This window comes from Vigna unguiculata, chromosome 3 (assembly GCF_004118075.2).
Source record: "Vigna unguiculata cultivar IT97K-499-35 chromosome 3, ASM411807v1, whole genome shotgun sequence".
Classification (NCBI taxonomy): Eukaryota; Viridiplantae; Streptophyta; class Magnoliopsida; order Fabales; family Fabaceae; genus Vigna; species Vigna unguiculata.
Genome location: NC_040281.1, coordinates 24,442,126 through 24,514,214, shown reverse-complemented (window position 1 = coordinate 24,514,214; position 72,089 = coordinate 24,442,126). Strand labels below are relative to the sequence as shown.

The 72,089-nt window shown below is 33.4% G+C and overlaps 3 protein-coding genes and 1 non-coding gene across 6 annotated transcripts; 1 reads left to right on the top strand and 3 right to left on the bottom strand.

The window, feature by feature from the left end:
* The first annotated feature begins 6,247 nt into the window (after nucleotides 1-6,247).
* On the top strand, nucleotides 6,248-6,319 carry TRNAT-UGU. Its single transcript has one exon. It is a non-coding gene; the product is annotated as a tRNA-Thr (tRNA).
* A 5,016-nt stretch (nucleotides 6,320-11,335) lies between these two features.
* LOC114178822 lies at nucleotides 11,336-15,373 on the bottom strand. The gene is made up of 7 exons (XM_028064933.1): nucleotides 14,834-15,373; nucleotides 13,348-13,405; nucleotides 13,099-13,179; nucleotides 12,952-12,987; nucleotides 12,617-12,856; nucleotides 12,408-12,549; nucleotides 11,336-12,315 (listed from the first exon to the last, which is right to left on the bottom strand). Exons 1-7 carry the CDS (start codon nucleotides 15,043-15,045, stop codon nucleotides 11,852-11,854), a joined length of 1,233 nt encoding a protein of 410 aa, XP_027920734.1. The 5' UTR covers nucleotides 15,046-15,373; the 3' UTR covers nucleotides 11,336-11,851.
* A 16,903-nt stretch (nucleotides 15,374-32,276) lies between these two features.
* On the bottom strand, nucleotides 32,277-35,279 carry LOC114176886 (cyclin-dependent kinase inhibitor 7-like). Of its 3 annotated transcripts, XR_003603086.1 has the most exons (6): nucleotides 34,856-35,279; nucleotides 34,624-34,676; nucleotides 34,354-34,518; nucleotides 34,139-34,190; nucleotides 33,249-33,395; nucleotides 32,277-32,716 (listed from the first exon to the last, which is right to left on the bottom strand). XR_003603086.1 is itself a non-coding variant. In XM_028062072.1 (5 exons), exons 1-5 carry the CDS (start codon nucleotides 35,138-35,140, stop codon nucleotides 33,309-33,311), a joined length of 642 nt encoding a protein of 213 aa, XP_027917873.1. In that variant the 5' UTR covers nucleotides 35,141-35,279; the 3' UTR covers nucleotides 32,738-33,308. The 3 variants fall into 3 exon arrangements, 2 of the variants coding, with proteins under 2 accessions (XP_027917873.1, XP_027917874.1); XM_028062072.1 differs by lacking the exon at nucleotides 32,277-32,716 and having other exon boundaries at nucleotides 32,738-33,395; XM_028062073.1 differs by lacking the exons at nucleotides 32,277-32,716; nucleotides 33,249-33,395 and having other exon boundaries at nucleotides 33,576-34,190; nucleotides 34,856-35,274.
* Nucleotides 35,280-60,726: 25,447 nt separating this feature from the next.
* On the bottom strand, nucleotides 60,727-61,971 carry LOC114179704 (probable carboxylesterase 12). Its single transcript, XM_028066121.1, has one exon. The coding sequence runs from the start codon at nucleotides 61,969-61,971 to the stop codon at nucleotides 60,829-60,831; it is 1,143 nt and encodes a 380-aa protein (XP_027921922.1). The 3' UTR covers nucleotides 60,727-60,828.
* Nucleotides 61,972-72,089: the final 10,118 nt, after the last annotated feature.

Below are 72,089 nucleotides of genomic sequence, written 5' to 3'. Positions count from 1 at the left end.
ATTTCTGCCATATTAGCACCAGCAATCAACATGTCATCAACATACAAGGCAAGAATGATATAACTATCAACATATTTCTTCACGTAACAACAATGATCTTCTTCACATCTGTGAAATCCTGAGTTTCTCATAAACTCATTAAACTTCTTATACCATTGTCGCGATGCTTGTTTCAACCCATACAAACTTTTATGAAGCTTGCATACAAGATTCTCTTTGCCTTGTACTTCAAAACCTTTTGGTTGTGCCATAAAGATTTCTTCCTCAAGATCTCCATGTAGGAATGCAGTTTTCACATCTAACTGCTCCAGATGAAGATTTTCTGCAGCTACTATACTTAAGATAACTCTGATGGTAGTCATCTTGACAATAGGAGAGAAAATTTCTGTGAAGTCAATTCCTTGTCTCTGTTGGAACCCTTTCACTATGAGTCTGGCCTTATATCGTTTGCTGCCATCTGGTTCTTCTTTTAACCGATAGACCCACCTGTTTTGCAAAACCTTCTTTCCTTCTGGAAGCTTGGTTAAAGACCATGTCTTATTCTTCTGAAGAGACTTTATCTCATCTTCCATTGCTAGCTCCCACTTAATAGATTCACCTCCCTGCATAGCCTCAGCAAAATGCTCTGGCTCACCAGCATCAGTCAACAACAAGTAATGTAATGAAGGGGAGTACCTTTGTGGTGCTACAATTGTTCTGCTAGACCTTCTAGTCGGTAATTCAGGAGTTACTGACTCTACTATCTGTTCAGGTTCTGACCCAAACTCTGACTCGGGCTCTGACTCAGGCTCTACATCTGTATTTTGCCTTCTGTTGGCTACATCACTTTCTGAAATTTCTTCTAATGATACCTGCTCTGGCTTTTTATTTGCATCTGCAAATTCTGCAGTGCTGTCCTTATAGAACATGTTTTCATTAAAAGTAACATTTCTACTTCTGATAATTTTCTTGTTTTGGTCATCCCAAAACCTGTAGCCATACATGTCAGATCCATAGCCAATGAAATAGCATCGCTTTGCCTTAGGGTCCAATTTATCTCTACTATTAGAGTTCAACAAAATATATGAAGCACAACCAAAAACTTTCAGATGTGAAAGGTTTACCTCATTTCCAGACCATACTTTTTCAGGTAACTAATAGCCTAAAGGAACTGATGGTCCTTTGTTTATGAGATAGGCTGTTGTGCTTATTGCATCTGCCCAAAATACCTTGGGTAATCCTGACTGGATTCTCATACATCTTGCTCTCTCATTCAAGGTTCTGTTCATTCTTTCTGTCACACCGTTTTGTTCTGGTGTTCCTGGAACCGTCTTGATCATTCTGATCCCATTCTCTGAACAAAACTCCTTGAATTGATTACTGTCATATTCTCCACCATTATCAGACTTCAAACATTTAATCTTTAAACCTGTTTGAGTCTTAACCTCCTGTTTCCACCTTTTAAACACAGAAAACACATCAGATTTATTTTTAAGAAAATAAACTCATACCTTTCTTGTAGAGTCATCAATGAAGGTTACGTAGTACTGTGAACCTCCAAGAGATTTCACTGGAGCTGGCCCCCAAACATCTGTATGCACTAGTGCTAGTCTTTCAACTTTAGACGACTTACTTGTTTTGGAGAAGCTAACCTTTTTCTGCTTTCCAAAGATACAATGTTCGCAAGGTCCAACGTCAACATGCTTCAAGTTAGGTATTTTACCTTTTGAGACCATGAGCTTCATTCCTTTCTCACTCATATGCCCAAGTCTCTGATGCCACAAAGAGGAACTGTTGCCAACTTCTGCAACTGATATCATATCCTCATCTGCAATCATGTAAAGAGATCCTCGCTTCTTTCCACGAGCAACAACAAGATTACCTTTCATTACTTTCCAGTGTCCATCTCCAAAGGTGGTGTAATGCCCCTCATCATCCAACTGCCCTATAGATATTAAGTTTCTCTTTAAGGCTGGAATATGTCTGACATTCTTCAAAGTCCACACACTTCCATTAGAGGTTCTGATATTGATATCACCTCTTCCTATAATATCAAGAGATTTTCCATCTGCAAGGTAGACCTTCCCAAACTTTCCTGGAACATAGTTAGATAATAGTTCTAAAGAAGGTGTAGTATGGAATGACGCACCTGAGTCCATAATCCATGAATCAATAGAACTATCTAGACTACATAATAGTGCATCTTCAATTTCATCAGTTGCTGCATTTGCTGATTGATCACTATCTTGTCTCTTGTTGTTGTTCTTCCTTGGAGCCCTACATTGATTTGTAAGGTGACCCCTTTTCTGACAATTCCAACAAGTGATATCATTCCGGAATTTTGGTTTTGATTTCTCTCTAGACTTTGATCTGCCTCGGCCTTGATTACGACCTTTCTGGCTACTTCTTCCTCTAGTTTCAGTACTCAATGCTGAACCGGAACTAGAACTGGAAGATTCCCCTGAACTTTTCTTGCGAACATCTTCGCTTAAGATCAAGTCACGGATGTTATCAAGCTTCAACTTACTATTACTTGCAGAATTACTAACTGCAGTAACAGTTGCACTCCAACTTTCCGGAAGAGATGATAATAAAATTAATGCTTTCACCTCATCATCAAATGTTATCTGCACTGATGTCAACTGCGCAATAATTGTATTGAATTCACTAATATGATTAGTAATCGAGTTACCTTCACCTATTTTTAGGTTGACTAGTCTGCGAATCAAATACACTTTATTGGCTGCAGATGGCTTCTCATACATATTTGACAATGCCTTCATCAAATCTACGGTTGTGTTCTCGTTCATGATGTTGAACGCAACATTCTTGGCTAATGTCAATCGAATCACACCGAGTGTCTGCCGATCTAACAAATCCCATTCCGCCTGCTCTATGTCAGTTGGCTTCTGCCCTGTTAAGGGTAGATACAACTTCTTCTGATACAGGTAGTCCTCTATTTGCATCTTCCAGAACCCGAAGTCATTGCCATCAAACTTCTCAATCCTCACCTTCCCTTCTTCCAATGCCATTGCTCTTGCTGCTTTGACGAAAGCTCCTGCTGCTTTTGACCAAAGCTCCTGCGACTTTTGACCAAAGCTCCTGCTGCAGCTTTTGACCAAAGCTCCTGCTGCCTTTGACCAAAGCTCCCACTACTTCTCTAAACTGAGATCCCTAAGAAAAAAATAGAAACCAAATCTTTTCTGATGTGGAAGATCAGACAATGCTGCAACCACAGAGCATACTAAGAAAAATGGCTCTTGATACCAATTGTTAGGAACAAGGCAATAAAGGAAAGAATAAAGGAGAGAAAAATAGACACAGAGAATTTAACGTGGTTCGGCTACAATGTGTAGGCCTACGTCCACGACTACACTAAGAAGTATTTGTATTTTTTGGTGTATCTTAAAGCTTTACATAGAGTCTCTTATATAGTAAAATAGAGAACCACATCTCACTATTCTAAGCGATGTGGGACTAAATCAAGCACCATAATTCTAACAATCAGTGTCATTATTAATGGCCAAAATATCAAAGAATCATCATAAACCTTCACAGTTCCAGGGATTTTGATGAGTGTATCACTCAATTAAAACATGTAAGATGCATGCACATCAAAAAAGTACATAAAATTGCTTTATGGTCAAGGAAGTCAGAAAAAAGCAACAAAAGTGCAGTAACATAATGTGTACCTTGTCACGTGAAAGAGTTTTTGACCAAGTCAACTAATAAAGTTGTGACATACACATATTAGCTCCTTAAACCAAAATTAACACACATAATTATAAAATTAACAAGCTAAAAATGTTTTAGTGCAAAATTTTCATATTCAATATTCTCAATTCAGTTATTAGTTTATTAAACATGTAACGTGCTAAAGGTTTAGTAAAAAAATAAACCAGTGGATTTCTAGTTTTAACAAACTAAATTTCATAGCCACCTTTTAATACATTGTCTCTTATAAAGTGATGCCTTGTTTCAGTGTGATTGGTTTTTGAGTGTTGGATAGGATTCTTAGTCAAACTAATTGCACTTGTATTACCACAGTAAAGAGGTACATTTACAAACTTAAGTCCATACTCCAGAAGTTGATGCTTCAACCAAACATTTTTTGTGCATAAAAATACCTAGCTGCTATGTATTATGCCTTAATTGTGAAGAGTGCTATACAAGCTTGTTTTTTGTTGTTCCATGAGATTAGATTTGAGCCAAGCAGGTGGCAAATTTCAGTTGTGTTTTTCCTATCCAATTTACAACCAACAAAGTTAGAATATGAGAAACCACTCAACATGATTCTTGTGTTACCTAGATACAATAAATCGACGTTGATTGTTCCTTTTATATACTTGAGAATCCTCTTTAATGCCTTATAGTGTGAATCCTTTGGATTATATTGGAATCTTGCACACATACAAACACTAAATTGTATATTAGGTCTTGCGGATAGATAAAGTAAAGAAACAATTAACCCTCTGAATTTAGTTGTATCAATTGATTGCCCAACTTCATCTGAGTCCATGTAGGAATTAGTGACTATTGGAGTCGCAACTTCCTTACAATTCTCCACTTCAAAATTTTTCAACAAATCAAAATAATATTTTGACTGACTTAAAAATGTTTCATGTTCCAGTTATTTAACTTGTATCCCCAAGAAGTAATTCAACTCACCCATCATGGACTTCTCAAATTCACCTTCCATAGTTGAAACAAAATCCTCATACAAAAGAGTTAAAAGCTTATGTCATCAACATACACTTGAACAAGTATCACATCTTTTTCAAGTTTTCTAATGAAGAGTGTTTTATCAAAAACACCTTTAATATACCCTTTTGACAAAAAGAAAATTGTTCAACCTCTATTACTACTGACATAATACTTGTTTTAAGCCATATAATACTTTTTTCAATTTGAAAACATGATCAGGGTAAAAATGATCTTCAAAATTAGGTGGTTGTGATACAAATACTTATTCATTTATGAAACCATTCACAAAAAGAACTTTTAACACCCATTTGGAACAATTTGAAACTACACATGCAAGCATATGCTAATATCAATCTAACAACTTCTAACCTAACAACAGGTGCATATGTTTCATCAAAATCAATTTATTCCTCTTGATTATAGCCTTTTTGTAACTAACCTAACCTTGTTCCTAACTATATTACCATCTTCATCTATTTTATTTCTAAATACCCATTTAGTACCATTCACATTCACATAATCACTTCTAGGAATAAAGATCACACATCATTTCTAGTAAATAGATTAAGTTCATCTTGCATAACAACAATCCAATTACTATCATCCAATGCATCATTAACAATTTTAGGTTCAACTTGTGATACAAATGCAATATGTTCAAAAAAATTATTAAGCTTGATTCTAATAGAAACTCCCCAATCAATTTCACCAATTATATTGTCCTTTGATAATTCTTTAAGAGTTTTCCAATCCTTAGGCAAGCTACCGTGAACATGAGTTTCAGTTGTTGGTTCATTGCTATAGGATGGTTCAATTTCAACTTCAATTTGCCTTTCCTGAATTACATCTTCCTCATCTTAATCAATAAACCCTTGATCTTGCAATTTTGAGTTAGATTCATAAAAAACAACATGAACAAATTCTTCAACAATCTTAACTCTCTTATTATATACCTTATATGCATGACTAATATGTAAATTGACATTGAATCAATTGTAAGCAATTCTCAATCAATTGATTCACTTAATTAAGTGAAATAAACTTATTGATTGTTATTTAAGTCGATTTAATATGTTATTCACACAACTATATGCAAGAGCCATTTAACCTATTGAACACCATTTTAACAGATTAAATAAAGGCAAGACACACATTAAGACTTCTACCCTAAGTCAGATTTATGCATTGGTTTCCAATCTTCATCAATCTTCAAGCTTCAAAACTCTTTTGCCTAACAAGTTAGTCATGGATAAACAACCGAGTATTATTTGAAACAATAATAAATCCTAGCTAAGACAAGGAGTATTCTTTCAAGCAACAACCACTCTTGGCTAAAACACTTGTTTATGAGGAATGTGGTTAAAACATTACATAGTTTTCAAAAATTAAAAATCACTTTTTTGTGGTATATCATTTTTCTGACCCAGTATATTACGATATATCCCTTTTAATTCTCCGTTTTTCATATTTATGGCAACTCCACCCACAAGAGCTCCTTCAACATAAAAATTATTTACATTAATTTATGAATAAATAATTTAATTTTTCAAAATTAAGTAAATAAGCCTTTATAGCTCAGTGGTAGAGTGTTAGTCTTGTAAACTGAAGGTCTGTAGATCGATCCTGCATGAAGGCACTTTTTGAAAAGAATTATTTTATGAAAAATAAATATTAATATCAATATACCTTATATAAAAAGAAAGTTTCAAATATATCAAAAATATTTTCATTATTTAAGTTATAAAATGTTATAATTTCATATAATATAATTTTATACAATGTTATAAGATATATACTTTTATAAATTTGAAATCAAATTTTTTTAAATAATAATATATTTAAATTACAGAAATTTACAATTTTACAAAATTTATATGAACATTTAAATGTTCATGGAGAATAAATATAACATAAAATAGAAGAAGATAAAGAGAAGGAGAGAGAGTGGAAATGAAGAGTTGGCTGAATTTCCCTCCTCCAAAAAAAAAATGTGTTAGAGCTAATGAATCCATTATATCTCCTTATTTAGGACTTGGACTAAGACTTCTTTTTTTCCAATTTTTTTTTATAAAATAATCTTTTTGTTGATGAAATCTTCACCAAAAATTATCTTTATATAATAATGATTTATTCATGATATTATTTGATGTTGTAGAGATTTGAAAAAAATGGAGAAGATTTACTCAGATTTGGAAAGATAGTCGAGTTTCTATCTGTTGATATTTTTGATAGATTTTGTGAATCAAATCCACCTAAATTACTTCTTAAAATATCTCTTACCAACAACACATGAACAAAGTTGTAGTGTAAAATCTTCACAGATTCTTGACGATCAATTTTTTTTAGGCATTCACCAACAATTTTCTTCTTCATTTTCTTCGTTCGTTCATTTCTTACATGATTTTTTGCCCTTTTCTTGCAAATTGTTTCTTAATTTCTTGTAGCTTAGCTAATCCATGAGCTTAAACTTAACTTTAGCTGCACCAAAACACCTCAAAATATCCAAAGAACATATATGCAACTAAAAAATTATTTTAAACATGTTTTTATATCTCAAACTCAATTATTTATCTTAGAATAAATCCTAATTAAAACAATATTTTAAAGCAAAAAAATCAAATAAGAAGATAAGTTTAGAAGTTAACTGAGTAATCGCATTCATCACAATCCCACTCTTATTCTTTTACACTCTAAGGAAAAACAAAGTAGTTTCAAAGCATTATTCTGGGTGAATTTTATTTCATATCAACATTAGATCTAAGGAAAAGAATAATCATGGGAAACAAATAAACTTTCTAAGAATCAAGTAACCATGAACATATGAATGGAAAACTTCTATTTTAGCACATGAGGTTAACCCTTTGAATTACAAGTGAATTAAGTATGAACAAGTCTACCGAAGATAAAATGTCTATTTTCTTACCTATGCTCTCTTAATTGTGTAGGCTTGTGTTTAGGATTTTTGGGGCCAAGGCAAATGTAGGAAAAATTTAGGATTTTTGGTTTCAAATATGGAATGAATAAAGAGGCAAACTTTGTAAAAACAACTATATTTATTTGTTTTTGTTGCACTTTTTGAGAAAACAATTGTTATTCTTTTTCTACATTTTTTCTTTTTCTTCTTTTCTTTTCTGTGAATCCTTTATCCCTTCACCCCACACTTTATTCATCAATCATCTCTTAATATAATCAAATAGTTCCTTCTTCTTTTTAAAGATAAGGAAAAGCATGGTCTTTTTCTTTTAAGGTTTTTCAGTGAGTTTAAAACAAGAAAAAGAAGTCAAAAGCTCAAAGGGGCTACAAGTGAATTAATATTAGGTAGGTTTATTTGGCAAAGTAGCTACAAAATAAGAAACACCTCAGTCATATCAAACTATGCAACTGTACCTAGGTTGCAAAATAAAAAATCAAGCTAAATATTATAGTATAAACAAAACATGAGCAAATCACACTTAGAGAAATTAGGGATCACACATAGTGCCATCCATCACATTTAGGCCAAAAGTTCACAAGGTAAAAAAACTCTTTCACAAAAGATTAAACCAAGCAATGCTCAAATAAATTCAATTAGATATTTTAGAAATAATCCATTCAATCATTAATTAAGGCTTCAGTCTTTTCAAAATTATGCTAATCTTAATCACTATACCAGATCCTAAAAATCAAATGAAAATATGTTTGAAAAAAAAAAGATAAGTTTTCTAGATAAAAACAATGTTGAAAGTATACCAAGTAAACTCCCAAGACAGAGAGGTGAGCCACAAATGGACAAACTTAAGAACTTTGCCTTTCCTTGCCAAAGTTTCCTCAAACTACTTTCACAAATTTTTCAATAGAAATTCCAAAAGAGAAGAATTAAAACAAAACAAAAGCATTCCTAAACTACAATTTGTCCCCCACACTTATTTCACATATTGTTCTCAATGTAAAAATAAACTTATTTTGGAGAGAATACAAAAAAATTATGACATCCCGCTCAATCTGACCACAAGTAAAAATTTATTTTCCTTTAGTTTTATATAGTACAAGTCTCATTGCACTCTTTTATGTTTTTTATAATTTTGGATTTTCTTTATAACTAAGAGGCATATTTTTGAATTTTTTATTAAAAATCTACTACCTAAAACTATGAGTAAAAAAATCAAACTTTTCTCAACATTGCTTTCAAATGAATGTTCATATGCACAAAACGTGTTTTCCTATACAACAATTGTATCATATACTCCTTTAAGGTGTTACTAATCAAACCTATGTCGAATATGTTGCACAAGTTTTTCGCTTTCATTGAACAACATTTGATCCCTTTCATTCAATAATATTTGATCCATAGGGTTGATCTAATACTTTGAATTAGGGAAAAAGTTCAGTCAATAGTTTTTTCATGCTCTTGGATGTCCTACAATACTCGATGCATCATCAGGTGTACTAGGACAATCAACAAGATCATCAATAATTCCTATATTCTCATTTTGTGAGCACAAATCTACACTTGCAAGTGAAAGTGTTTGAACTGTTGTAATTGAGTTGTCTAACTTAGTTGGTTAAACTGCTATATCAAATATTAAAACCATCAATTGAAGAATATTTGCAAAAGGTTCAACAACATCTTTAGAAATATTAATATATTTATCAATAGATATCATTGTGAGCATCATCGATCTTATTATAAACATCCTCAATACGCACAACAAGTACGACATATCTACTTCTACACGAGCATTCGCAAGTGTGTTAGTAGTAGTATCAAGGTCTCTGTTATTTTCATTATACTATAGAATATTACTACCTAGTTGACTAATTTGGATGGCGAGACTTACTAGCCTATCGCCAGACTCTTGTTGTCTCGTCTATAGTTTCTCAATCATTCTTTGCTTGTTATCTTCCAACATTTAATTAAATTGCTTAAAAAGCTTAGCCATGTGATTCATCACATCTTGTATGGATGGCTCAAAGTTTGATTGAACATGTGTCAGGTTAAAATATTGTGAAGGTTGTTCACAAGATTGTGGCAACCGTAGCTACTCAAAATATGGTTTTGAAAACTGCACAAAATATGGTTGTTAAAATTATGTAAATTTTATTTATGATATAAAAGAAATGATCCACAATATGGATAATAAGGTTGCTTTTGTAAAGGCAGATAAAAATTGCACGAGGGATCTTAAAAGTGTTGGCACTATAAAACATAATCTTATTGAAAATTGCATGATTCCTTATTTTGTAATAGGGAATTATTCCCTTATACAAATGAAAAATTATTTTGCATTATGAAAAACTAAAACAAACTAAAATTATTAAAAATAAAATATTGAGTCAACATAGAAAAATATGCACAGGGATAAATTGTTAGTAAAATATGAACAAATTATATTAGTCAAACTAGAATAAGAAATTGTTAAAGTGAAATTCAAATTTAATTTCCCGACAAAGGTGTCAAATTTGATAAGCTGCCATTGGAGCCATCAAATAGTTATTATCACTCTAATGCAATGTTACACTAAGAGTGAATAAACTATAGATAGGGTCAAGCTAACCCAAGACGTCTTCCAACGAATAAGAACTTTACTTAGAAGCACACTTATAAAGGTGTAGAAAGAGGTAAGACAATTTCAAAAGAAATAAAAGTAAATAAAAAGACTTAGACAACGATGATGAAATAGATGATTCTACTAGTTTTTCATAATGAAGTCATTGGTTTTCTACTAATTACATTCAAATATTTTTATTTTAGATTTAAAATCTTTGCATTTAATTAAAGTAACTTCAAAATTATTGACAAAAATAAATTCAATAGCATGAAAGTTTTTAAACTTAACCAAAGTAATTTCTCAATTAAAATTAAAAACCCTTTGACTCATTAATGTTTTTAAACCCTTTCATAAAGTCTTAAAATTCTTTCAAAAATTGTTTATTTTTAAGTTGTGTATTTCTTTAAGTAATGTTTTTTTATGAATACGAGGATTTTTCATGTTCAATTAAATTAATTTTAGTTCGTGTTACATTATTTTCAATCACATATGACTCTTTTATAAATAAATGTTTATATTTAAAATTTTAATTAAAATTTCACATATTACAACTTTTTTAGCTTTGTTATATCTGATAAAAGAATTTCAACATGTACTCTAATTCATTATTTCTTAATATATATATATATATTAAAATAATTAAAGTAATTTTTAGATAAATATCTTTTACTTCATTTAGACAATTTATTTCGACACTATCAATTCTTCAAATTTATTTTATACCCATCATCAATAAAATACTACCAAAGACATTAATAATTAATAATTTATTATATAACACAATCATTTTTAATATCCTTTTCAGTTACATCAATCACATTTAATACAGACTTTGCACTCATTTGTTACTCAAATTCAATCATTTTCTCTCACAATCCAAATAGCCTAACTTTCTGTTTCCCTCCTTTCCCTTTACATCCCCATCCTAATCCAAATAAAGCATTATAAAAGAAAAAATATGAAAAAAAAAAACTTTCTTCACAAATTAATATATATAAAAGAACCTATACAATATTAACTTCTACAATGCATAAACTAAATTTAATCATAAACTCATTTTAAATTTTTTTTTTTCCTTTTACTTTTCTCTCTAAGAAAGCTTTATAGAGAAACTCATTCAAACATACTCGAATTCCTCTACTACCAGCTAATTCAGTAAAATACTCAGTACAGAAGATGAACTTATTCTGCTAGCAAAACAAGTATAATAACATTTCTGCACATTGCTAGACATGTCTAATTTACAAGTTTCTTCCACCCTCTAGCAAGAGACGTTTATTCCCTCAAAAATATATTATGCACATCTACTTACATGCTCTAACTATATATACATAAGTAAATTTTATCTCATTTAATGCAAATACAATTACCTAAGGAGTAGTTACCATAGCCAAGCATCAACAAGTTTGTACCATCAGAAGCTCTCCTTTCTGATACAAAAGGCATGTGTTCATTTCTAACCCCACCATTTTCTCGTAAGTGCCAAGGAATTAAATGTAGAACCATTTCAACCATTACACTTCCAAAGCCAAGCATTGCATCAAAATCTATCATATCTTCCTGTGTGGTCAAGGGAAATTGCTGATGTTTCAAACAAGTTTATCACAAAGTATTTCCTCAGGTCAGATATCAGAACAGTTTCATAATCTGGACCGACCAATGCGCTTGGTGCCTCTTAAAAGTGAATGCCTAGGAGCTGAAGAAAATTTCACATCCCAACCTTCAACATTCTTAGGAACACAAACATCGAAAAGAAATTGGCCAAGGACACTGTGAGCACTGATGCTTGGGAAACTAGGCAGACAAACAGGCTTTTCTTTCTGTTCATCCTGTGGAGTCCCAGATTCTCTATCACTGTAATGCCCTGCTGAACTAGGCAAAAAGAAGTGATCAGTTGGTCCAACTGCAACTCTTCTAAGGCTTTTATTTGAATTGATTGCCACCTTCTGCAGGTCACAGATTAACTCTGATATCTCATCCTGTGTACCATCCAAACCAGTTCTTTCTCTTTCTAGCATCACTTTCTGTGAATATATTGTAACAGCCTTCTCTAATAAATGGTTCACAGCTATTCTATATTGAATTGGATGGTGTTTGTAATGACCTGAAACAAATTAATAACAATAACAATGAAAATGTTTAGGTTAAACTGGTTCAAGTTAGTCACAATGTAGTTGAAATCAGTCTCAGACGAACCAAGGTGAGAGGAGCTGCTGAAATTTACAAGGTTGACATCACCATTGAGGTTGCGTAGTCGTTGGGCAAAATCACAGATATTTTGGTATCTCAAAAGGTCATCATTCTCAGAACATAAAAGGAGAAATGGAGCTCCGAAATTCTAAAGAAAAGAAAATGAATCAGAGTTTAAAATAGTAAAACGGAAAAGGATTCAAGATAGAACTTACAACAGAAGAATATAAAGCCTGCCAATGCTCAGCAGCTTGGGATTCAAATCTAGTTAGGTATAACGCATCCAATCCGGAGGTAACAGATTTTGCTACCCAAGAAACAAGTTTTGATGGTCCAGGCACCTTTGCAATGGAGGGGTGTAATGCAAAGCGGAAGCCAAAATCACTTGTAACATCTATTGGACCAGAATCATAAATTTGTCCAGAGAGACAGTTCCTAAGTAGTTGGTAGTTAGGCTACAACAAATAAATCAATAAATCAACAATCAATCATTTCAGGATCACAATTTAACAAACCACAAACCATAAACCGTCCACAAAAAGTGCATTACCAAGTTGAGTGCAGTTTCACATCTTCCATCAATGAGCTGCATTTATACAGAAAGCTATTACCATGCACATCTCCACTTAAAACGGATACAACTTTAAATTATTATATATTTTCCATATCAAACATAAGATTGGATGCCTAAAATTACCTGAAATACTTTATACAGACAGGCTTTGGAGCCGGCAGAAAAAGAAGCAAATACAACAGGACATGACCTAGTTCTCAGCTCCTGCATAATACAAATGAATTATTTCACTGAGCATCTATGCTATGATACAAAGCAAAGACTACAGACCCCAGAGATTTGTAGCATGGCATTATCTAGAGATTTTGAAATGTCCATAAGAGCATTACTACAAATCTTAGCATGCTATCCAATCCAAATTCTAAAACTAACCTTAATTAGTTCATCAAGAACACAAAATGCCAATGGCATGGCACTTTCATCATGGAAACTGCAAGAGAGGAAATATAAGATATAAAAGTTCTGTCAGTACCACCAACCAATAAATTAAAGAGTATAAATCAAACAAGGTGGTGGTCTGTGACCAACAAAATGTATATACAAAATAGTATGCTACAACAGATCTTTAGGAGGTTACAACTTGAGCATGGAACTTAAGTTTTTGACAGAAGGATTTAAACCCTGTTTAAATAAATTTTTCCAAAAGTACTTAACTTAGAAGAAGAAAATAAAAAGGTAAAATGAATTGCACTTCCCTATTAGGTAAAATCAATTTATGCACTCTGGTTTTTGAAAAGTTAAATTAGAAAACTTCAATAGAAGTTAAGTGCACAAGATGATTTTAGCTTATGGGAGAAGGACAATCATTTTACCTTCTTATTTTTTTATCTGATATGCTTATAGAAAAGTTCATCCAAACAGGGTCTTAGGGTAATACAACACCACGCCACATACAAATGCATTTTATATATTGTCACTAGATATTGAAATCTCATTAATCTAACAGGAAGTAGAACTTCCCTCATCCTTTTCCAATGCTTAAAAACTAATAGAATTTAGAACTTTGTCACAGAACAGTTCTATATTTCCCAATGCCTCAAGAAGGATGCGTAAACGTTCCTAATGACATGCAGATAAATCCTTAGCTGCCTGACACGATCCAACATTAAATTATGGTATGAATTAAGTGACTAAACCGTAATTAAACCACTCTAACCCACCCATATTCTTAAATTCACAAGTCTGTGTAAGCTAGCCAGTAGCCATATATTTCCTCCCACCAGTATTGGGAGTAATCTTTTTACTCCTTCTTACTACCACATGGTCCCCACTGGGATCTGATTGAAGTTGACAAAGCATGCCATATAGTTTCCAACAACCATATATAAACTTCATAAATATTTTCACTCTTTCTTCTTCACCGGTTGGAGACAAATAACTAATGGAAGGTGCAAACCTAATACATTAAACAGCATTCTGCTACTTTCACGTGTAAAGCATCTCCCAAGCCAAACTTCTCCGATTATAATTCCATATGGTTACGCAAACTTGACATGCAACACACAACAACTGTCCTCTCTCTCTCTCTCAATATGACGCATGTTTGCCTCCTCACCAGAAAAATGAAAAAAAGAAAAACAACTATTCTGTCCGAAATGCACAACATAATAAAGTGACACCAGGATTAAGAAATAGTGTTAGAAAGCTCTGATGTTTACAGCAATTCATCCTCATCTAAAACCTAGCCCTCCAATTTTACTAAATTCCTGATCCACTAATTTATCTGATTGATTAAAGCAGTTCTCAGGCAACAAACAAAATGGAGAGAAAAATATAATGGTCTAGAAGCTATACATAAATGAAACCACGACGTTGAAAAACAATAAAGAAAGGAAATTTCAGAAACAGAAAAACTTACGCTGAGAGATAATTTGCAGAACAGACGAGGGAATTCCACCCGAAAAAGGAACACAGATCAACGAATTCTCGTAAGATGGTCTGTGGAACAGAAACCCAAGAGAAGATTACCACGATTCCTCTGAAACCAGTTTCCTCTTTTCTTCCCCAGTAGATGTTACCGCCTCTGACGGCGAAACCACCACCACCACCACCACCCTCAGCTCCACGCATAGCTCGGAGACGACCCAGTAAGCGGACCTAGTAAATTTGAGTTCGGAAATTCGAAAGTTGGCAGCTTTGAAGGCGGCAACAGTGAAGGGTTGTGGTTTTTGTTGAGTGCTGATTCGATTGGTTAACGGGTGGGTGATGGTGTACGATGGCGGATATGGTGGTATGCGTTTGTTGTGGGTAAAATTTGAAGCAGGAATTCACGGTCATGAATGGTTCAATTCGATCTTGGTTGTATTATTCAGTAAGAAATGCCAAATCTGAGAGGCCCACATCATGATGGATAGAGATTTGCTTTCCGCGTCACCATTTTAATTTAACCAACACCCATGGTGTTCTTACGTTGCGTTTCTCCTTTCTGGCGTGTCAAGTTGAAACATGACCCTCTTATGGTAATTTTCTTGTACTTGTATTATAAACATATAAAAACAACCTAAATGCTGCTTGTATAAACAAATAAAGCTTGTGGAGGGACATAATTATTTCTTAAAGAATGGAAAAGATTGTGGGACAAACACTACATATTTTTATCTTTATGTTTTTCACTAAAAAGAAACAGAAAAGGTTGATGGAATCTTGCTTTACATGATTAGATTAAATTAATAAAAACTAAGAATATTAAATATGTTAAATTATAACAATAGAGAAATATAGAATTTATGAAAATTAAGCTAATTTAATTTGAAGTATTAACTTTTTTATTTGATGTAAATCATTTTACGAATTATTTAAGTAAACTGGCGAAATTGTTTTCTATCAGTTATATTTTTATATTGTGTTCTTTTTATTTGCGCTAAATCACATTTAATGTTCATTTTTTAGCATTTCTGCTTTGATCAAAGGATTTTTAAATAGTTCTGTAGAGTAATTTTGAAAGTGAAGTCATAGATTATTGCTTTTGTTCACGTTGAAGCAAATCATTGAGGTACACCCTTTTGCGTGAGCGTTAACAAAATAATAATCATCAATATTATTTATATATAAAATAATAGTTTCCAAATAAATTTTGAACTTTTGCCATGTGAAATTTAACTTAAAATTTTGACAAGACACATTTTTTAGTTAAGTTGAGAGCGACCCATAGACTTTTAGATGAGTATAGTTTTTAATTAGAACTATTTACCCAATTTTCTGTTTACAAACTTTTTTTCTTATATTGTTTTAAATATAGGTTGTGTGTTGAAACAAAATAAAATTTGTGATACCATGTGTGAAGGACCCAAACAACACTTAATAAAATTTAAGACTCAATAAGACATTTTTGTTCTTCAAAAATCATTAAAATATTTTCAGTGAAAACTTGAAACTAAAAATTTATCATATTCAAGTTAATCTGAATGTAATAAATGCATAGAATTTGAATTAATAAGTTTTAAATTTGAACATAATATTAAATAGAAATTAGCATTGAATTGATTTTTATTTGGTTACATGATAACATAAATCAAATCAAATAAATAATTATAAATAAAGAAAAATTACTTTTAAAAGGTTATCAAAAAATTAAGGATAAAATATAACATCTCATTTAATAGTATAAAACTATTAAATAAGACATTATAAGATTAATAACAAACAAAGATAGCGAGAATATATATAGTATAAATACCGTTTTTCCAAAATAATAATCATAATAATAGAATATATAAAAAAAAAACCTAAAGAGCACAAAATTCTTTCAAAAACTAATTTCTACACAAGGAAACCACTACAAGCTATAGAATTACCTTGTAGTATCACTACCTTCCTCCAAAAACATATCATTACCTACTTCCTCATTGGTCACATCAGTAGGTGATCAATGCAAAAGAGTCAAAAAAACACAAGAAACACAAAGCATGCCAAACGGTAAGCTAGTATACAAAAGAGTTAACTTAAAACCAATAAATCATATTATATATACAAACTAGGCATGGAAAAAATACAAAGAATGTATATGCACACAAAACAGTTGACTCTAAACTCAAGTATCCAAATACATGTCATTGACATCAGCACTCACTAGCCTCTACTATCCATAGCCAAAGTGGTTATCATCTTACCACACACAAAATTAATCTCCTTCACGTCTTAGCCAAAAAAGCCCATAGACTAGGACCTCTTGCAACTTTCACCACACAACTCATTTTGTTCTATTTGAGTGTGAATGGTTATTAGAGTATCAAGATACTCCTTATTGAAAATCATTCCTCAATGCATACACTAAAGTTACAACAATAAGAATTTCTCCATGAAATTCCTCAAACTTCTCAATAGATATGCTCCTAGCAACATTCTCATATTAATTACTAACCATTAAAGCCATAAATAAGATGAATATTAGCCAATCCAAACTACCAAAACAACTAAAGAGAAAAACAAGATCAAAAGAGAAATTGGAGCTCAGAGGCTACACTCGACATACCTCTTGGTAAAACGGCGATCAACGTAAAACCTCTCACAAAAAGTGATGCTCAACAACATCTCTAGCCCTCAACACCAAACTTTTCGCAAAAAGTGACGCTCAACGATATTTCTGACGCTCAACAACTCTAACCTAAATTGCTCCCAAACCTGCAGCACAAAGCTGGCACTCAGTGGTGCCCTACTAACACACCGCTCAATGCTATATCAGATATCAGTAATTGCATTGTTTGATTTTGAGGGAAATTGGACATCTTCAATTGATTAAATTAGTACTCCTCTCTTAGTGCATTGGTTCAAAATAGTTTTAAAACATGGGAGCTCATACCAATTTGCTCAATTGCTCAAATTCTAACAAAATCAAACCAAATCACTCAAGCATGAAGTTATCATCCAAACCATATAAGACCATATCAACAAATACACCAAACCTGACTTAGCAGAAACAATCAATTTCACCTAAATTCAATACATCAGTAGCATACAAAACATCAAATCAATAAAACTCGCACAACACAGGTCAATACTAGCTTCTGTTACCTGACAAAGCGACATAATAGACCCAAACAGCTCTAAGAACTCCAAACTACCTTCAACCACACAAAATACTCTATTTACACATAGAAACATCACAAGAACGATCAGACCAAACCATCATGATCACTAATCGGTAGAGACTCGAAAAGAAGATTAAAAAGGCACATGCAAGCAGATAAACTCACATGCAACAAAAAACAAAAGTAGACGAAGGAAAGGGGTAAAACTCAACTTACGTGGAAGAGGATCTGATCTGTCCAAATTGAAGAGTTCGTCGCAAGGATCACTTCTGGGATCTCGAATCTTCAATCAAACAAATAAAGGGTGAGAACTGTTATGGATAAGTCAGAGATAATGCGTTTAAAAAAAAACTCATTTATAAAACTTCCTAATTATACAAACTTTTTATTTTTAATATTAAAACAATTGAGTCTCACAATTATCAATTTCAAAATACCAGCTGATAGGTTGCATGCAAAAAATATTTACAAAATAATTATTTACACCTTAATAATTATTAAAATACAAAAATTATAAAATAATTATTTTAATTTAAAATTAAAAAAAATGTATGTATCAAAAGAGAAATTTCCCTTGTATAATAGTATAAATACAGTTTAAAAGTACAAATTTTATAATATAAACATAACCGGTGGCGGAGGATAATGGTAGAGATGGCAAATAAACCCGTCCCCGTGGGTATTGCCCGAACCCGTCCCCGTTTTGACGGGGAATCCCCGCATTGACTGGGTATGGATATGGGTATGGCGAATCTCCGACTTTTTCAGTTGGATATGGGGATGGGTATGGGGATGTACATATACCCGCCATAATACCCGTCCCCGCCATATCTCCATTCTCGTTTAAATTATTAAAACATTCACAATTAATCAAGTAACCCCTATATCTATCTATATATATATATATATTTTTTTTTCTTTTAATTATTTCATTTGTCATGAAACTCATTCTCATCTCCAATATATTTTTCATCTTATCATAACCTTTATGTAATTATGTTAAAATGATGTATGTTAATAAAAAAAAATTATGCCTCACATTTGAATATTTATATTATTTTTTAATATTTTTATTTATTATAAATTTTCCTTTCACACGAGAATGTTTATACTCTCAATTTAAGGTAATATGAAAAAATTCTTTACTTATTATTATTATTAATTTTTGTTTAATTTGAAGAACTCTTTTGTTTCATTAAAATAATTTTTGTTATTTTACAACCATTAAGTATATATGTTGATATTTGAAAAGTTTTCTTAGTTCTCTAAGATATTTTTCGTCTTATCATACCTTAGTTATACATTTGATTTCCTTTGTGTGATTTTTTTCGATAGTCTCTCAAATTATTTCTAAAACACACATTTGTTAGTTTTTTAATATTTTTATTTATTGTTTATATTTTCATCATGTAGAATAATATTTCGATATATTCTATCTAATTATTTTTTATTTTATAACTCATTATTAATCATAATATAATTTTTTCACTTTAAATTCTGTTTGAAGTGGTTAAAATTATATATATATATATATATATATATATATATATATAAAATGATATTTAGGAATAGTATATGATAATTCACTACAAGAAAAACATGAAATGGTGACTGATTTAGTCAGTAACCCATATCAGTCACTATTTTTCGTCATTGGTGGTAGTAGTTGATTTATTGTCTGAATCAATGACTAAATTAGTGAACGATTCAATGATCGAATCGGTACTTGATTTAGTGACCAATTTAATTACTAATTTATTTGTAATTTAATGACAAATTTTTTGGTCACTAATGATATTTCTATTTAATTTTAACCACTTCAAACATAATTTAATAATTAGTTCTCTAAGGTATTTTTCATTTTATCATACCTTAATTATACATTTGATTTCCTTTGTGCGATTTCTTTCGATAGTCTCTCAAATTATTTCTAAAACACACATTTGTTAGTTTTTTAATATTTTTATTTATTGTTTATTTTCATCATGTAGAATAATATTTCGATATATTCTATCTAATTATTTGTTATTTTATAACTCACTATTAATCATACTGTAATTTTTTTCACTTTAATTGTATAAATAACTTTTGTTTACTACAATATAAAAATTTAATGTAATTGCTATGAATATTTTTTTGTCACTATCCAACATATATTGAAGTTCAAAAGATATAAAATCTATGTCAAAATTTTATTATTATGTTTATTATTTGTTCTTTGTGTCATTTTGATTAAGTGATATATTATAACTTTTATTAGTGTATAAAAAAGAGATTCATTAGAATTTAAAAAATTGAAGTAAACAAACATTTAAAATATATTTTAATTTGAATATTTGTTTTCCTTTTATATTTTTTTGAAATATTTTTTAATTTTATCAACTAAGTTCATCAATGTTGTAGTTTGCAAATTTAATAAATGTTTTGGCTCACATGAAATTTTATTTGGTATTCTAATATAAAATGTAAACAATTATAATTTATTTTAAGGTATTTGACATGGAAGAAAATCCTCCTAATATTGAATATTTCATAATATTATGTTTTCTTTACCGTTAGATAATGGTGACAAGGGAAGGCCATCCCCCCAAAATTTAGATTTTTTTTTATGATAGGTATTTTAATTTTTTTTATGATAGATATTGTGTATTTTGATTTTTTTTATTATAAATATTAAATCAAATATTCTTTTCTTTTATAAAAATAATAATTAATGGTAATAAATAATAAAATATAAAACCATACATAATAAAGAATAAAAAGATATTTTATTTTTGCTCTTATTTCTCTTTTGTTCTCTTTCATTCTCGAGGAAGAAAATAAGAAGGTAATTCTTTCGTCTCACTTGATAGTGAAATATTAGTTTAATAATTTATTTAATGAACTTCTTTTATATTAATTTTTTATTTTATGAACATAGAAGAAAAAGTATTGTATTATATGTTTTTTATAATCAGATTTTAATTGCAGTTCCATTATATGTCTATTTTCTTTTGTTTCTCAAGAGAAAAAGATCTATTATTTTTGTTTTTATATCTAAGTTGTTCTCTTCTATTCTCGGAGAAATAAAGAAGAAAGTAATTATCTTTTGTCTCACTTGATAGTGAAATATTAGTTTAATAATTTATTTAGTGAGTCTATTGTATATTAATTTTTTATTTGATAAACATAGAAGAAAATGGATTGTACTATGTGTTTTTTATAATTGGATTTTAAGTGTGGTTTGATTATCATCCATTCTTCTTTTGGATTTTAATTGTGGTTTGATTCCCGCTAATGATGTAGTTTATTGTTATACTAAGTTATGTATTCATTTTTACGATATTAATGTCAATAATTAAATGTATAAATTTTGGATGTATTGTTTTGGCTCCTCCAACAATGTTGGTCAAGATCTGCCACTGAACATAACATTCAAATAAATTTTTTAAACATTTTATAATTATGTTAAAATTATTTTTCAAGATAAGATATATTTGTTTCTATTTAATTTAAAAAAGAAGTTAAGCACCGGTACTTCATTAGGCAACTGGTTCATATTTAGACCAAATTCTCTTATACCCACAACGCATGTTGTTATTTAGAAAATCAAATTTTTTAGAACGTTACATATGTGGTACGAATTCTTAAGTATATGTCAAATGATTTGACAAGAAACCGTTTCATAAGTATAAAACTTCTCTAAACTAAATAAAAACATCTAAATTTAATCGTTTTTATAAACAGTAAACATACGTTTTAAAAGAAGTTTAATAATCTTATACTATTATAAAATTTTAAGATACTTATTAAAAAAAGGGTTAAATATGTTTTTGGTCCCTCAAGTTTCAGTGATTTTTAGAATTAGTTTCTCATCAAAACTTTATACCAATTTAGTCTTTCATCTTTCAAAATACGTGAATTTAGTCATTTTAACCAAATTTTGTTAAGTTTATATGACGTTTCAAACACATTTTATGATAGTATTTAAGTTAACATCAAAGCAAAAATGTGTCAAACAATGTAAATAATTTAAATACTATCATGAAATGCGCTTGAAACGTTAGATAAACTTAACAAAATTTGGTTTAAAGGACTAAATTCATGCATTTTGAAAGATAGAGGACTAAATTGGTCAAAAGTTTTGATGAGGAACTAATTTTAAATTTCGCTGAAACTTGAGGGACCAAAAACATATTTAACCCTTTAAAAATTTTATCCATTGACTATTTTCTGGAAAAAAGAATTATGAAGAGAGGATTGGATTCTTTATTTATATGTTTGAAGGCGTGTGTAAATGTGAATAAAAAAAATTAAATGTTATGGGTACATTTATTTATCTTCAATAAGAGGAATATCCGAAGAATCTAAAAAGGACGGTGTGACGTGTCATGACACCTCGAAGTCCTGATAAGACCTTCCTAATTTATATGCTTCAATTGGGAAAAAGAAGCATCAAAATTAAGCAAAGAAGAGAGAGGAGGAAATCAGAAGGCGAAAGAAGCAGAATGGTACAAGAGGAGAAAATATATTATTTTAACATATACTTAAGAAAAGGAAGAGATAAGAACAAAATTATGGCATGCGATGCAAAAATTGCCTGCAAAAAAAAATATGGACGATGCATACAAACTCAGACCCAAATGAAGTGGGCTACTAGTTGGCCCATCAAAATAACACAAACCTAAGGGGCTTTCTTCCTGCACTTCCAATTCTGCACCTCCAATAATTTCTAAAATTTCAAAAATACCCTTTGATCATTTGAGCGAAATTATGTAGATCACAACCCCAAAATTATTTTCGGATGTCAATTTCTGGTGAAGAATACTTTCGGAAGTCAAAATATATAATCGGAAGTCGACTTCCGAAAGTTAAAATATATAACCGAAGTCAACTTCCGGAAGTCAAAATATATAACCGAAAATCAAAATATATAATTGAAAGTCGACTTCCGGATGTCAAAATATATAATCAAAAGTCGACTTCCGGAAGTCAAAATATATTACCGGAAGTTGACTTTCGGAAGTCAAAATATGTCAATCCACTTCCGGAAGTCAAAATATATTACCGGAAGTCGACTTTAACCTAAATGGAATGGGCTACTAACGGGCCATCAAAATAACAGTGGATTCTATTTATATTGTTTTTATTACAATATTATTTTATTTTCAAATTTGGGTTGTTTTCTTTCTTCTTTTAATTCTTCAAATCAATTTTTTCTTGAATTTTAGAAAATGTTCTATGTAGGAACATTTAAATATATCAAAAAAAAAAATTTCAAAAATATTTTTATAAATACGTCTATTAGACATTCAAATGTAGGTTTTGTAACAAAGCTAGCAAGCTCTTTCGGTAAAGTTTTTATGGCGATCAAGAGTACAAAAGTTGTAATAGAAAGAAGTAATAAATACTTTGTTTTTTATATTGATTCATTCATAACTTGATTACATTCATTTTTTTCAATATCAAAGGTAAAAAAGTTTTTGTTGATCAATCAATTGAGTATAAATATTTTCATTCTCTTTGCTACCTTTGACTTATAGCAAATAGGTTAACTCATTCCTAATTGCATGCTGAACTACATGAGTTTAAGGACAAGATGTACAACAAATAATTCACTACAAAAAAAACAGTAATTATCGACGATCATATTCCGTCCGTAAAGCCAAAAATCCGTCGGTAATGTAGTTTTACCGACGAAAATGTGACGGGCAAAATTTCGTCGGTAAAAGGCTAGTCTGTAATATTTACCGACAAACCAACATAATAAATCAGTAACAAAACCAACATCAAGTGATGAAGGAAAATTTTTAGTAAAGCAGCACCAAATATACTACACTCATGAGGCCAAAGCCTACTTGCAAGATGTTGCAAAACAAAAACAATTACATAAGGAGTGGGCACTCTAAACCAAATTTCAAAATCCAAACGCACATTTAACCTTTCACTTTAATTATCCATTTCAATCAATCAACACACACTTTACACTCTTCTCCCCACCACATCTCTGCCTACCAGCTCAAACACATAATCAAATTAACATACAAACAAAAAATACACCACATCTCTGCCTACCAGCTCAAACACATAATCAAATTAGCATACAAACAAAAAATAACATCAATCAATTATCGCTCCAGAGAGAAAGAGAAAAAGCTCATACCTGCAATGGCTCAGACTCGCGCTTAAGCACCCAAAAAATTGATAGTTGCTGCCTCCCCCAATCCAAAGCTTCAACCACGGTGGTCCCCCAAAAAATCATTACCAATTACAAAACGACAGTGAGAATATGTAGAGAGATAAAGAAATCAAAGGAAGAGTGTCAACTACCACTACGTTGGTGACTTCGACGGAGAACGCTGACGGAGATTGTGAATTCAATTTCACCACACCCACGAAGTCACGGACGGCTCAGGGCATGCTCACGGTGGCAGCGTCGCGCCGACAAAGTCGAATCGAAAAAGGGGTTGCTCTGCACCACACCATTCCACTACGCCGGTGACCTCGACGAAGAACGCAGACGGAGCTCCCTGCTGTTGATTGCGTCGTACCCACGAACGTCACGGCAAGGCCAGGGCACACTCATTGTCGCAACGTCGCGCCGGCACGGGAAAAAACCTTGAATCAGAAAAGGGTTGGACGGAACCGCTCGCGCCACCACGCTACTCTGCACCTTCTTCCCTCTGCACCCTCCTTTTCGCGTTTTCAGGGAAACTGAATTAGGGGAAGAGCGAAATTCGATTTTAATTACAGCGAGGAAATTACCGAAGGAAATAATCCGTCGGTAAAGGAGTAAGTTCCGTTGGTAAATTGGTGCACAATATCTGGGAAACTTACCGACGGATCAATCCGTCGGCAAGTAAATAAAAAAGTTTCAAAAACATATTACCGACAGATCAATCCGTCGGTAATGTTCGCAAAGAATATTCGTCGATAAATCCGTCGGAAAAAAGAAATTACCGACGAATTTATATCCGTCGAAATTTATTCGTCAGTAATAAATAGTTTTCTTGTAGTGATTGTTTATACAAACATGTGAATATAAAATATAAGTTCTACTTGCTCTAAGATATAACTTCACAATAATTAAAAATTTATAAATAATATTTTTGTCTTTTTATATAATCTAGCACATTATTATTGTTAAATACTTTGAAGCCAACGAATGAAATAACCATATATGCTTGAATATGCCTATCTAAGTTTGCTACTATTTTTCAACCATCTTTCACATGGATATGGCAACTTTTTATTTATAAGAGTTATAAAAATATTTATGGTGACCTAGTGTTTAGGCTCTATCATTTGTGTTCATGTTTGTTAGAAATGTTTGAATAACTTTATTTTCTTAAGTTGGTGAAGTCACCCACTTATGAGAAAGTTTACTATGAGCTTTCTATGAGCTTTCTTTGAGGATAATATTTCCTTTAACTTATTATAGCAAAGAGTTACGATAGAGAATACTCACATTTTCAGTCTTAGAAAAAGATTGAGAAGGAATAATCAAGAATGATTGGTATACTTATTTGTAATTAAAGTTTTGATTAGTGGAACTTATTAAGTGAAAATTAAGAGAATTGAACGTATACGGATAAACCAATATAAATTCACCGGTCACCACCGTGGAGGACAATCAAGTGGAACAAATTCATACGAGCCACAACTAGCATGCTCACACTGGAATTCCAATACTACCAAACTACAACTCGGACCACACGTGTTTAACCCCCATTACAAGCTACAACTTGTAAATGGGTCCCCAGCAAGTTCATACCCAAAGGAATTATTCAAAGTCATGTAACCCATGCATCACAATCATAAAATCAACCATGTCCCCACACTATCGCTTGGCGCAACCTAAGCGCCGCCAGGCAAAATATCGTTGTAGACCGCCTGGTGAGCATCACACGTCGCCAGGCACCACGTGCTTCAAAGGTCTCTTTTTCTGCAATTATCGCCTTGCGGAACCATTCTCACCGCCAGGCGCCATGTGTTCTAGTGGCCATTGCCCACATCACTATCACTTGGGGGAATCACCCTCATCGCCAAGTAGAGCTGTCAAAATAGGTAACCTGATCTGACCCGACTCAACCCACCACGGGTTGATCATTTAGTGAGTCAACCCAACCCGGCTCACTTATTAGCGAGCCAAAAAAATTCAAACCCAAGCCGGCCCACCACGGGTTGGTGGGTGAAATGGGTTGACTCACGGATTCAGTTAATTAAAAAAAATATTATTTTTTTATTTTTTTTAGTCAAAACTAAATTATAATTCTAATTAAAATCTAAATAAAATTTAATACAATCCAAATACAAATCAAAATCACAAAAACACAAATTATTTATGTGTTGGCTAAAAAAACCCTAACATGATTCAAATGCAAAGCCCAACTTAATAAAAAACACTAGTGTGACCCTCTATTTGCGGGTTGGTGAGCCAACTCGGCTCAGCAACCCGGGTGAGCCGAGTTCTAGGTGAGTCGGGTTAAAAATCAACCCGTATTGAAATTTGTAAAAAAAATGTCAACCCAATCCGATCTGAACCCGTGGTGAGTCGGGTTAGCTCACGAGTTCCAACCCTTTTTGACAACTCTACTGCTAAGTGCCAAGTGTTCCAGTGACCCCCTATATTTGTAGTCTTTGCTTGGCAATTCAAACTTCACTGCTAGGCGATACACCAATACAACGTCTCTTATTGGGTTTTACAATCCAGGACATCATTTAACACAATCAAATCATCAAAAGCACATCGCAGAACTGCCAAGTACCTACCTTCCATGCAACATGACTGGAATCCATCTCTCATATGTCTTACTAACATTTTTATCCCCACATGTATTCTCCAACATAACTAAGCCATCACTTAGAATTAGTTAAGATCAACCTATGCTCCTATGAATTATTCAGCATTCACATGTTTATGTTCTCATACCAGTTCTATTACCCACCTCAAACAATACCCATAACACTCCCTCTCTCTTAACAATTCATAGTGTTAACCTACCATTAACCTCACACAAAATTTTAGGATTCCACTTATTAATTCCACATTATACATCCCATATGTTATAATCCAAGTTAGACTCATCTTATTCCTATATCCCAGGTTACTAATCTTGATTCACCACCATAGAATCTACATTAAGCCATTTACTCCAATTCCTTAACAATTCTAGTTTTAGCATGGTCTCCCACCCATATTTCCATGAATTGGCTACCCCACAACCCACGTTGTCCAAAACACCAGAACCTGTCCTTGCATTTCCCTAGCCTCGCTTGGCGGTGCCTTATTGACTGTCAAGTGGTGCATTAGGGTTCTTGTCCATAACCCAATTTTCTGCACTTAGAAAATTCCAAAATTCCCACAACACTACCCAACCCTCCAATTGAAGTCCATTTCCATTAATTTATAGTTCTAGTAATCATATACATCAATTAATCCCTACCCATACCGAATTACAACAATTTTCATACAAATTATCTCATTCCCAATCCCTCACGAACCCTAATGAAAACTTCTTCCCCAATTCAATCAATCTTAATCACCACATCGACATTCAACCAATACATGTCCAAAACAAATCACTGTAAACATAAGGCACCCAAATTTTCACCAATTTTCCACAAAATCCCAGAAAACAGAGTGGACATGCAAACTCATGCTTGTCGCCTAGCGGCCACTCCTTGTTGTCTGGCGGTTCTTAACAGACCCAAAAACTAGGCTATTTCCTAATGAGTTGCCTAGTGGGCCTTCAAAGCCGTTAAGCATCTTCTAGAAAATTCAACAAACCCAAAAGAATTCCACAACCTGGCAGAAATATAAGCACACAGGTATCCATACATTATGCAAAATATATAATTATGAATTAAATTCACAAGGTGCAGGTATCCTAACTTGGATTCCTTACTTCCTTTGTGACTCATAGAGTTCTTCCTAGCCCACATTTCCCTTAGCTCTTGCCTCCATTCCAAAAGTTCTTCCCAACCCTCAATGCTCTCTCTCTTTGGTGCAGAAAACTCACTCTTCTTATTGCTAAACTCAGTCCCTCTGTTAGCACACTAAAACCTCCCATCTCTTACACTTTTCAACCCTAAATTAATTTAATTAATTAAAAAAACGAAAATGGTTATTAGGGGATGTTAATGGCCATCGAATGCCACTAACAGGTGGTTTTCTCAGCCCTCCCAGCTGCTCTCTATGATGTCTAGGGTTTTTGAACTTTCCAATCCATGACAAAAAGAAATTAGGCAAAAAGAAACTATTTAGTGTTAGTCAAGGTTTGAACCCAAATCCATACAATTACCAAAGAAATGCATAATCAATCAACCAATTCATGTTTTATGATAATTCATACTCATCTATGATTATATTATCCCACTCCAGGGTCAATCATACATTTAAATAATAAAACACTTAAATCAACACATTAATGACATATTAAGGACTCAAACCCAAGTCCTCTCCACACCATTCCACACGCTCAACCTCTTAAGCTACCATTACTCCTTGTCTTAACTCTTTGCACTAATTAATTTTCCGCTCTCCCATTTATTAAATAAATATTTATTTCTTTATGTAATTTCCTGGGTCTTACAACAAATGCCTATTCCTGATTGAGTAGCATGCACACGCCTAAAGTGATCAAGTCATTTAATTGTAGTAACAAGTATGTTCTAACGATTAAGAACTTTGAAAGTACCTTGGGAGCTTTGCTTAACCAAGGAATCTTGCAACATACAAAAGCAATTTAGCATCTTCTTCATGGCAAATCATAACATTGTGTAAGGAGAAGTTATATCTTACAATTCTTTCTAACACTTGGTGTGCGACCTTAGAAGTATAAACACTTGATGATCATACACGAGCTTGCTTCCAATTTTGGCATCAACTTAGTGGTGATGGAGGTTGGATAACACTATAGTTATCCTTAGAAGGTGGAGGCCTTGATTTCTCCTTTTCATTTATCATAGCTTCCTCTAGTTTTTTATACCTACCATGAGACAATATGCATGGGGTTTTATTTTGGCAAATGATGGACTGGGCCATTTTCCTATGTCATCATGTAACATATAATATACCAAATTTATTGTAACATATAATATACCAAATTTATGAATTAGATTATGTTGCACTCAATGAAAAGTTGATATATTTATGAAATAAAGTGCCCTAATCTTCCATTTCTCATATTCACGAATATGAACAAATAAACATAAAGTTTCTTTATCAATTGTCGCATATCCAATACAAGAATTTTAACCCCTTTTACGACCAAACACATAATTTGTCTTCAATTGTGACTTTAACTGACGAAATTTGAGGACAACCAAAGAAAGAACTTTATTTCTTAGCATTCCTACATTGGGAATATCAAATTATGTCTATAATAAAAAACCACACAACGCTTATTTGTAATCAATATAATAAAAATATAACAACAGTAAAATAAGATACATTACCAAGATGTCCTGCTAAATCATGTTTCGTTCAGTCTCGCGCACATGATCCCATGACAGTACAAGAATGTAAATATTTTAACGTGTCATGACTCCTAGGTATTTGTTTAAAATGTCAACATTTGAACTATGAAACCATGCCAATTTTGATGTCAATGGTGAGTGGTGTTCTACCACCACTAGCACGTCTAAGTAAGAGAGACCTTAGTATGATGGATCCTAATAAATCTCGTACAAGTCACATCCGAACCTAATGTAGCTTGATCGTTAGTCATATCTTTTTCAAAGAATAAAGTAAAAAACATTAATAATAAATATAAAAACTAACATAATTTAATAAACACAAAAATATAAGAAACACATATTAAAATATATATGCAGTAAAAAACTATTAAAAGTGATTAATTTTCTTAAATCATCCAATCAGACAATTCAAGATTTAATACATTAATTATTAATATTGCCTCTTGTTATTTTAATGTAAAAGAAATATACAAACTTTTCAAATTGGCAATAGTAAATATTTTTTGTGTTGACTCTCAAGCAAGAAATAAAGTTCACTTCTTACAACAACAAATAAATCTCAACACTAAACAAACGAAATTTGTGCACACAGTAATCTAATTATAGAAAGATTATGCCAAGCAACATAATCAAATAATAAATAACCCAAATAACATAAAATAATTCAAATAATATACAAATAATATCACACAAATATTTTAAATGAATTAAAAAAAGGAGAAGAGAAGGTCCAAAGCAGGGAATGTGTTGTTCACCATGAGAAGGAGAACGAAACGGAGAATGCAACAACTTAGTGTGGTCGGAATGCCTTCACCAAAGTAGGGACAACAACAACAATGTGGGTGGCAATGTGCTTACTAAGAGATATTATAGCCATGAAGATGGTGAAAAGTGAGAAAGTGGTGTGAATCCAAAGGGAAGAAGAAAATGAGGGTAAGTAGTGGTGTGGAAAAAAAGGGAGAAGAAAAAAAGGAAGGGATGATCTTTCATGACAGAGTTGGAGACAACAATGGCAGTTGTGAGTATAGCAAAAACGAAGAAGATTAACCTATTTGAGGCAATATAGGTTATGGTTCAGTTAAAATCATAGTCTATTTTAAGATAGACTACTATTCCTTAAAGGAACTGTAGCTTATAGTGAGATACTCTCACTATAGGCTACGGTTCTTTTGGGGAACCGTAGTCTATATTGAAATAGACTAAAGTTTTAATGGAATCATAGTATATTCTTTACTAGTAATTTCAAAAATGTCAATGCTTCAAAATAAATTACATTTTTGGATAACCATTTTTTTATATAGTAATTTCATATATATGCACTAGAGGCAGCCTTGTGAGGGATGCTCTCTCAAATATAAGGTGTCCTTCCATACCCGCCATGTGGATCTCCTCTCTACTCACGATAAGGTGTACAACTCTCTAGAAATTGAATTTTAATACTAGTTGTTAAAATTAGGCTAAAAGATATAGTTGATAGTTAGGATATGACTCTTATTAAAAGTGTAATAGTCCAAATTCTCTTTTGTAAGCCTTTTACTTATAAATAATTGCTTGGAAGTTAAATTTATGTTAATGATAATTCTAATAATTTCAATGGTTTATAATATTAAATTTGTTATACTATACTAAAATTGTGTATATTTCTCGTTTAATGTACTGAAAATGTGATTAATGAATTTATTATACATATGTATGGGAATCCATATTATACCTTAAAATAAAATTAAAAAAAAATTAAAAAAACTAAAAAAAATAACAAAAAATAACAAAAAATAACAAAAAATAACAAAAAATAAAAAAAATAATAAAATGACACGTGACGGTTACTGTTCACATCCGTTAACTATTTTAACGATGTTAGCGAAAAGGACCAAATTGAAAAAAATTTACCAATATTAGGACTAAATTGAAAAAAAAAAATCAACAGTAGAACCACATTAAAAAAATCGAACGAAAATTAGAACCAAACTACTATTTAAGCTTTAATTTAATAAATAAGTTAGATGTAACCAATTAAAATAGTAGAAGATGAAATTAAAATTAGAGTCAAATTAGTAAAGTAATTAATTATATGAGGACAAAAATATATTAATTTTTTATTTACTATTCTGTAATTCTTTTTAAAAAATCACTAAACACTGGCTACATGAAAATCAGATACCAATAATATTTGTCTACCTTCCATTAATAAGCAACATTCCATCCTCCCCACCATCTACGCTGCTGAGATCCTATGTGCGTCGCATTTTCTTTCTTATGTATCCTTCACATTCTCTTTATTTCTTTTTTCTTTTTCTCGACAACGGCTTTAATCTTCTCAATATCTTCAATAAAATAACAGTGTCATGTTGTTTGAAAAAAATAATATAAAAAGAATGATACATAAACTTTGAAATCCATAACGTCTCGCGGAATTTATGGTAATTTCGTTTTTTGATTTTTTGTCTATATTTTGAATAAATAATTACACTTACTGTTCTCATTGAGGATATAATTTACTGTTTAAATATTTAAAACATTATATATATATATATATAGACAACAATTATACATTACATACGTTTCATTTAAACGTACATACAAATTAAATCACATAAAAAGCACCCTGTAAATAACACATTGGTAAAATAATACCAATGTATGTGTATAATAAGAATAAAAACGAACATAAATTAGTGAGACAATATTTTCACTAAACCACGTAGGCGTAGTAAATATACAATTGCACAATTCAAACATACGAAAATAAGTATATTTGTTGTTTACACTTAATTACATTTAAGTAAGAGTTTTCTATATAATCTTTAAAAATACTGGATGTAAAATATAGCGTACCTGAGCTGAGAAATAATGATAAATTTGATTAAAGTTATTTTTTATATGTTTGTTTGAATTTCGAAATTTAGCATCGGTCGCACGTTAAAAATCCTGCATATCTGTTATTGTGTGGTGTGCACTCTGTTTGAAAATGGCAGCAGATCCGAAGCAAATTAAACCTGGCGATATTAATGCACCACACCACGTGCAAGTCTTCTACTTGCATCATTTATCTTATATCGATTTTTGGTTCATCATATAGAAAAAGGAAAATAGACTCTGGAAGGCTGGAAAGTGCACATTTGGATCCATGATGACATGGATAAGGGTGCTGCTGCTGCTGCTGCCATTTTGGACACGTGTGTAATCATGACATTGTACATGGCACCTATGGACCCTCTTTCTTTTCGTTTCTACAATTCACTCTGTCATCACCCCTTCATAACGAATATTATGTCACGTCCATATACCCTTTACTCAACAACCGTTAAGCAACAAGTAAAAGAGATAAGGAAACATACAAAATTAAGATTAAAAGCTACTTTACTTTTTGCCTATCTATTTCCTCAAACCGATTCTCATGTAAACCGTTAGCCCTTCACTTTCAATTAAACCCATGTAATACCTCCTCACTGCTTTTTATCTCTTTTAAATCATCAACATACACATTTAGCAACTTCAATAATTGAAGATCAACACCAAAAAGACAATACCACTTACATAATGGACCAGATTCTCTTACATGCATATCTATTCATTTAAAAAAAATGATTCTAACAAAAAATATGCGAAGGAGAACATGGTTTCCATTATTAACCGAGCAAATCCATAAATTTAGACATGTAGGGTAGGTGTATGGATTTGTAGAGTCATTACTCCCTTTTGTTTATTAAAAGGGTAGGTTGGAGGTTCGGTGGTCATTGTAAGTGGTTGTTAATTTTGTGTATGTTGGTAATGCAAAGCATATACCTTGAAATTCAATCATCAATCCGCGTATGAGATGTAGAAGACTTTAATTAGTCTGTGCAGTCATTTCTTAGGAACCAGCCACACATGGTCCCCACAAAAAATAGGGGAATCATCATAGCTCGGGATGGAGAGGATATTCCAAATGACCTAAAAGAAAAAAGAATGCAAAACATAAAAAAGGTAATTGAAGCTACGGAAAGCTGAAAAGGAAACATGCAGGCAACAAGGTCGAAGAAAAGATACTTTTTCACAGAAAATTACCAAGTAACGATTAATGTTCTATCCATTAATTCTTCTAATAATGAATAATAAAAACAGCCGTAAGAATTAGATGAATTCCTTATTGTACTGGAAACACCGAAAGAGACTGTCTCAATTACAATACCAAATTCTAGATCACCCATTCAATGCGGGAATTTTTGTTTTCTAATTGTATATTTCCCACAAAACCCAAATTAATTAATTTATTTTTTTCTTCGTCACCACACCAAGAAGGTTCTACTCTTGTACTACTTCTATCTGAGTGAGGAGTTGCAGAAAAGCCAGCTTCTTGTTGTGTCCAACAGAAAGAGAAAGAGAAAGCAGTTAGCTATACAAAAACTAACCCATCACTACACCACTATCACCGTCTCTCCGGAGCAACCAGAAGTCGCACACTCGATTTCGTTTTACCTCGTGTCAGGTTAGCTTCTTCCCCAGTCACCAGTGTCTAAAAGCCAGCACGATAAACTCACCCTCTCTTCTCCCGTTAACCGTCTACCTCGATGAATCTCTCTCTAAAATTAAAATAACTCTCTCTCTCTTGCTCGCTCTCTCTCTCTCTCTCTCTCTCTCTCTCTCTCTCTCTCTCTCTCTCTCTCTCTCATTCAAAGCATTCAATGTAAACGAACCCACTGGTAGCGACCCTCCAACGGCATATCTCTAACAATATCAAAGTTGTACCTGCATACAAGGAAAAGTTATTAGTTAGTTAGGGTTCGATTCTGGCTCCGCTACACTGTAAGCACGTTCACATTCCGTATCCTGTGTCGCGCAAAAAAAAAAAAAAAAGAAATGGGAAAGGTTAACTTGTAGCCATCAACAGATTAAGTATACCACTACTTACTTCTCTACGAATCGCTTCTGCTCGTACTTTTCAGCCATTGCGAAAAACTCTTCGATCTCCGCCTTCGGTGGCTCCTTGACTTTTCGTTTCTCGGTCACCTCCGCCGAAGACTTCGCCGGAAACATCGTCGATTCTTCCGAGTCTCCAGAAAACTCACTCAACAAGCTGAACAGCCAAAAGGAAAAAATAAATGGTGCATTGTTTTAGTGGCAACGTTTGGTTAGAAATTGATCGCGAATATATGAAAAAGAAGGTAGAATGAAATAAAACCTGGACGATTTGAAATTGCGGTTGGTTGAATGTACCGTTTCGAAACCCTTGGTCTGCATTAACCAGAGAATATCAATAAATAGAAGTAAAAATAATTAAATAGGTACAGTATTAATTCGAGCAAGAAAGAAAAAACTACAAGGACTGTTTGGCATCCAAGAATATTTGGACGCAAATCGAAAACTATGAAAGTGCACAATTCATAATAAGTCAGAATTTGAAGGACCAAAACCTGCAGATCTAACGGCGCAGTGTGGAGCTCCTTAACGTGGCTGGAGCTACAGCACGAGCGATCAGAGCAAGGTTCACCAGAAACCACGGTGCCGGCCGAGTTGACGGAAGCTTCCGGCGACACGGTAGTGTCGGGAAACCGGTGGTGCGCGTGGGAAGAACGTAACTGGAAGGAAGCAGAATTAGCAGTAGCCGCGGTTTTGCGTTTCTTGGAAATGGTGGGTTCACTTGAAGAAGCTTCCTCCATAGGCACAATTGTGAGAGCGCATCGTTTACACTCACTCATTTTGTTGTTGTTGTTCTTCTTCTATTGATCTTCTCTCTATGTGTGAGGTTGTTTCTATTTTCAGATGGGCTAGTCCTATAGAGGGAGGTGGAGGGAGCTTAAAAAGAGGGTGATCACAGAGGAATATTTACTGAGCGTAGTGATTCCATCCATGGACGGTTCAGATTTAATTTATTGATCAACAGGTGGTCCCTCTTGTCTCCCTCCCTTCGTCCTTCCCTCGCTACACTAGCCGCTAAACGACATCGTTAGGATGATTGCTATCCTTTAGGCTGTTCGGTTACGCCCAAAAACTCTTCTAAATTAACTTTCATTTAAATATTAAATCTAGATAGATAAAATGTATGTTCAATTTTGGATTTTTATGAGGAAAAAAAAGTTTACTCGCTAAATTCCTTCAAAAGGAATTTTTTCAAATTATATAATTAAAAACAATATTTCTAAAATCTACCCATCTCTACTAAACCAATCACACAAAATTATTGAAATAAAGAATATTTTTAGGTCTTTTTGCCCTATGGTGGGCCTGCAGTTAGCCAAATATCGACACGAAAAAAATGTGAACCTGTTCCTATGCTCATTTGCAACACCCCATGTGAATCGCTTCCTTCTCTGCATACACTACACCTTTACAAAGTAAAATTTTTGTTTGAGCCTTTTCTTCCTCCCTTTCTTTTTATTTTCACTTTTTCATATAGAGAAAAATATTTTAAGGAATATTTCAATTAAAGATTTTATAAATATCTAATACATAAATAAATTAAATTAACTTTTACTTGAACTAAAATTACTTTCACAGAAGGTAAAGTTGTTTAGTTTTTCAAAGGAACTAATTCTTCTCTAAAATGGCTACTGTTGAGTTATGTATTTTTTAAAATTTAATTTAAAGTTATACTTAAAATAATTTTTAACTTGCAGCATAATTTTTTTTTCTTTTTTTTTATCAAGTATCTATAGAAACATTATTCTTAGAAAAATTATTTACTGTGCATAATCAAGATTACAATGATTGCAGATTTTTAATAAAAATGAGTAAATTATATGAGATTCAAAAAAGGTTTTTGAGGAATATCTTAAGTTTAAACGTGTAAAAATATTTAATTACTACAAGACGTATGATTTTTAAAATATATTTTTCGTTTTCTAAACTATTTATCATTAGTATCCTCTCAATTTATTTGAATATATAAATTATTCGTGAAATTGAATAGATTATTTTAGATTTTGTCCATTTCATTTTTATTTAGATACTGGATTTTCTTAATGCTTTGTTTTTTCTTTTGTCTTATTCATTTTTATTTATATTCCTATCTTGAATTATAGCAATCTTTGTTTTAAAATTTATCAATGCATAAAAAATATTTTTATATCACAACTTAAAATGTAAAAATATAAACAATATTCGTGCAGCGTGTAAAACTGAAAGTATTTGATAACTAACAAAGTCTATTGTTACGGTACTTTCATGAATTTTTGTACTTTGTTTTTAAAAATTGTCACAATATATATATATATATATATATATATATATATATATATATATATATATATATATATATATATATATATATATATTTGAAATTTTATATAGAAAACAGTTTTTAATAAATTGTTTTACTATATCATTGCAGGTTGAAATGACAAATATATCATACAAGTATGAAAAAAAGATTAATATCGTGGGTGAATATACAGTCATAAATAAACTTTTGGGTAAATATTTATTGAATTTCAACTGTTTCATCTTAAAAGCAAAATATTCCGTTTCAAAATTATTTTCATGGAGACTTAATCTGCAATTATTGTTTGGAATCTTTAAGCTTTAATTCTTCTCATGATAATTAATTAAAATTAACCAAGGGTGTCTCTTTCTAATAATTCTTTCAAATTAAAAATAACAGAAAAGAGAATTTTTTTTTTATTAATGAAGGAAAATGGTAACGGTTAATTTCATAGTAAATCACTTATTCAAAATTAAATATCAGTGTATGCTATAAGAAAATATAAGCAAACTTTTGTGTCTCCTTATATTTAAAAACATATTATATGAATAAAATAAAATGTAAACCAATAAAAATTACTGCTGTAACATTTTAAATTGTTTTATATTGCATCTTCTTATTCATAAATAAATTTGTTTTTGAAGTTATTTAGTTTAAGAAAATTGTAGTTAATAAGATATTTACGTTATGACAACCTTTTAAAAGTGAGATGAGGAAAAGGTGCAAACTAGAAGCTAATTATTGTGCCGAATGAATGAAATATTGAAAAGCATTTCTATGATAGAGAAAGATGCCAAATTCATTTTGGGAAGTGTGACATAATTTATTATTATGTTACTAAGCATAATATTACTATATATTACATTTCGCCCAATTTTTATTTATGAAAAATGTTATATTATTAATTATAAAACTTCAATAATCGATTTTGTTATTTGATATGCTTTCTATATTTTCTTAAAACATAATAACTACCTATTAAATTAAATAATTTTAACATTTTAGCATGTACAAAAGTAAGGTAATATATCTTCCGAGGTTAAATTCATAAATACAGTACTCTTTTTGTAAAACATATTTATTAACAATTAAATATTTTTATTAGCTAATAATTACTCAATAAGTAGAAAGTCATAAGTTAAACCTTTAATTTTATAATCAAATGATATTATTGCATTTTATTTTATAAAGTATATTTCTTCACTTTAGAAGAGCCGAATCCACAGTTTAAGTTATACTATCTATTTCACCGAACACTTATATTTAGTTCATGAATTACAATGTGTAAAGACTAGAAGGTATTTTGTGAATTCAGATTTTTTATTGATTTTTTTGTGCTGTATTTTATTGAGCATTAAAAATATATTATATTAGTATTTTAAATATTTTTTAATTTATTTTAATACATTAAAATTAATAATAATTAATATATTATAAAGACACGTTAGAGACACACACAGTAAAAAAACTAACAGATAATCCAAATTCATATTTTACTAACTAAAAATAAAAACATTACCTTTCAAATGTCTCATTCCAATATTTTAAATGCTCTTTTTCACCTTACTTTATGTTATATACAAGTGTAAATTTTATGCTAATATCTAAATTATCTTAATAAATAAATATTTTCTTGGTTATTCATAAATTGATTAATTATTTGATCGCATGATATACAAACGTAAGTGTGGTAATATATTTTTTTACAAATAGTAACTTATTTTTTTTCTCTTGCAAACTTCCTATTAACTATAGAGGAATTGAAAGGACTTTGGAAGCTTGGAACAAATCAAATTATCTAATTTCAATAAAAGATATTAATATAACAAAAATTAACGGCACAAAATTCTTTCCTACACGATCAATGAATAATAATAATAAAAATAAATAATAATAATAAAAATAATAATAATAAATAATAACAATAATAAAACTAATAAATGAATAATAATAAAATTAAAATATTTTAAAAAATCCAAAAAAAATCAAATCTACACTATGTATTCTTTATTTCTCTACCACAAACAAAAAATCGTTTTTATTATATATTATTTGTTTTCTACTTTCTTATCTTTCACTTATTTTCTCCCATCGTAGAAAAAGAAAAGAAAACATAGATTTTATAGAAACTATAATGGGAAATACAATACATTATCCGATCTGTCGATATATTTATTTTAAAAATAATAAAATATAATATGTAATATATATTTTAAAAGTGTACAATATTTGATACCCCTCTCTCTTTTTCTTCTCTTTTCTAAAAACAGAAACACTCTCTCTTCCTTCTTATTCTCTCAATTTTCTCTGCAACCCAACCTTCTTCCAATCTCTCATCTTTGTGCTGCCATCTCACTGTTTCAACCTTTCCATACTCAGACTCTGGAAGGACCAGCCAACAGGACCCTTAGCAGTTCCTTCCTCAGCTTCCATTCTCCTAGGTAGGTTTTATCTCTAAATTGAGTTCAATTCCAGTTAGAATTCCCTAGTCACTCTCTGAATTATGGACCTGATCATGTTATTCTTCATTTACCCTGTCTTGATGATGGATCCTCTTAGGTTAAATTGAAGAATTCTGCTCTCTTGCTATTCATTGACTCCACCAATCTAATTCTTGGCAAAAAGGTAAGGGAAGCTAACTCTTAGCTTAATTTTCGTAGGAGATGTGTTCTTGAGTGGTAGAATTGTCTGATTTTGCGTTTAATTGGTGTTTGAAATTGCCTGTGTGTGATTTTGAGTGTGAGGTGATTCTGGGCGAGAATGCATGCGTAAAACAGATGAGTAATCCTGGTATTTTCGCCTAGGCGAGCAACTCTCGCCTGAGCGAGAATACCAAAAGATCACCTCTGTCACTGCGCGAAATCTCGCCTGAACGGGATGACTTCTCGTCTAGGCGAGCCAGTTTAGCCTGAGCGAGAGTTCGCCCAGGATTGTTAATTTGTCATTGTATGAGGTCTAGCCCAGGCGAGAGCAACTCGCCTAAGCGAGATAAACTCTCTAGCTTAGGCGAGACCCTCTAGCCTAAGCGAGATTCCCTACAGAAGTTAGTTTTCTCACTGTTTTGATTACATGATGCTATATTGATTGCCTTAAGATGATAATGATTGATATTGCATGTGATCTTTATGCATGTTAGATAGTGTGATGGAATTGAGTGTGAATTTGATATGAATGAGAATATGTTGGAGTTAGGATTTCAAGGGAAATTCTAAGGAAATGGTTTTAGTAAATGTAAGGGCATGAGGACTCATATTGGTGGCATCCTGACGCTCCTAGTAACCATTAAGACTCAAGTACAGTATGATGGATTATGTCGGAGGGAGTAGCAGGAGGTCCTGGTCTATGAATCCGATCTGTCATAGAGGTGATGGGATTTACCTTGAGAGTGGTTGGGTGAATACCCCTTATGCCTAAAACTCTGCAAAGTTTGGGAACCGTCTCAAGTGCAAGTCACTGAGAGCTTCAATGCCACTTACATAATCCGGATATCGAGTCTAGAATGGTGTGTGGTGTTATGGTTGGGATTAATTGGATGATTCTGATTCTTTGTGTGATAAATTTTGTTTTCTGCATAAGTGTAGCAATTGCATGATTTGCTATTGGTTCAAGTTAGCTTACCCTTCTTGTATATTGTGTGTTCCTTGTGTCTTCTATTTATGCAATGATCGTCCTTTTTGAATGGCGTGAGCAGATATAGGTGCAGGTGAGGATACACCCCTCCGGGACAAGAGATGAGTATGTTAGACGTTTCAGTAGTAGTTTTAGCCTTTTATTTTTGCTTAGCTAACTGGGTGTTTTGTAACCCTTTAGTACTATATGGGTTGTATGTATTAATCAGTGTATGTATGGTTATTTTGAGGATGACTGTATTATATATATATATATATATATACTAGCCTACGTCATCATCTGCTTCTGAATCATTGAAATTTAAATGTTTTGTTTAATAGTACAAAAACTATGAAAACGGGATGTTACAATTTTGGTATCAGAGCAGTGATTCCTTTAGGATCTGTAGGTGTGAGCTTACTTAGTTTTTGTTGTGTGTTCCTCGTAACGTGTTTGGCATGGTTGTAGTACCTGTTGACTAATATAATGGTTCCTTCTTTGTGTGATCAGAGTTATGGCACCTAGACCTCCTCCACCTCCTGTTCCAAACCCAGATAATCCTCATTTGGTGGGAGCAATTGAGGCGATGATAGTAGCCATGCAGCAGTAGAATGCTAACATGGTGAATCAACGAAATCTAGCCTTGCAACAGATGGAGTCTGCAAGACTAGCAGCAGAAGCGACTCAACAGAGGCACTTGGAAGCTCTGCATCAGATAGGAGAAAACCGTTCAACTGCTGATTCTTCCCAAGCTTCACTGCCGTGAGTGCAAGAGTGGAGTTTGGAGGATTTCCTACAACACCATCCATCCCGCTTTGATGGCAAAGTTAGCCCGGATGGGGCTGATCAGTGGATGCGGAACATGGAACGAATCTTTGATGCTAAGAGATGTCCTGCAGAGAACAGGCTGGCATACACTAAGTATCTTCTTGCTGGAGAGGCCGTGCATTGGTGGTCCAACATGAAGATGATGTTGGAGGACAGCCATGAGACCATCACCTGGGAATTGTTCAAGAAGAAGTTCTATGCTGAGTTCTTCCCAGATAGTGTGAGGTATGCGAAGGAGGTCGAGTTCTTGCAGCTAATGCAAGGAGATATGTTAGTGTCGGAGTATGCTGAAAAGTTCAAACACTTGGGCAGATTCCACACCCTGAAGATGGCAGAGAACTGGTAGTGTAGAAAGTTTGAGAATGGGTTGAGGGGTGACCTCAAACTCATGGTGGCTCCGCTATCTATCAAGGAATTCCTTGCCTTGGTAGAGAAGGCAAGAGTGATGGAGAAGCTTAAGGCTGAAGTTGAAGCTCAGCAGAGGTCTCAGCTGAAGGTGGGAGGACCATTTGGGTCCACGAGCAGACACGACGACAGGAGGAAGCCATACTCTAGGCCTCAGCCCTAGGGGCCCAGGAGGTTCTCACATCAGCCCCAGCAGTCCCAGCCTTCTAGGCCGCAGTGCTTCCACTGTAGGCCGCAGTGCCTCCATCACAGCCTCAGTCACAGCCTTCGAGGGGAGGTGCGAGATCACATGCGGCAGGTCGAGTGTATGCGGTGACGGGTGCAGAGGCAGCTGGATCAGGTAACCTCATCATCGGGTCTTGGTGATAGTTGGTAGGAGCCTACACGTTCTGTTTGATTCGGGGGCGATACACTCTTTTGTGTTGGAATCTAGAGTGGTAGAGTTGGGTCTTCCGGTGAAGGAGCTCCAGTATGACCTGGTAGTGTCCACACCTGCTTCTGGGTTAGTCAGAACCTCGACCGTGTGTGCTAGGTGTAACATCAAGGTTGAGGGGGCGCAAGTACAGGGTAAACCTCATCTGTTTACCCTTGGTGGGACTAGATGTCATATTGGGGATGGATTGGCTATCTACCAATCACCATCTCATACACTGCAACGAGAGGAAACTGTTGTTTCCTAGCTTGGAAGATGAAGACCTGTTGATGTCCTCACAGCAGGTGGACAAGGCAATGAAGGAAGGGTCTCGGTGCTTCTTAATTCTGACTCAATTGTCCATTGAGACTGAGATTGGACCCTTAGAGGCGCCTGTAGTGGGGGATTTCTTAGATGTGTTTCTTGAGGATGTGCCTGGCCTACCCCCTACTAGGGAGATAAAGTTCTCCATTGACCTGGTGCCAGGAGCAGGGCCAGTGTCTATAACACCCTACAAAATGGTTCTTGCTGAACTAGTGGAGTTGAAGAAACAGATTGAAGAGCTGCTAGAAAAACAGTTTATCAGACCGAGTGTATCGTCGTAGGGAGCGTCGGTGTTGCTGGTTAAAAAGAAAGACGACAGTTCTAGACTCTGTGTGGACTACAGACAACTGAATAAGCTAACCATCAAGAACAAGTATCCTCTGCCAAAAATTGACGACTTGATGGATCAGTTGCACGGTGCTGTAGTGTTCTCCAAGATTGATATGAGATCAGGATACCATCAGATTCAAGTCAAGTCTGATGATGTGCAGAAGACCGCTTTCAGGTCCAGGTACGGACACTACGAGTATGTAGTGATGCCGTTTGGTGTGACTAACGCCCCCGCTTTGTTCATGGACTACATGAACCGAATCTTCAGGCTATTCCTGGATAAGTTCGTGGTGGTTTTCATAGATGACATCTTGATCTACTCACGGACTCCTGAAGAACATGCAGGGCATCTGAAAATAGTTCTGAGCATACTGAGGGAGAAGTAGTTGTATGCAAAGCGGTCAAAATGTGAGTTCTGGATGACTTCGGTTCAGTTCTTGGGGCACATGATCTTGGCTCAGGGCATATCAATGGATCCGTCTAAAGTAGAAGCTGTGTTAAATTGGGAACGCCCTAAGTCAGTGACGGAAATAAGGAGCTTTGTGGGGCTGACAGGTTACTATAGGAGATTCATTGAAGGATTCTCCTGGATAGCAGCTCCCTTGACCCAGTTAACCCGCAAGGATCAACCTTTTGCTTGGACCGACCAGTGTGAAGAGAGCTTTCTAAAGCTAAAGCAAAAGTTGACTAGCGCCCCAGTGTTGGTGATTCCTGATACCGGTAAACCCTTTGAGGTTTACTGTGATGCTTCTCATCAGGGGTTGGGATGTGTTTTGATGCAAGAACGGAGAGTGATAGCATACGCCTCACGACAGTTGAAGAATCATGAGAAAAACTACCCCACGCATGACTTGGAGTTGGCAGCAGTGGTGTTTGCACTAAAGATTTGGAGACACTATCTATATGGTGCACAATTTCAAGTTTTCAGTGACCATAAGAGTTTGAGGTATCTGTTTGACCAGAAAGAGTTAAACATGAGGCAGAGGCGGTGGATGAAGTTCCTAAAAGATTTTGATTTCGAGTTGTTGTACCACCCGGGGAAGGCGAATGTGGTGGCCAACGCCTTAAGCAGAAAGGCGGTTCACGCATCTCACATGATGGTCAGGGAGTTGGACTTGGTGGAGCAGTTCAGAGATATGCGGTTGCAGGTGGTTTTAGATGAGGGAGTCATTAGATGTAACCATCTCATGGTGTCTAATGATTTTCTTAATCTGATAAAGGAGAAACAGCCATCGGACCCCAAGCTACAGAGGATAGTAGAGTTACTTGGCACTGAGAAGGCCAATGATTTCTTGATGGGAGGTGATGGGGTGCTGAGATTTAGGGGTAGGGTTTGCATACCTGAAGACTTAGAGCTAAAATGTATGATTCTCGAGGAAGGACACAAGAGCTGTTTTAGCATGCACCCAGGCATGACTAAAATGTATCATGATCTGAAGGAATCGTTCTGGTGGTCGGGCATGAAGCAAGATGTCGCCCGGTATGTATCGTCATGCTTAACCTGTCAGAAGGCTAAGACAGAGCACCAAAGACCAGGGGGGATACTTCAGCAGCTTGAGATACCCGAGTGGAAATGGGATAGCATTGCTATGGACTTTGTCACCCATTTACCTTGGACCGTGAGGAACCACGATGCTATATGGGTGATAGTAGACCGTCTCACCAAGAGTGCCCACTTCCTAGCAGTAAATTTGAGGATGTCTATGGCGAAGCTAGCACAGTTGTATATCGGTGAGATCGTGATGTTACATGGTGTGCCATCGAGTATAGTCTCTGATAGAGACCCACGATTCACCTCCTGCTTCTGGTAGACGCTGCAGGATGCTATAGGTAGCAGGTTGGCTATGAGCTCCGCTTATCATCCTCAGACCGATGGGCAGTCTGAGAGAACAATCCAGTCTCTTAAGGATCTCTTGCGGACGTGCGTGCTAGACCATCTGGGTGCGTGGGATGAGGTCCTGCCTTTGGTGGAGTTTACATATAATAATAGCTTTCACACCAGTATTGGCATGGCACCTTATGAGGCCCTCTATGGCAGGAGATGTAGAACGCCTTTATGCTAGTATCAGGACGGGGAATCAGTGGTGGTGGGACCAGAGCTTCTGAGGTAGACTATTGAGAAGGTCAAGCTCATACAAGAAAGAATGAGAGCATCTCAAAGTAGACAGAAATCTTATGCTGATCAAAGGAGAAGACCTTTAGAGTTTGAACCAGGGGACCATGTCTTCTTGAGAATTACCCCGACTACTGGTGTGGGGAGAGCAATCCGCCAGAAGAAGTTGTCTCCTAGGTTCGTCGGTCCATATCAGATTCTGAGAAGAGTTGGACCAGTGGCATATGAGATCGCCCTACCTCCTTCTTTGGCCAACCTCCACTCAGTATTTCATGTTTCACAGCTCAGAAAGTATGTGCCCGACCCTTCCCACATGCTTGAGATGGAAGATCTGCAGATTAGAGGAGATCTTACGGTAGAGGTTCAGCCCGTTGGTTTAGGAGATGTCCAGATGAGGCAGCTCAGAGGGAAGTCCATCAGACTAGTCTAGGTCATTTGGGAAAGGAGGACAGGTGATTCCACTTGGGAATTAGAAGAAGACGTGAGAAAGTCATATCCACACTTGTTCTCTGGTGAGTCTCAATTTTCGGGTCGAAAATTTTTGTTGTTGGGGAGAATGTGATACCCCTTTCTCTTTTTCTTCTCTTTTCTAAAAACAGAAACACTCTCTCTTCCTTCTCAATCTCTCAATTTTCTCTGCAACCCAACCTTCTTCCAATCTCTCATCTCTGTGCTGCCATCTCACTGTTTCAACCTTTTCATACTCAGACTCTAGAGGGACCAGCCAACAGGACCCTCAGGAGTTCCTCCCTCAGCTTCCATTCTCCTAGGTAGGTTTTATCTCTAAATTGAGTTCAATTCCAGTTAGAATTCCCTAGTCACTCTCTGAATTATGGACCTGATCATGTTATTCTTCATCTCCCCTGTCTTGATGATGGATCCTCTTAGGTTAAATTGAAGAATTATGCTCTCTTGCTATTCATTGACTCCACCAATCTAATTCTTGGCAAAAAGGTAAGGGAAGCTAACTCTTAGCTCAATTTTCGTAGGAGATTTGTTCTTGGGTGGTAGAATTGTCTGATTTTGCGTTTAATTGGTGTTTGAAATTGCTTGTGTGTGATTTTGAGTGTGGGGTGATTATGGGCGAGAATGCATGCGTAGAACCGATGAGTAATCCTGGTATTTTCGCCTAGGCGAGCAGCTCTCGCCTGAGCGAGAATACCAAAAGATCACCTCTGTCACTGCGCGAAATCTCGCCTGAGCGAGATGACTTCTCGTCTAGGCGAGCCAGTTTAGCCTGAGCGAGAGTTCGCCCAGGATTTTTAATTTTCCACTGTATGAGGTCTCGCCTAGGCGAGAGCAACTCGCCTAAGCGAGATAAACTCTCTAGCTTAGGCGAGACCCTCTAGCCTAAGCGAGATTCCCTCTAGCCTAAGCGAGATTCCCTTCAGAAGTTAGTTTTCTCACTGTTTTGATTACATGATGCTATATTGATTGCCTTAAGATGATAATGATTGATATTGCATGTGATCTTTATGCATGTTAGACAGTGTGATGGAATTGAGTGTGAATTTGATATGAATGAGAATATGTTGGAGTTAGGATTTCAAGGGAAATTCTAAGGAAATGGTTTTAGTAAATGTAAGGGCATGAGGACTCATATTGGTGGCATCCTGACGCTCCTAGTAACCATTAAGACTCAAGTAGAGTATGATGGATTACGTCGGGGGGAGTAGCAGGAGGTCCTGGACTATGAATCCGATCTGTCATAGAGGTGATGAGATTTACCTTGAGAGTGGTTGGGTAATACCCCTTGTGCCTAAAACTCTGCAGAGTTTGGGAACCGTCTCAAGTGCAAGTCATCGAGAGTTCCAATGCCACTTACATAATCCAGATATCGAGTCTAGAATGGTGTGTGGTGTTATAGTTGGAATTAATTGGATGATTCTGATTCTTTGTGTGATAAATTCTGTTTTCTACATAAGTGTAACAATTGCATGATTTGCTATTAGTTCAAGTTAGCTTACCCTTCTTGTATGTTGTGTGTTCCTTGTGTCTTCTATTTATGCAATGATCGTCCTTTTTGAATGGCGTAAGCAGATATAGGTGCAGGTGAGGATACACCCCTCCGGGACAGGAGATGAGTATGTTAGACGTTTCGGTAGTAGTTTTAGCCTTTTATTTTTGCTTAGCTAACTGAGTCTTTTGTAACCCTTTAGTACTGTATGGGCTGTATGTATTGATCAGTGTATGTATGGTTATTTTGAGGATGACTGTATTGTATATATACTGGCCTACGTCATCATCTGCTTCTGAATCATTGAAATTTAAATGTTTTGTTTAATAATACAAAAATTATGAAAACTGGATGTTACACAATAATTATTTAAAAACATAATAAATATAAAATTATTATTGTATAAATCTAAATTAAAATCGCATGTGTTAAAATTATCAAACATAAATAATTATAAAGTATTATCTGCAAGTATTACTACTTAATAATTAGATATTTTATGGACAAATATTCGATATATGTGAAGTATTAATCGTTTTGAAATCTGTCTATTATATTTTTGTCTTTAAAAATAATTCAGGAGATAAAGAAGTATTTAAACCAACTTGAGTGTGATAGGAACAACTACAAAACCTAAATTATTACACATCATACTATGAAAGAATAAGATAGATTTGTACATAACTTTATGTTAAGCAATTAATTTAGAGATTTAATTAAAGAAAAATATCCAAACCGTGTTTTCTTATTCGATTGCCTATTAATATGGTCTACATGTCAGTTGTTGCATTAATGTCAGGTAGGATGATGAGCAATTATCAAGGAGTACTTAAATATCTTATCTCTTTTGCAGTCACCTCCAACAAATTCATTTTAGGGATGTACAATGCATACGAAGGATAATTGCCAAAAACAATTGAAATTCAGAAACTTCTTCGATTCTTTGTTAATTTATTTGTCAATAGGGAAATTTAGTACAAGGAATAAAGAAAGATAACGTCACTCACCCTTTTAAAATATGAATGAAAGAGTCTCTTAGAAGAAAACCCTTCTAATTAGCATGAGGCACATGAAACAAACACAACGTGTGCCGCATTTTCTTTTTTCTTTTTCAAATAAATATAAAAAAAAATAGTCATCTGGAAAACTTTATACAATTTTATAATCTTCTAAAATTAGTCTCATACACGCACATACACACAAATAAATTTTATATATATATATATATTTTGGACTAATAATAATAGTAATTCAATAATGAATGACATGAAAAATCTAATAAATTATAAAATTTATTAGAATTGACTATAACTCTTATATCATTTTAAGACATATCTAATCATCAACGATCCTCTTTTAAGACCGAAGGATGTATCGTCCAAAACTTTTGAATTTTATTTTTTATATATTTTAAAATTATATTTATATATTATTATACTATTTTATTTATATTAAATTTAGGAAAAAAATTTACAACTTTATTTATATATATTATTTATTTATGTATTTTTATTGTTTAAAAACTAAAATAAAAATTAATTTGATAAATGTTGGTTAACAAAAAGGATTAGAGTTTTGTCTTAGATCATAATAAAGTTATTTCTTGATTTCTTAGAAAGACATTAAGAAAGTATGAGAGTAGAAATAAAAAATAAAAAGATAGATCGAGAATGTATATTAGAATACATAGAGATTGAAGAACGAATTGTTACAATATCTCTCATGAATAAAAATTAGTATTTTATTATGATTTATGTATCTTAAATTTATGATTCTCCTAGTAAGATATTTCTCTCAGATTAGCATAAACTTTAATTAAGAATTTAAGGACTCTTTTATAAAATTGGCATGAACCCTAATTATATTTTTACCCAAATTAATAATAAACCTAATTATGAAATTTAAGAATTTTGTGTTTTCTGTTGCATATGGTAAAATTTTGTAAAATTTAAAGATGTATCTTATGGTGTGTTTGGTTTAACGACGGAGAATTGATTCCAGCTGAATCAATTCTCCAAGGCAGAAGCAAAAATTTGTTACTTCTCATTGTGAATTTTTTACTCTTTAATTGATTTTGAAAATCAAATGAGTATCGATTTTGCGTTAGAAAATCAATTCTAATCAATTCTATTCTACATCAATTTAACGCAGAACCAAACACCCACTTAGGCTGTATTACGAATTTGATGATTGTAGATAATGAATGAGTTGGATAACAAATTAGAATACCTATGTTGCATGAATTTAATGGATTAGAAAGATTAAAAATTGATGAGTGTATACGTCAATCCTTATGTGAAATTGGGTTAAAGAGAGGAAATGAAAAGTTTTTTTTATTTAATTACAAAAACTAATTTATATAAAAAAATTTAATTTGGCTAAAAAAATTTAATTAAATACCTTTAAATTTTTTGTCAAAGTTTCGTTATATCTAAATTAACTTTATAAAATCTACACTCATCTATATAATATAAATTCATCTTATGTATAGTCAACCGTGTGATCTTGATCATAAACTACTATTTTTGTCTTATATCTTGAATACATGAACCAGCCACATGTGAGTATTAGTTGAATTTATTTTGAGCGTGTATTTTTGTTGCTAAGTCGAGCAGAGGGGCATGCCACTTTCTACCTTTCTTATTACTTTCTTCCATTCTCTTCCCCCACTCCCATTTAGAACTGCCATATTTGCACACACTGAGAAGTTATAGGACCATGCATGGCTTCGACTATTAGCTTTTATCCCAATATTAAACTTTAAGTGGGGACTGCGCAACACTTGGGATTCTAGGTTCAAATTCAAAATCGTGCATATTCATTTCAGCACTATTATGTACGAAACATGGAATGGACCACTTGCTGTGACTCTACTATTAGAAATTGGAAAAGACCGTTACTGAGTACTGATTGAATCACGATCACTCACCCAAACTTCTGCAGTAAACTTCCTCACGCCTCCTTATTAATTGCATGCAGGTTAAAGTGGATGAAAATTTTGATAAGTTTTAGGTTTCCTCACAATGCTTTCAAAAAAGCTTTAGTCTCAAGAATTGGCATAATCTCATATTTCGTAATAGCATTATTAATACCAGAAAGTAGATACACGATCAAACCAAAAAATTCATTCATGGTGGTAAATAAGGGTAGGTCGCGTAACTTTGCTTCCGCTACTTTTTGCTGTGCATGCAATAAAGTTCATAAATTAGTGAGGTAACGTTCATCAAGACATACTATACTCTTTTCCTCACAGAATACTATTTTCGTTTTTCCCCATATTATCCTTTATTTTTTGTTTTTTTACCCATAAGATTATAAAACTTTGCTAAAAAATCGTTTATATATTGTGTGTTTATGGTTATAGAATATTAATGTGTATATTAATTAGGCGTCAATGTCTGGACACTCGTATTTTGATATCAAACTTTTTTACACTAACTTTAGTTACCGTTCACTTTTTCTTTTTTTTTTTAAAAATATAAAAATTAACTTTTGTTAAAACTATTTTATCTTTATAGTACGAAAGAACCTTTTACCATATTTCTTTGTTCTTTTAGTATTTGAATTATTTACACCGTTTGACATATTTTTATTTCAATGTTAACTTAAATATTATTATAAAATGCGTTTAAAATGTCAAATAACTTCATAAAATTTAGTAAGGACTAAATCCACGCATTTCTAAAGATGAAGGACTAAATTGATATAATATTTCAAAGAGGGACTAATTCCAAAATTCACTAAAATTTGAGGGACGAAAAACATATTTAACCCTGGAAAAAAAGGGGTTTGGAACTATGTAGCTCCATTTAAAGTGTGCCATTTAGAATTATTTTACACCTCATTTTATTTCTTTATTTATTTTTAATTAGGATAAAATAATTTTAGTTTAAGATAATATTTCTTCTTCGTAAGAGTATTATTCATCTTTTCTTCACAAAAACAACCATCTTTGTTGTGTCGTCCCTCTTCGTCAAAAAGCTCCATTAGCACTACATTAAAATAGCAAAATCCGCAATTCTCGAAGGCATCAAAGTCACAACCATATCCATTTCATACTTAATAAATTTTTCATACATATTTATGTATTATTTTTTGTGCTATTTTGTTTAAATTTAATACATGATTTAAAATGAAACAAATTTGAAGTCATCCCTCATAATAAATTTTAAAAAATTAAATATTGTTTTAAAAAGTGAGATGTGTACGCTAAACAAATAAATCCATTTTATATAGAAAATCATATAGAAAATAATTTTCCTTTTATATATAGTTATTTATATTATGTAGAAAAGTTGATAGCGTTGATTAAATGACGTTGGAAGATTAGGTTTACTATTTGGGGGCAAAGTGTTCCCCAAGTATATTAGTGATTCCTTGACGATGATATTAGAGAAAAAACGAAAAGAAAACAATTGAGGAAATGACTAAATATGCAAACTCTAGTTGTGAAAGCAACAGTGAAGTGATGAAAAGCTAAAAGGGAGGGTGGAGCATTATTGGTGAAAAGAAAAGTAAGTGTGGTTTTATATCGAAAGAACAGAGACAGATGGGAAAAAGAAAAGAAAGGAAAAAGTACTCTGCTAATGATTAAATCGAAAGCTCATTGTTTAGAGAGAGTAGATGCAGTATGTTGGATATAGTGGGAACACCAGTGAAAGGGAATTAAGATGGGTGGATGGCGTGAATGATGTAAATAGGTAACCCATTACTGTGGCTTATATGTTCTAGTGTCTAATGAAATCAAGAACTTGAATCTAACACCATCATAAACGTTAACTGCTATTTATTACAACCGTACAAACCAGACTTGGATTCAATCTGTGTAGTTATCAATCATTATTTCCATGAAACAGTGGAAGTGCAATGATGTTCCAAAACTAAGGTGGTGGTGTGGTATTATAGAGGATTTGAAGAGTGATGAGGAGAGTTGGGACTTTGTGCTTTTTGTACTTGCATTGCATGAATGAGTCCATTCTAAAGTAGTTGAAGCTGTGTAAAAGGGCCAACGACAAAAAATGGGCAAACCCGCAAACCACGCTGGTGGCTGCCTGTGACAACACACTTCTAATGTTTAGGAAAAGGGCAAAAAAAAGTGTCAAAACAAAGACAAACCATGATTCCATAATGCACACATCTATTCTCACAGCAACAACCTCTATACTACAGGTTCCCATGTATCAAAAACATTCTAAAGGAAGACACCACAGCAAACCAAACCAAACCAAGTTTTTTATTCGCTTACATTATTAACCCTTTTCTATTGTCTTATATTATTTAAAAATAAAAATAATTTAAATATATTTTTGGCGAAGTTACCCAAAAGATGGAGTGAGAAAGAAAATAAATAACAGTGAGTGAATGGGTATTGAAGTTATTTAAATCTGATCCACCCATATGTATTTGAATGTTCTGTGGGGAATATTTATGGCATTACCCGATTCATATAAATAGTATACATGTCACTAAAAGGTATTTCGTACACGTATACGATGACTCTGTCTGAAGGATCTGCGGAACAGTTACTGAAGATGGTGATGCAGCATTTGTTCACTGGTGAGTTACTGATGCTCAACTACTCTCTGCTGTTAAATTTTCTCCTTTTTCAGTGTAACTTGTAGCAGTACGATGACTCACTTCACCCGTGGTAACAACTTATTCTTAAATTTCAATCTGCCCTATTTAATTTAAATTGCCTTCTGCACCCTTTCGGTTTTAACACTCCAAAACAAAAAACATTGGGATGGTCAGAAATCCCCCAACCTTGTTGGAACAGCATTGCACAATCCTTTGGGACACCAAAATCTAGCACGCGTTGTGATTGGGCTGGAGTGGCACTGGTCACATTTATTTGTAGTGAAAATTAATCCGGCGCTATCCAAGATGTGAAAAAGGATAATGAAATTTAGTGGAATTTTTTTTTCCTCTTCATAAATTATTATTTGTTGACGATTTCACCTCAATCATTTAAAAAACTTACTTTATAATGATTTAAATTTATTATGTATAATTGACTATATCTGAACTTTTTTTTACCTAAATTTATTATGTATAATTGATACTGAGTCCTTAAAAATAAAAAGAACTTATAATATATAAATACAAAATAAATATAAATTTCATTTTATAAAGTAATTTTATAAATTGAGTCAGACTTAAAATTAAACTTTTTAATTTTATTAAAATTTTAAAAAATGTAATGTTATTTATAAACATTTTACTAGAGTTACATATCAATTATTTTAATAAAAATAAATTCTTAGCCGAAAGCAACACATGGCAACTCATACTAGCCAAATATATACGGCGAATTAAGGTTTATTAGTGTTTCTAGTTGGACCTATGTGATTCGTGCACAATGGGTAGTACTCCACTCTGTCATCGGTTTTGATTTAAAGGTTATGTGTTAATCACTACAAAATATAAAAATTAGTATTTAGGAATGAAACATTTCAGACTGTGAGAAATAAAATTTTTAACATAAAATTTTAACAAATAAATAATGGTGATGATTCCTCCTTATGCTAGAGAAAATCTTTCTAATAGAACCACCAGGCGTATGACTATAATGAAGACCTTTTCCTCACTTTCTTTCAATGTATTTACCACTTTCTAGTGGCACCTCCTCTTTTAGAGGTTACCACTTTCTAGAAGAATGAAGGCCTAATCCAAAAGAGTGTATTCACCATACTCCTACTTTGTCTAAAAAGACATTTATGAATTGAAAAAAAGAGCATCTTGAAGAATATATGACAAACTACATTTTCATGAAAAGAGACAAAAGTGCATTTTTAAAGATTTGTTGAGACCCCTAGTAGATTTGGGGTTGCAGATGCATAAGAAGAGATAACAACACCTTTTGAAAAACATCTTTTGAAGATTAGATGAACCCCACAAAAATTTGAAGAGTGTCTCATTCTTTGTTGTCTTAGTTTCTAGAATGTTATTTTTTTATAATTACTATAAGACTCCTCTCTATACCTATTTAAGAAAGTCTCTCATACTGAATATTTATTTTTAGAGTAAAGTTATTATGTTCTACCGTTTCTAGAGGGAGTTGAGAGAGTCTATTCTTGAGTGTTTTTGAGCTCCTAAGTCTTATCATGAACCAAGTTTAAATGGCGCCACCACTACTTATCTTGGGTGGCTTAGTATCCCCAAGTGGCTTGACCACCTTTCTTGTCCTTCCCCTTGTCTTTTCATCTTTTATTCCATTTACCTTTATGTTCTTTTGTCCATTTATGCTTCCACAATTTATGTTTTCTTTGTTATCTTGTTTTTTTTTCTTTTGGTTATATTGAATCCATATTCTCCTCTTTCTCTTTGAGTGTTTTGAGTGAACCTTTACATTTGGATAACTTCATTATCTTAATGTGCAGTGAGACTTCATTAGACTTTCTTAATCCACCTAAACACAAATGTATTGTCCTTAAAATTTGTTAAATGAACCCTTATCAAACGGTGAGGAAGAAAGTGTACCTACCAGACCCATTATTATAATATAATGATGTATATTAGCAGGTCTAACACAGCCTAATGGTTAAGAATTCAAGAATGAGATCCATGTAATATTTTAACCACCCTGAAATAAGGGAATATAATATAAAATATATGATAAAAATAAAATATATTGAATATAAAAAATATCCATTGATGATATTTATGTGTTAATATACATCAGATATCCATAAGCCTAAAAAGGCTATAGCAACTTATCTCATAATTGCTTTTACTCAGAAATATTCACCAAAAATCTCTTACTGACTTAAACATAAGAGAGTCTTTGCAGGTGGATTTTTCCCCCTTTGTGGCCTAGAGCTCGATCACACGTTAACAACTTAATCAGCTCACCTTGGAGACTTCTTGATCGTACCCAATAAAAATATTTGACACCCATCGATGAATCCATGGAAGAAGTGAGAAATGTACTTTTGGATTAAGTTTTTGGTGTAAGGGGAGCAATTTTTGTTTATGTATGTGGTGTGGAGAAAAGTTGCGTTTCTTTTCTTTTTGGGAATGGTAAAACTTGATGGATTGATGATATTTTAAGAAGATATTTTTTTTCTTCTGTTTTATGGATAAATTCATGGTGGAATGAGGATAATTATCTTTCGTCTTGTAATCTTGTGATATTATGGTTGAGACAATGGTTCATAAAATTTGGAGCTTAGTTGTTGTGATGTGTTAATTTTATGGTATAAATAAAAACCTTTTCATTGTTTTATTTATTTTTTTGTATGCTTGATTTAAGATGATATCTTGAGAATATTCATTATGTTTTTGGAGAGAATAAAATTAGTTTGTTGTTATAGGAGGATTTGGACATTCTAGACTTGTGGGCTTGCACTTGATGGGTTCTTTCCTAATATGCCTCTTCATGTATTTTTCTCTACATCTCCATAGGCTAGGTGAAAAGACAATTTTGTCTTTTCCTTTATCTTCTTCATGCATATTTTTCCTCCTCCACCGACACACCTTTATCCCCTTTCTCCTCCCTCCGCCACCATTAGCGCCTTATCTTCTTCCTCCATCTCTACTGGTGCCCCTTCCTCCATCTCCATTGACATGCCTTTTTCCACTATATAAAAAAAAGGATTTACTAACGGCCAAACTCTATTACTCGTTAGTAAATCAAAACTCGTTAGTAAATTGTTTCTCTATCTATAAACATCATGATTTGGTCATCTTCTTATTCTTCCTCTTTCTTCTTTTCATTTTTTTTCTTCTTATTCCACTTCTCATTCTTCTTCTTCTTCCTCCTCCTTCTCCTCCAAGAAAGATTTTTTTTATTTCAATTATATTTGGAAAAGTTTTAATTACTGAATATTGTTATATATTTTTTAATAAATTTTAAAGTGTGGAACTTTTATTTGATATAATAAATGAAAGTTTTATCTTCCATATATTTTTAATAGTGTGAAATAAATATGTTTAGAAAACATGCAACAGTAAGACAACTACCGAAGATCCCACCACTAACGAACATCCCATTCCTTCATTCTTTCCTCATCCAGAGCACTACCGAACATCCCATTCCTCTGTCTTCTTCCCATAAGACAACAAAGATTGCATCTTTAAGCAAAGCACAAGCTAGGTCTATGCTGAAATCGTAAATTGTTGTCAATTTGGTGGTCAAAGATTCTGGTTAGGCTGAAACATTTCTAAGGGGGGCTGATGGAGACAATGTTGGTATTTCAAAAAGTTCATTTCAGGGACATATTCCGGATACCATTTCCGCTACGCGCATTCCGGCATGCACCTCCTCATTTTAGATTTCCCTTTCGGTGGCTTTCCTGCACGACCACAAGTCTTCTCCAATGCTGTAAGTAGGGGTGGTAGTGTGGACTTGGCTCGGTGCGCTGGCCCACAGGTCCCCAAAAAAATGCAAGGCAAGTTGAGATATTAAGCCCGCTAGCCTACAAAAGCCAAACCTGCATAATCGGTGCGGACTGGCCTACGACTTGCATAAAAAAAAGAAAAAAAGTGTACTTTTGTGTATTGGTTACTTTCCTTCTGAACTTCTGGATGAATGTTCCAAATTCTTGTATGAGTGGAAAAAACAAGTTTTACATATTTTTGAATGTACTACAATTTGAAGAATTCATCGTGCATGTCAAAGTACGAATATAAATATGATGAAAATGTTGAATTATCAATTTATATTCAACTCCCTAAAGTATTTGCTTAAATTTGTGAACTTGTTAAAAATGGCCTAACCCGCAGGCCAGAACTTATGTGGGGCGGGCCACACTTTTTAGCCCGCATTTTCAACGTGGAGCGGGTCAATCTAGCCGTCATTTTGTGGGCCTAAATAGGCCGGTCCAACCCCTATTGCCACCCCTAGCTCCAAGTGTGTGCCCAAAATCTCAACGAAAACCAATTTACTCATAGGGAAAGAAAAAACACAATTGTGCACATAGTGGGTAGAAGGGAAACACACAATTACCCAAGGAAGAAGAAGAGGTGAAAAAAATAGGATTTAATTAAATATGCCATAAGGTTAGTTTTGGTATTTTACATATTTGATTGGGTGTAGGAAAACTTTGAGGGGTGCAAGAAGCAATTGCCTATGTAACACAAGGCCTTTATTTCTTTTATCCATTTAGGTTGTTATTCTTTCAAAATGAGGTCAAGCTTATGTTACTTATTACATTACTAAATAAACTAGACTCGAATCACTTAAACCACCAACAACAATCTTTTATTAGTTTGATTATTTTTCATAAGTTTTTTAATTATAATTATTTACTACTTCTGACTATTTTGTCTTTTTAAGTGTTGATTTAAGACAAAAATGGGTATCCAACATTAAATCACACAAAGAAGTTTTGATGATAATGAATTATGAAGAAAGAGATTAAGTTCTGAAGAATACTTGGAATGCTAAGAGCATCTTGAAGTCTTTAGAAAATTGTGTTAAAGTGTCTTGCATGACAAAAACAATCATAAATATGTGGAAAATTGTTTTGAAGTCTTGAAAATATGTTTTTTGTATTATATAAGTGCAATAGAGAGTTTAAATTATGTGTGGAACATAACTACAATGCACCTACCTCATTAAAATTTTGATGACTTTTGAAATTCTTGTAAATAATGTTTTCACAATGGAATAATCTATTATCCTTGTCAATAAGCGATCTCTATTACAACAACTTGATTTAAACTTAAGATTTATTAAAAACAAGTTTTGAATAGTTGAAAACATTTAAAAGTTTAAATTTTAACTTTAAACCAATTCAACCTCTCTTGGTTTTTTTCAATCTCCTATTGAGAGACTAAAAACATATTTAACCTAATATTCTAATTGTAGTGCTATAAAGAAATGAATCGAATCGATCAACATTGATTGTATTGTAATAAATATATAAAATAAACAAAAAGAATGAAACATCATTAAATGAATCAATTCACTAATCCACCAACTCATGGTAAATCAAGTCGGATTATAAAACTTTTTAGTTACCAAAAAGTGAGTCAAATTAAATTGATTTATTTTTAGCTCGATCTGTAGTGAACTAACATAGATAATTCATGTTTATTCACTTTCACAACCCTGAAACAAAATATCAAAGTATGACATATTCACACCTAAAAAAAAGAAAACTTATAGAATTTGTAAATAAATTAATTAAGAAAATCTCATGTATACTTTTAAAGTATGTTTAACATTTTAAGGATTAAAATAAATGTTTGGATAAAATTAACATTAAGATTTTAGTGCGTGTATTTTAAATACAATAAATTTATAAATTTAATTAGTAATAAAAATTTAAAAATTGATTTTAATTAATGGTTTCATTGAATTTATAATTAGACGAACTAATAAACTTAATCATATAAAATCTAGAATAATATATACATATTTAAGCAATTAAATTTATTGTCCTATTTAGTTTACAATAGTTAATTGCTGTAAGATATATTACCCTAAAGTTTAATTTAAAATTTACATTAATGAGATAGGAGTCAAGATATATTGATGACAAATGGAAGATATATATAATTTTAAACAATATTTTTTATTATGTATAAATAATTTATTAATTTATTTAACTATGATGAATTATATTGATGATAAAAATTGAAAATGAGTTTTAATACTTTTAAGATTTGGTCTAATGACACTTGTAAAATCTATTTTATTATTATTAAAATAATAAACTAATAAATTAAGTTAAAAAATAACATAATAAATTATACCAGTGCAGAAAGGGCTTTTGGCCCCGATTGTTTTTGATATTCTGCTCTGTTTCTAGTACCGAGACATATTGGGATGAGGCCAAAAGAGGATGGCTTTTGACCTTAGGTCTCTAGAACTAAGCCATAGAGCACTTTTATGGTAGACTACCAGTAGCCTCGCCTGTTCCATCACTATGACACCACCGTCGACATTAGCGGCGACCACCGTAAACACACATCCAAAACTGCCAGGAACAGTGTGCACCACCTGCAAAAAACCAAAACCAGCGAAAGGTAGGTGTGAAACCCTCGTGTGAAGAACACTACACGTCGCGCCTGAGCCACTATCACCTCCACCATCACGAGAAGACACAGCCACCGCGACGAAACCTTTACCTGCAGATGAAACCAGAACCAGAAGCTCTTACATGAAGCAAGACCTGAAAAACCCAAACCAGAGGTTGTTTGCATTCCAAAACCAGGCCGCCCTGACGAACCACCATGTTGCAAAGCAGACGTCGCAAGTCACTACCCTCGCTGAAGTCGTTGCCATGAACGAAGAAAAGGGAGGTCGCGAACACTGTTACGCGAAATGTAGCCACCTACAGATGCGGACCATGACAAGGAAGAAGAAGTCGCACCTCTTAAACCCACTACGACAAAGAAGTGTGATCCACCACCGCAGAGTAGTGGTCATAGAGGAGTTCGCTGGAGCAGTGGTCGTCGTTCCCGAGAGAGAGAGAGAGAGAGGAGAGAGAGAATAGAGAACGAAGTGCAGGCACGTGGGGAAGAAGAAGAACAGTGAAATGGTTTGTGATTTTATGCCATAAGTAAATGATATGGCCTCGGTTCTATTTTAACCGAGGCATACAACTCTTTTGGCACCAGTTTCCCTGACACACGAGGCCAAGCATCAAACAACCAGTGACATTTTTGAAAATTTAGACAAGTTTTTGGCTTCGGGTCTCTAGAATCGAAGCATATTATGTTTTTTGGCACCGGTTTTTACGAACCAAAGCATAAAACTATTTTTGTAAAAGTGTCACCGCGTCATTATATACTTCGGTTCCTAGACAACCGAGACACATAAGGCGAGTTAAAAACAAGATTTTGCACTATTGTCAGTACTAGAGCTGTCAAAACGGGTAACTCGGTCCGATCCGGCTCGATCCACCACGGGTTGAGCACTTAGTGAGCCAATCCAACCCGATTCATTTATTAGCAAGCCAAAAAAATTCCAACCTGACTCGGCCCACCATGGGTTGGTGGGTTAAACGGGTTGGCTCATGGATTCACTTAATTAAAAAAATATAATTTATTTATTTATTTATTTATTTTTTGAGTCAAAACTAAATTATAATTCTAATTAAAATATTAAATAAACTTTAATACAATTCAAATACAAACCAAAATCACAAAAATACAAATTATCTATGTGTTGGCTAAAAAAACAACCTAATATGACCCAAATACAAAGCCTAATTTAGCAAGAAATACTTGTGTGACTCTTTATTTGCGGGTTGATGAGCCAATCCAGCTCATCACGAGTTTAATCCGGATGAGCCGGGTTCTAAGTGAGCCGGGTCAAAAATTAACCCGTATTAAAATTTGTAAAAAAATTTCAACCCAACCCGGGCCGAATCCGTGGTAAGGCGGGTTGCTCGCGGGTGGGTTGACAGCTCTACTTAGTACGTTCAGTTTGAATTTTTCATTCTTCTTATGTACGTTTTTAATATATTTTAACAAAATTATTTAGTTATTTTAATGCTGGATTTAAGTATAAATGCATATCTACACTATTAACTTGAATTTTTGAATTTCAATTATAAGGTAAATTTGTCAGCTTTCTTCCTCAAATACTTTTCTTGCAACGGAATAACTTACAAATATCATATAAACTAATTAAAAGAAGGCATCTTATAAGCAATCACATTAAACAATTTTGATAAAATTTTATATTAATTCCGTATATCATTGAACATGCCGAGTAAAAACTATTTATATATTTTATAGTTAACTTAAGTATATAAATTTAATTATATTATTTAAATCCTAAAAATATTTTAAAAGGCTGTAAAATACTATAAATTTTACTTAATATATTTGATATTTTTAATTTTAATTAAAATAATTTCAAGAAAATTATTAAGTTAATTTAATATATTGTTAGCTTTTCTATGTGTATATTATTCCTTATATTATATAATTGACTAATTAAATTATTTTATTATAAATTTATATAAATCTTCGGCCTGCCAGCTGGAGAAAAATTCGAATCTTTCTTATTGCAGCTAAAGGCCAACAAGTTCTGACTTAGCCCATCCCCAAAAGCTTTTAACTTTTTCCCATCTTCATTTCAACCTCTTGTTATTATTATCTTCTATGGCTTAATTAATCTATCTCATTGCCTCATCGTAGCAACCCAAATGGATCAAATATCAAACAGGGAATTAGAAATCAGGCTTCAGTGGAAGACATACACTGTTACAGTGAGAACTAAAAAACATAACTTAAACACACATAACATGTTCAATTCTGTTTAATAAAGGAAATAATTCGGTTAAGGAGAACCTTAGCATTCTCGCAGCTTGGATCCAACAGATGAAAAACATGGTTCTCGTCCTTTGTCTCCACCACCTCCACAACTCCAGACCACGCGCTCTTATCGAGCGTTTCTTTGTAGTACCAACCCCTGTCCTTCAGCAAATCCTTCTCAGCCACACAAACAAGCACCCTCTCACAACCAAGCTTTCCCAGATTCGGATCCTTGCTCGGGTTGATAATCGGGTCATCCGATCCACTCGTAGTTGGGCATGAAAAACGCCACAACTGTGGCACCTTCGCAGCGTCTTCAGGCCGCTTCGCCTCACACTCAAGCGGTTCAACTCCCCAGAAATAAGGATGCACCAAAGCAATCCCTACAACCTTCACCCCAGGTAACCCTTCCGTCCCAACCCGAATGCCCAAATAGCTTGCGATGTTGGCTCCGGCACTGTCACCGGCGAAGAACACTTTCCCAAAATCTGCGTGCTCCTTCAGCCACTCCTCAGGGCCGTCCCCACCAGCATGGGAAGCGACCCATTTGAGAGCAGCCCACGAATCTTCGTGGGCAACGGGAACCGGATGCTCCGGTGCTCTCCTGTAGTGGACAGAGACGCCTATGACATTAGCCTCTGAAACAACTTTGTTTAGGAGGTTATGGTAGTTGGGAGAAAACGGTGTTTCGATTATGAAGGCGCCGCCGTGGAAGTAAACAAGGAGAGGGAGCTTTTGGGGCGGAGGGTAAGTGGTTTTGGGAATGTAAAACCTCGCGGATATACCATGTTGTTCGGAGATTATGACATCTTTGGATTCTACGTTGGTTTCAGGATGAAGCCCCGGGGGAAGAACCTGGACACCCTCTAGCCTCTCTACACGACCGTTTTTGTAGACTTTGAGGATTGGAGGGATATCATAGGCTACTTCACTGTCTGTAGAGGCTGAATTATCCATGGTGGTAGAAGAGTGTAAAGGTTTTAGTTTGTGAGAAGAAAAGGGAAGAGGGTTACATGGTTTAGAAGGAAGTGATGGAAGGTAGGAGTAGGTAATAAATTTCTTCACTGATGGGAAGTTTGGTTTTGTTGGGACGTGAAGATATTTCAGCAGCAGTTCTTGGTGTCCACTCACCACCATATCATATCCTCCTAATACTCACAAATCAACTCTTTCTCACCTATCAATAAAAAGGTAAAGAAAAATAATTGGCAAAAAGAGAAAAAGAGAAAAAACATGTATATAAAAAGGACAATGACACGTTCTAAATCAAATTTTGACAATTTTTTGATATTTTCTAATTAATTTATAAATATAGAAAAATGAAAAAAATGGAAGATAAAAAATTACTTAAAAAATATACATCAAGTTGTAAAAAAAGTTGTTAAAATTTAATCATTAAAAAATTATTTTCCATATAAAAATTGAATGAAAATAATAATATGAAAACTTTAAGTGAATAGTATAATTTAAAGAGATCACTAAACCAAGCTATTACGTACCTGAGGTAATTGTTATTTATAATAGTTTTTAACTCTTATTTATATACTTTAAGAATTTAATTTATCAAAACTAGTGTTATATCCGTGCAACACGGCTGCTTTGTTTTTTTTTTCTTTTAATTTTGTATTTATAAAATAAATAAATATTAGTTATATTTGGAGTTAAGGATTAATTTATATAATATCATAATGTTATATTTTTGTTTATACGAATAATAGTAATAAATATTAGAGTTAAATATTATTAGAATTAGGATGGATACTGTTACTTTAATATTAATATAATAATTTTTTATGCATATAACTATATTATTTATTAATGAATTGAAATTGAAATGGTTTTTTATTATTTTGACAAAATTAATTATTGTTTTGTCAAAAACATTTAATAGAAATATGAGTTGGTAGGGTAATATATCCTTTTAGTAATTTCAAGTTAGATTTTTTTAGGTGGACAATGTTATATTCTTTTCGTCATCTGTATTTGTAATAAATCTTTTGTTTTCAGTCTACAGTTCAAAATCATTGTGTTTGTATTCTTGGTTTATCGCTGCTGTGTTTGTGGACGAAGATGTCATCTTCCTGTAGATCTAGCTTCAAGAACTTGTTCCAGAATTCTATTTCATTAGCTGGGTTTGGTATCATGGGTACTTGGGTTGTCATTCCATCAGTTGTTATAATGCATTTGATGCATTGGTTGGGGAATTTTTCGGACACGCATAACTTATATCTGTGTCTTTTTGTATGTATGTGTGTTGTAGAGGTTTGTGGATTTTGAATATGGTTTTATGGTTGACTGAGGAAACAAACTGGCTATTGGGACAAACTATTTCACATACCTAATGGGAAATGTTTTGAATTTTGAGTTTCAGGAGGGCTTGATTAAAAAAGGAATTTTTCGCATACCATCCGATTTTGAGGAATTTTATGAACTGGATGATTTGCATTATATCTGTACTTTGTTCTATGGTGACAAATATTTTCGATTAAGAATTTTTACCACAAAGTGGGCTGAGATTGAATACCCAAGGTTAGGAAATAGTGTCATTGCAGAGGAAGATTTAGTTTGGTCTAGATTTTTGTCATCTTTTTGGGTGAATTTATGTCCCTCAAAGGTGAACTTCCAAACACTTATTAATTATTGTTTTTTTAGTAATATTTTTGTAATTTATTGTTTTTTTTAGTAATATTTTTGTAATTTCAATCTAATGTTGTGTGCTATTGTGAATACAATCTACCATTTGTTTGGATGCATATTTTCACCTATTCTGGGACAAGAAAGTTGTTTATGGTCAAGAGATGGAATTTATAGATCCTTCTTTTAAAAGTTTTAAGTTTAACTTTGATGTCAAATTGAGTGGTACAACTATTTTGAGTGTTACTGTTGGAAAAATGTTTAAGTACTGTAATATGAAGGATGAAGTTTACTTGCATCTGAACTATGTCTCCAAGAATGTTTTCTTATATAGGTTTTTTTCATTAGAAAGGATTAAGATCAATTATACTGCAAATGTTGGTTCTTCTTCTGGTATTGCTAATATACCTAACAACTGTGTTGACCAAGAGGGTATCTTTCCTTAGTTAAATGTTTGAGTAATTATGATGTTGTTGGATCTCCCTGGTATTTGTCTATGTTTTTTTTGTAATAACAACATTCATATTTTTGTATGTCTTCTATTATGTAGTTCTTTAATAACATTTTTAATGTTAATTTCAGTACCTTAATGCTTTATTCGTTGCCACTACATTGTCGAGATCAATGAAGGAGTATATTCTGTCTAATGAAAATGGAATGTACTAGTCATGCTCAATTATATGGGCTGCAAGAGCTCCAATTGAATGTTATCTGGGTTGCAGATGGAAAATATTTGTCAATGAGAATAACTTACCTATTGGTGATTCTATAAAGTTGGAAGTTTAAAAATATGAAGACAATTTAATCATTGTTAAGAGAAAATGTTTTTATTTTGTAGTTACTGTGAACAATGCTTCATTATTTTGTTGGGATGTATTAATGTAATGTTTCTACATAGTACCCTTAGACATAATTATGGTAATATTTTGGTGCACGTCAATGCACACAGACAATTTATTTTGTTTGTAGTTGTAGTTTGGTACGTATAGAAGCGCTTCTTTAAATCAATGAAGATATCCATCTTTAAACTTAAATTTTGTTTAATGCAAATAATGAATGATAAAATGAGTTTATTTTTTTTTTGTTTAATGAAATTTTACCAATAGTTGATAATCATTGGGCAAGACCCTTTAATTTGAAAGAAGTAAAGCTTAATTGATCTATTATAATAATAAAGGAATTAGTAGCACTCTGTTCAATTTTTTCAAACGTAATAAGTACGTTTATTATTAGCATATATTAATATTTAAAATCATATATTTGAATATAAATACGTCGTTATTGTATTAATATAACCTTACAATGTGGCTTATGGTTGTGTGGAACCAAGCCCTTTATTCGAATAAACTTTATAGTGGAAAAAGTGTATTTGTATTTGTAAACGTAATTATGATTGTGTAAATGAAAAGAATTTATGAATTAGGTTTGTGGTGGTGTAAAAAGAAAAATAGTAGTACATAGTTGAGTCCATAAATGCATTCTTTATTATTATTGTGTTGGTTGGCACAATGGTTGGTCTTGTTTTAAATGATATGGAAGTTTTTTGTTCGAAAGACTATATTACAAATGTCTGAGATAATGAAGTCATACAATAAAATCAGAGAAATCAATATTTACGATATTTCATTGGTAAGAATTTTCTTTTCTGCACTTTCTATGTCGATTTCTAATACATTGAAACTAATTGTAATTAGGATTTCTAAACATAGTAGGACTTTAATTTGTAAGATTATCAATGTAGATCCCTATATCATGGTCAAAGTAGAAAGACTATATAATCAAGACATTTGACAATATCTAAGTTAATAGAGTTCATATCTATTATACATTTTAGAAGACTTCTTTAAATACAACATTTGTTGTAGAAGATAGTGATTTGTTGTCATTATCATGGATTAAGATCTTTAATCCTAATATGCTTTGAACCCTAGAAACGACAACATACAATTGACTATAACATTGGTTTTGGTAAGTATAATCCAACTGAACACACAATTGTCCCTGAGATTTGTTTATAGTAATGACATAAGAGACATAATTAAGATGGAGAGATAGACATACATGGAATATAAACTTCATTTCACTTTTTGTTTCCAGTTATAATCCTTGCTGTAAGACCCGTAGAATTTAATTAATTAATTAAATAATTAATTAATAAATACGGGAGGGGAAATAATTATGACATTAAATTATGGTTGGTATGATGTGGAAAAGTACTAGCTCAAGTGGTTGAAAGTACTTAAATTGTGTGAGAGGACTTGGGTTCAAGTCCTATGTATGCTAACTTTTGTGTTATTATTTTATTATTTAAATCTATGTAATTATGTTCTGGTATGATATGATGTCTGAATTGGATTTGTTAAGCATGAAACATGACTTGGTTGAATTGGTGGTGTAATTACTTTGTGATTGAATGGTTATGGGTTCAAACCTTGGAGAACCAAATTAAAAACATTATTTTTGGCATTTTGGCTTTGAATTGAATATGAAAGGTTGGGGAAAAACCCTAGATAGTTGAGAGGCAGCCTTGAGTAGCTGAAAAAACAGATCATAAAGGTCAATTAAATGGTAGTTAACAGTACCATTAGGTAAATTTCGTTTTGGGTAATTAAACTTTACTAAAAGCCAAGTTTAAAAGGGTAAAAAGTGGCCATAGGGAAGGTTTTGGCAAACTGAAATAGCAACCTGAATTAGAGCACGAAAACCAGAGAGATTGGTGAGGTTTGAGTAAGGTTCTGGTGAGGTTTGAGTGACCACATCAAAAAGGGGGAGACGTAGTGATCATTGGAGTATCTCAAACAATTCAATTTAAGCGAAGGAATTCCAGGTTAGGGGAGCTGGAATTGTACCTTTAATTGCGTACTGTTTAATTTCATGAACTGTATGATTAAATTGATGCATGTACAATGCCCTGTTGTGTATAATTTGTGTTTCTGGAATTTTCCAGAAACCGCCTGGCGGACGATGAATTGCCGCCAGGCGACTCATCCAATTTTTACTTATTTCTTGGGTTCCAGAGAGGAACCGCCTGGCGGTGAGCGTTGTGCCGCCAGGCGACGCGTGACGACCAACCCAGATTCTGGGTTTTTGCTTGAACTGCCTGGCGGTGACGAACACCCGCCAAGCGACGCGGACCAATTTTTGGTTCGGTTTTGGTGTTTTGAGTGTTCTGATTGGATTCTAAATGGAAGGAAAGGGATCATTAACTTTTAATTGAATACTTGACTAAAGAAATTGGGGAATTTCACTATCAATTAGAGTTAATTTGAGAGAACCGTTAAGAACACCCTTTTTAGGTTGATGAATTGGGATTTCGAAAACGACACACATCTAAATGGAAAAATGCGAATGAATTCGGGTATGGAAAGTGTTAGAGATGAATTGTAATCCTAAGAGATAGAATCGGATCTTATAGAGTCAGAAATTGATGGAAATTAGAGTTGTTGTGAAGGGGGTAAGGTTCGCAGGTGCAGGAACCGCCTGGCGGCACCCATTTGGCCGCCAAGCGCCATACCAGTGAGACATGGTGTCCGATTCACGAAAAACGCATTTTTTCATACTTTTCGTGGAACAGGAACCGCCCGACGGTAGTTTCATGCCGCCAGGCGCCACCGATTTTTCTGGTCTGCGCAGTTTTCGTGAAACTGCATTTTCCGCTTCGTTAACCGTCCGATTTAGGTGAAATTTTGTAAGGTGTTTCACAACATGTTGTTCTTCACTTTGAACGGTGGAGATTCATTTTGGATGCTTGAAGAGGGAGATATACATCACTCATGATTGGTTGTTGAATTCCCTAATAGTATGATTACTAATGGATGATTAAGTGTGATCAAGTGCTGGTATGGCCTTGATTGGTGAATGTATATATATAAATATATTGATGCATGATTGATGACTATGTTTTTGGTAGTGCTTGCTGAGACATGTTGAATATATGAACCTATATATGTTAGCTCGAAGGTAAGATGTTATAAGTGTGGGCATAAGGCCACTATCGATGGTATCACTATGACCGAGTGTTGCATGATCATGATGGGTTTTTGGAAAAGTATGGGAACATGATAATCATACTTTAAATGTAATGGAATTGTAAGCATGCAAAGGGTTGGAAAATGAGAAGGGGAAAATAAAGTGTGTTGGAATTGATTTAAGAGGTAAGTATATATGAATTATAAAAGAGAGGAATGTGTGCTTATACTTGAAAGATGCATATGTGTTGTGATGTTGTAATTTGGAATATATGAATGTGTATGTTGATTTCTGGATGTTTGAGAATTAAATGGTTGAATTCTAGGAAATGAATTAGAGTACCTAAAACTAGTAGTGTCACATTACTAGTGTAGCGCCTAGCAGTGTAGACTGAATCGCCAGGCGATAGTATGAAACAGGAATGTCTTATAAGTGTTGGCGCCCAACGGTGATGTGGAACCGCCAGGCGGTAGCGGGATCACAAAGGAGTCTTAGGGCTTGGTGCGCCTGGCGGCAGAGACAGTTCCGCCAGGCGGTCGCTGTTGCGTGAACAATTTAAAAGGCGTTGTGCGCCTGGCGGTACGCGACACCCGCCAGGCGGTCTGGAAGCTGTGGCGCCTAGCGGTACGTGTCCCCCGCTAGGCGATTTAGCTGTTGTAAGTCCTAGTTGTTGGACTTCGTAGGGTGTTCTACAAGGCTTCTGGTATTGCTTTAGAGGTGAGGTTGCTGGAGTTCCTTGAGTTGTGGCTCGGAACGTATCCCTTGAGTTGTGGCTCGGGATAGGGGTTAAGCACGTGGTATTCCTTGAGTTGTGGCTCGGAATAGCATCTCTTGAGTTGTGGCTCGGGATGGCGGATGAACACGAGAAACCTTTGAGTTGTGGCTCGGGTTGGCGAGTGTGGCCGGTATGAGTGTGCTGGTTGTGGCCAGTACGGATGGGTCCAGATAGATTGCCCTCCTCAGTTGTTGACTGACGAGTTTGGTAGTCTTGGGACGATACGGGCTTTGTTCGTATGTGGGAACTCTACCTGGCGTTGCGGTGTATGATCCGTAGCATGTATTCCCGCACGTGCTCTATCGGTTGTGGCCGATAGGTATGGCAGCAAGTCACCTTGAAGTAATTAGCAGACGAAGTAGAACACGAATAAACGTATTGGAGATTGAATTGAGGGAATAAAAATATAGGACAATGTGGAAGGTTAATTTAAGTGATGTGATGGGTATGAATACTGATTTATATATATATATGTTTATAGCTTTGTCTATATAATGTGTTTTATCTGCTAAGCTCACCCTATCTGTGTGTGTGTGGCGATGATCGTGTACGCGGTACACAGGAGCAGATGCTGGTGATGCAGGTGGCTCAGGTGCAGCTTAGGCGCGGAGAGGGGATTGTTTTGGGGAAACTTTTACTTGTATTACTCTGTTTTGGAAATATTTGTAAACCCGGATGGGTGACTTAATAATATTGGATTTTAATTATGTAATGGACGTTCTAAGTTTTTATCAGCTCAATTAATAAAGCTTTAAATTTTCCCGCGTTTTGGGAAAATGAGGTATTATTAAACATGTGGTTTTATTTATTCCATTTATTTATTTATAAATTAGTAATATCCTGACGGGATGTTACACTTGCTGTTATTACATGTTTTTCCAATCTTGTGATAATTAATCTGCTTCTGTTGCATAGTCCCTCAACTTGATCCAAATTTCTTAGAAGCATTATAGGTGCTCCGATTTTGAGTGTTATTTTATGACTTGGTAATCTTGACGTAGTCAATGAATTTAGGAATTCTGGAGTAATGACGTCATAGTCATCATTAACTGAATGATCATATTTATCAATTGAATCCACAGTTAGGTATTTCTTCTATTATCCTGGAAAACATTATTAATATTAGTTACTGGACATATAATATGTATTCAATATAGTGTATTGGAATATGATTACCTCAAACTAATAAAAAACATATTTACCAGGCATTAAAGATAATATGTATTGGTTGATTTCTTCAACTGTCTCAATTCTACTGGCCAATATTGTTATACTTTGCAAGAAATTACCGTTGCTCTACTCTATTCAAAATTAAAAAAATTTGGTGGTATTTCAATATCAACTACACCATCATTTGGTTCACATAACATACCATCACCAAGTTTCACTATCCAATAAGAAAACTGTTGATTTTTTGATGTTGTACTTGTTTGTAAACCTGGTTGTAATAGTCTCATGTTTTTGGTCAATGTCAATACTTGACAGTGCTTCCATAAGTATGATGCATTGATTGTTGCATGCACAATGGTTGATTGACTACCTCTAAGAATGACAGGCAATATCTGTTTAAAATCACCTTCAAACACTATAACCTTACCTCCAAAGATTGAAGTCAATTTTCTTTGCTATTTCATTATGTCTTTTAGAGTTATGTCTAAAACCTTGAAACAAAATTTGTGTGTCATTGGGGCTTCATCCCAAATGATAAGGTCAGCTACTTTTAATAGTTATGTTGCTTCATATCCCTATTCCATGTTACAAATTGAGTTATCCATTATTGGAATTGGTATTCTAAACTTAGAATGTACTGTTTTTCCTCTAGGCAACAATAGAGATGCTATACCACTTGGTGCTATTGTTAGTACAATTTTCCCTTGGAAAGTAGTATTGAGGATAAAGTACTCCACATGAAGGCTTTTACTGTTCCTCCATAGCCATACAAAAAGAACATTCCTCCGATATTATTAATAACAACTTGGTTCACATTTTTAAATATCTCATTTGTTCACCTCGTCATGTTTATTCTGATTTAGTATAAACATAAATAAATAATGCATATATGTATTTTAAACTTTTGTAAACCAATTTACCTAACAATTTTGTACCTGTCACAGAATTATAATTTTTCTAAAATAGATTTTCTTCATCGACAACATTATAATCTAATTAAGAGTATATCAATATGTTTCCACAATGAGTTGCAACATAACCATCTAGATATGGCATTGTTGGGAATTGTCTTAGTCTTCTTCTATTTGTTTGTGGCAACTCTTCTATATGGAGTAAGGTTAAATTTCTCAAGATGTGAGTGGATAATTGTAGTTTTGCATGTATAATTATTTAGGTAAGGATACATTTATCTTACAATGAGTTGATAATTCAAGGATGCAAAATCAAACTTAATGTACCTGGATTTGCATATTTTATTGTCTCCTTGTATAATATGTCATCAGATAACCAATTCCAACTTTTTTCCCCTAGATCGTGTGGTTTATTGACACTATTACGAATTCTATCTAAATTGTATTGGACTAAAGCTTTGGTTGCTAAAGACAATATGGATTCTATCTATATGGAGGCATCTTTCTTGTTGGCACAAATAGCCTGGATGATTTGGTGCTTGAAGATTTGATGAAGTTTTGATGAAGGTACTTGAAACTATTGCCTTGGAACATGTTGGAACCATGCTTACATTGATGAAGATATGGAGATTTGATGTTTCACGTGTTGATCAAGCCTTGTATGCGTGCTCTCCATCTGGATTAATCATGGGGAAAACAAGCTTGAAGATTGTAATTTATAATATAGACCATTTTTGCATTTATTAGATGTATAGGGTCTTAGTTGTGTCTTTTAATTTGTTGAAATGTTTTTCAACAGGTTAAATGGTGTCTTTTAATCTATTGAATGGATTTTTAACAAATTAAAAGGTTAGTTGTAGTAGTCTTAACTGTGACTTATTCAATCAATTGATTTACCTTGTAATCGACTGATTTCACTTAAATTAAGTGAAATCAACCGATTGATTTGAAAATCAACCTGTTGAATTTTGTAACAATTTGACTATAAAAGCTGTATTTCTGTGAAGACCATTTTTTAGTGCGAAATCTTTTTGGAAACTGTAGAATTTTCTCTCTTTCATGACCATACAGAGTACAACTGGTGAAGATTGATCTTGGCTCATTCTTAGAGCATTTTGCTTGTTGTTTGAAGCTTGGAGAATGTGGTTGTGGTAGGAAAGGTTATGCTACCACTGAGGTTTGGTCTTTCTCAAGCTTTTAGGTTGTGCTTGGTGGTTTTCCAAGTGTGTAAGAGGTGTTTTGCTTTGCTGGTTTGATTCTTGTGTGATTCAAGAGTCATTGTGTGGTGTTCTTGCATATTTAAAAGTGTAAGGGTGTGAACTTTGTAAGTCTTTTGAAATAGTGCAAATTCGGACTCGGTTTGCCTTGACTAACTAGATGTAGCTCAGGTTTGAGTGAACCAGTACAAAAATCTTGTTCATTGCTCTTTTCTCTTACATTACACTTTAGAGTTTAAAGAATTGTGATCTAAGCCATCTTTTTTACATTCTTGTGTGATTTGGTGTTATTTATAGCATTGCTGATGTTTGTATAACTCATTTGAACATATCTTGACTGATTTTTCATATTGATCTTGCTCTAAATCACAAATTTGCATTTCTGCACTGATAACGCTGTCGTTGACGCGATCAAATTAATACTACTTATCTATAACAACTTCAGTATTGTTAAGATAGTAGTCAACATAATAGAAAGGGTAAAGTAACCCAAAGTCGTCTCCCAACGAACACGGAATTGATTTTTAACAAATTAGTTCTTATAAAACTATACAAAAGAGTCAGTCAAGTAAAATAATA

What these genes read in the sequence shown, in the direction of transcription:
- LOC114176886 (XM_028062072.1), bottom strand. Translation starts at nt 35,140, where the DNA reads ATGAGTGAGTGTAAACGATGCGCTCTCACAATTGTGCCTATGGAGGAA. An exon ending in CAGAAGCGATTCGTAGAGAA is followed by an intron (nt 34,191 to 34,353) that starts GTAAGTAGTGGT and finishes CCTTGTATGCAG; the next exon opens with GTACAACTTTGATATTGTTA. An exon ending in TGGAGGGTCGCTACCAGTGG is followed by an intron (nt 33,396 to 34,138) that starts GTTCGTTTACAT and finishes TTTTTCTTTTAG; the next exon opens with GTCATTTGGAATATCCTCTC.
- LOC114178822 (XM_028064933.1), bottom strand. Translation starts at nt 15,045, where the DNA reads ATGCGTGGAGCTGAGGGTGGTGGTGGTGGTGGTGGTTTCGCCGTCAGA. An exon ending in GTCTGTATAAAGTATTTCAG is followed by an intron (nt 12,988 to 13,098) that starts GTAATTTTAGGC and finishes GTATAAATGCAG; the next exon opens with CTCATTGATGGAAGATGTGA. An exon ending in CAGCAGCTCCTCTCACCTTG is followed by an intron (nt 12,316 to 12,407) that starts GTTCGTCTGAGA and finishes AATTTGTTTCAG; the next exon opens with GTCATTACAAACACCATCCA.
- LOC114179704 (XM_028066121.1), bottom strand. Translation starts at nt 61,971, where the DNA reads ATGGTGGTGAGTGGACACCAAGAACTGCTGCTGAAATATCTTCACGTC.